Source organism: Halichoeres trimaculatus, unplaced genomic scaffold (genome assembly GCF_033239565.1).
Source record: "Halichoeres trimaculatus isolate MK-OKI-2021-1 unplaced genomic scaffold, fHalTri1.1 fHalTri1_scaffold_10, whole genome shotgun sequence".
In the NCBI taxonomy this organism is placed as follows: Eukaryota; Metazoa; Chordata; class Actinopteri; order Labriformes; family Labridae; genus Halichoeres; species Halichoeres trimaculatus.
In genome coordinates, this window is record NW_027437187.1 from 38303982 (window position 1) to 38375595 (window position 71614).

The following is a 71614-nucleotide window of genomic DNA, read 5'->3' on the forward strand; positions in this document are numbered from 1 at the left end:
GATCTGAAGTGTTAAAAACACCTGGCTGAAGAAGTCACAGGGAAGCTGAGCCTCCACTTCCCTCGACGCTGAAAGCTCCTCTGGGATGTCTGTGAAGACGTGATGGATACAGACCAAAGAATGTAAGAAACACATGTATGTAGCCTGTGTGTTCTGCATTAAAAACTATTTAACATTCATCACATGTTGTGTGTTTTTTCTCTGTGTGTATTTATCAGTATACACCCAGGTGAACTGTTGAAGCTCCAAGGTTTATACATAGTGTGAAGAGGGAAGGTGCTGCCATCTAGTGGCAGAAGATTGTTTTTATTTCCCTGTCTAGAATGATGATAATAAAAAATAACCATGATTAAACATCAACAATGTGGTTCAACCTTCATCAACATTCTGTAAATAGAGCTAACATTTCACTAAGAGCTGGTCTGAGACCTCCTTACTCCTTCTCCCCCTGAGCACAAAGAGGAGCAGGCTCAGATTAAGGTCTGAGTGTTCCCTGAACAGATGAGTCTTCAGACGTCTCTTAAAGTAGAAAGGGACTCTGTGGATCGTATAGAGTTTGGTAATTCATTCACCATTTGGGAACAACAGAGGAGAAGAGTCTGGCTAGAGATTTGGAGCCGTGCTGGGCTGGGAGCACCAGGCGTCTTTAACAAGCTAACTTTTTCAGTTTGTACCGTAGTTTAGTTCAATAATTCAAATTGACATTTTTACTCCCTATGGTTCATACTGGGAGGTGGTCACTTCCTGTTGTAGATTCTCCTTTGACACCCCGTTTACCTGGACACTGTTTTTTTTACATGGTTAAATTTACTGATGATGTCACTCAAATGGTCAGGAATCAAATTTATCCGCATGAAATAACAAAATGAGACCTGCTCTTAATTTAGTTAAAATGATGAGATATTCAGCACAAGTTTTGAGAATAAACAAACTTATGAGATGATAAGTCATAATTATGAGCTACTATGTCACGTATGAGTCAATATGGAAGCCTGTTTCTGCCAGGTAAAAAAAAAAAAAACAAGAAAAAAAAGGAGGAAACTTGCTCCAATTAATAACAACAAAAACAACTAATGATTAAGAAATAAATAAATAAATACTGAGATCTTCCTCTAACTGAAATAAAATGAAATGTTTGGGGAAGCCATGGTTTGCTTTTTAACCTGGCAGAGACAGGCATATCTATGTACTTCACAACGACAACAATATAGCAACATCTGTCCCTAAACTTTTTTTTTTTTAATTAAAGTTATTCCACTAAACACATGAATGTTTTTAAACTTTCAGATAATATTATGCAAAATGAGCAGGTCCACAAAAGTTTGAACATTTTATTTATTAGTCATTCTTAATCTTTATTTGCTGAAACTGTCATGCTGCTGATCGTTGAATAACTCTACTTGTGATAAATAGACCATAGTTTAGATTTCATGTGTGGTGGAAACTCAAAAACAGGCGGATTACACCTTTAATTGGACCTAACTTTAGCTGCTTTCTGCTTCATCATGAAGAGGACAGACCCTCTCCCGTCTCTGTTTCATTTTCTGACCTGAGCTCCTGGTGCATGTATAAAACACTGAAAACTTCGTCAAACTCCTGATTCAAGCTTTAAATGTCTGCACCGGAAACATGCTGCCTGAGCAAAGCCCGGTGCATTTTGGGAGTTGTATGTATTATTCAAAGATACAATTTTAAAGGTCTATCAGCCTTTTTCACAACCAGACCTTTTATTGACGGTCAAACACAAGTTATGTCTATTTTATTTTATTTATTTATTTATCTTTTAATGAGGGTAATTTTGGTTTAAGCGTAAAGTCGGGATAAAACTGTATCATCGCGGTGATTAAAGCCAGTGAAACCTGTGAAAACGGGTGACAAATAACAGCCGTTTCAGTAAAGAAACCGTCTGTATTTCACTGTCGCCATGTTTTTTAGATTCCCCCCGTTAAATAAAGCGCTAAACCTGTTTCCTCTGTAGTTTAAGAAAAGAAAACACTTAGCAGAGGATGGTTTCGATCCATCGACCTCTGGGTTATGGGCCCAGCACGCTTCCGCTGCGCCACTCTGCTATACGAGCAGTAACGGTCCTCGCGAGACTTAATAATATTGACACCGAAACTCACAGTCATTGAGTAACACTTAAATCTTTTAGCCCGCCCTGACCTGATAACGTTTCTACCTGTCTGTGTCCTCACTTTGTAGTTCTCCAGCGCGAAGCACGTTTTGGCTCTTCTTCTTCAAACAAAAGTAGACCCGGGGGTAGTTGTTGAAGGTCTTTTGGTTTAACTTGTAGTCCATCACAAAGTCCTCCGGTTTTTTCAAGGACTACAAACCTCGATTTGAGGACCTCGCCTTCGAGGTTCCGTCACCGTTTGGCGGAGTCTGAGCCTTCAGCTCCTGCTGTACTCCATCACAGGTCCACCTGAGCCCTTTCTGTTGTCCAGACAAACGGAAAACTGTCGAACCCTGAACCAGAGTTCTAAACGCGCCAACGAAGTGCATTCTGGGTGTTGGAGTTTTCTCTGACTAAATAATAAAAAGAACGTTACAGACCGTCTGTGGTTACAGATAGTGATGGGCAGGTGAAGCCTCATGTAGCTCTGAGCTTTAAGCTTCAGAGGCTTCAGTCTAACTAAGAACAGCGACATCTGGTGGTCACAGGCTCTGGAGCCATTTGGTACCATTTGTCCATCACTGGTTACAGACTTCTTCTTTTTTTTTTTTTTTTTTTTTTTTTACATACGTGCATTTTTTCTCATAAACAGACAGCCTTAGACACAATAAGACATTTTTGAGGGCCTGTCATGTTTATTTTAGTGTGAAAGCCTTCGTCCTGCGCTCTTTAATCTATTTTTTTCTTTAATTGATGAGAAGGTTTAGAAGTTTGTGTATCATAAATGAAGAGCCAAGACAAAAACAGCTTTCTTCTCAGTGAGAAATTTGAAATGACCTCCACAAGTAAAACCAGTCCTGTTTTGAGGATTTCTAATCATTGCCACAGTAGTGCACCTGTTGTTAATTCCATGAACACCAATACAGCTGAAAGTGATTAACGATGCCCTCAGCTGCTTAACCAAGCAGAAAATTATCAGACAGGTTTAAATGATTTCATGCCAGGCCCAATAAAAAAATTGTTCCTTTAATTTTTGTGAGCAGTGTATATATATATATATATATATATATATATATATATATATATATATATATATATATATATATATATATATATATATATATATTCTTCTCTTTTTTTTTTACTAATTATGCTCCAATTTTTCTATTTTTGTAATATTAAGTGTTTTTCTACAATAATTTTACAGAGAGATTGTGGTTAAATCAGAGTCAAATTTCTTGTTTTCTTGAGATTCTTGTCGAATGAAAGCTATTCTGATTCTAATAGCTTCCTTTTTAAAGCAAAATATTTTGTAAAATAAATGTAGTAAATGTTTTTAATTGGGCTTTTTATTCTGAAGGTTTCATGTTCAGAGCTCTTTGTGCAAACATCAACGTGTCTCTTCTCCAGCTGATGCAGAAACAAAGTACAAACACAGGAGCCATGCTGCTTTTCACAATTTATTAACAAAATGATAAAATAAATAAATACAAATTGATCAAATGCTCCTAATATCAACTCCTCCCCATGTTCCCTACAGTATTTCCTAAACACTGCATACAAAGAATTCATCACAGAAGAGGCTCAATACAGAGGTAAGAATCCCACCAGACCAGTCACAATGTCAGGCCAACAGAAGACACATCTGGAACAGAAGTCAAAAAAATAAACACATTCCTTTCCAAAATCATTATGAAAAAATACAAACAATTATACAAATATTCAGATTGTGTAATTACCAATTTACACATTATTCAGCACACCAGGTGAACTTTTTCTTTATTCATATCGCTACAATGCATCTCACCAAATGGAAGATAAAAAAAGACTTCTTTTAGTTTTTCTTTTCTTTTTTTTTTCTCTTTTTTTTGCACTCAACACACCCCAATGGAATCAGCTGTGGATGAGGTAAGAAGCTTCAGGTGTACAGTTGGGTCCGGACAGGATGGATGGTGAGCGGAAACCACGGGTTGATGTCATGTTTCGACAGAATACTAGAAGGCCACAATCATGACTTGATCGCTTTGAACGTAAAGAGTCGGAGGGAACTACTTTACCGGACGCCTCCCTCACCGCGCAGGGACCTGGAGATGAATGCATAAAGACGTCCTCCGACATGGTCCTCTTCCAGCTGAACGCACGCCACCACGACAGCGACGCCAACGACGCCGACGCAGACACTAACTCCCCGATGATGATGATGATGATATGCACCGACAACAGAAAGGCTTCCTAACAGAAACGCACATGTGCAGTGTTCTTTGGATAAATTCACCGTTAGAGCTCGATGAAACAGAAGCTGTGAACTTTTAGATAAAACAAAGACGTGAAGACTTGATTGATTGATTGAGAGCCCCCTGAACAAGCCCTGCTGGGATCCCGACATTCAGACCGGTGCTTGAGCCGAGACCCAAAGAAAAACCAGCGTCTGTAAAAAAACAACGTCAGGAAGAAAGGTGGCGAACGCGGAGGCTACCAGACTGATCCACACCGAGACTGCACACGTTCGGCATCGGGGCGCCAGCGGAGAAAGAAAAGGTGACTCGAGTTTCGCATAAAAAAACTGAAATAAAAAAACAACCAATGCATATTAAAAAGGTTTCACAAATCTCGTATAAAAATTTGCATAAGAAGGCATGCGCTCCACCAGACTGAGTGGACAGGTGTTGCTAATTGGGTCTAAGTCTGCCCATCAGGTGCGGTTAGTTTGTTCATTCCAATGCACACAGGCGTCGATCACATGACCTGATTTAGCAAACCCTCTAAAAACACAGAAGAAGAAGAAGAAGAAGAAGAAGAAGAAGAAGAAGAAGAAGAAGAACCACAGCACGGAGGGGACGATGAACGAAGAGGAACTAAAGAGAAGGATTCATGATTCCCCACTGATCCCGTTTCCTCTGATAAGGAGAATAATACTGGTCAAACCAAAAGTGCATCACTAAACCGGCTGTCACACGAAAACTGGCTCCAACGCCTCCAGCGACTCTTTCCCTCCCTCGTTTAAAAGTTTTTCACATAAAAAGGAAAAAAAAAACACATTTAAGGCAACTCCTATGACGACAAACACTATGTGGTCAATCTAAACGGCGTCGTATGAGATGTAGTTCCCACTTGCATTGACTACTGGCAGCCTGAGGTGAAGGGACCGACCGGGTTTGTGCTCCGGAGATTCAGGGAGCTCGTGGGATGGGGGGCGGGGGCAGACCGGGTTGGGGTTAGTAAGGTTCTACAAGTCACAGTGCAAGTCAAGAGACAAATATTATCTGCTGTTTGAAGAAAGGCACTCGAGGTACCTACTGTACAGAGGGAAAGGTCCAGTTAGTCTGAACACAAGTTCGGCTCGTTCAAAGAAAAACTGGATGACTGCTCTGCTCTCGCCACGAGTGGACACACGCCGACACAACGAGAAGGAGAAGATCCACCCCAGACCAGAATCGCTCCTCCCTCCCTTCCTTCCTCCGTGTTCAAACGGCTTTTTCTTTTTTTTTTTATTTTAACGAACATTTATCAGACGACACTGTGGCCACACGTGCTCAGGTCACACATTCCTCTCTTTGCTCTTCGGGGATCTTCTGAATGAAGGCAGTTTGTACAGCTGATGCTAAAGAAACAGGTGTTGTGTCAGATATGCTGATTCAGTCACCAGAGTCTGAATGATATGAAAGAAAGACACCTGGAAGAGCTCGCCGTGCAGCCGCACCCACACCTGCTCACCTCACCCACAGGTGCCCACACAGACTGCTCCTGAGCAGTGGAGCTACTCCACACCTTTCAGGAGGACGAGTCTGCAGCCATGCTAACGGTACTGCTAACAACAGCATGCTAACATGCTCCTAAAACTTAGCTTAGCGTGTTAGCACAATGTGCAACTTAAGGAATGTCATCATCTCTAGGATTTTGGTCTCAAAAGGATTAAATTGTAAAGTATTAGCTAACGTAAAAGTCGTAAAAGTCACGAGGGTTTATCCTCAGAGGAACAAGAGCAACTTGAGCTTTTCCAATGTGGTAAAGTTTAACCTAAGAGGATCATGACTTGTCTCCTCAGAGATTAGCGTTCATCCTCTGGGGATCAGGAATGACTAAAACAAAATTAGATGCTAATAATTCTGCTAGCATGGCTCATGAATCCTCATGAGTTGGGAATTTAAGAACAAGAAATAAAAGCTTTGAGGAGACTTGCGAGCTCGGCACCGTGGGCGGGTGAACACGTGTTTGGTCGACTGACTTTAAGCACAAAAACTCCAGAAATGAAGAAACAAAGGTAGAAAAAAAACAAAAACAAAGCATGAACAGAGGCACCGTTTATGAACAGACCAGAGTTTGTTAATGCCCCGTACCCAACGAGAAGCCAGAAGTCATGATCAGTTCACCAGACAAAGACAGACCCTAACTGACAGCCACCAAGCCGACGATTAACAGCATCACGTTTCAGCCCAGACATGCTCCAGAAAGAAAAGAGATGCACTATTCTACCTGTGAGGGGCGCTCTCAGACACAAGCCCCCAAAGTATGAACCAGACTCGAGCCTTAATGTCTGACAGAGGTTTGGATCTCCTCCAAGAAAAATATTGGCAATGTGGGGATAAGTCACATCACGACAAAGAGATGCATACTCTGTTTAATTCCATATTAACATACAAAAAGCTCTTCAGCACTTCTTTGTAATGCAGCAAGCTTGTGCTTTAATCTCAGGATTTGTGGTTTTGTCCTTTGAGATCCGTGTGAAGGAGAAGGTTCATACAACAAATCCCTCCATTTCACGGAAAAGAAAAGTCCCTTCAACGTTATTGTTTAGTGAGCTCTCCTGCCTCGACCTGGGAACTTCCTATCTCTGAAATGGTAGCTTCTATATCTTACAACGCCAATGATTTGATCGTTCAATACAGTAAGTGGACTTGTCCCTGCTGAATTTGGATACAACATCATTTTGGCAGTTCAGGATTCAACAGAAATGTACATAATGCAAAGATCACCACTTGAAAAAGAGGATTCCTTTTTGTGTTGATAATGCCAGTCCAGCAGGTTCAGGAACAGAAAGCACTTATTCTGAAGACTAGGAAGACCTGAATATCTTTTCCTATAAAAAGAAACACAGCCCAGATATAGTTTGTGTTTGTGTGTGTTGACATTGCAATATTGCAACTTCACATTTAGTGCTCACAGTTGACACACTTGACTCACGAATGGAAACTCAATCACTACACTTGACCAACACCACTGAAAACATCTGTTAGGCTACCGTGCCTGCTCGTCCTCGTCCTGCGTACCTGCTGAACGCTCAGAGTCCTTCTGCCTGAGCTCAGGGGGGAAGTAAGGGGAGGAGGTCTGGTTAATACGGGTACCAGAGGGCCAACTGGTAAAGGTACCTCTGGGAAAAGTCTTCAGAGGAAGGGTTTCTCCTCTTGCTCCAAAGAAGCGGGGAAGTAACAGATAGACGGGGCATTAGGGGAACTTATTTAAAGGTGTCAGAATAAGAGGCAAAGGTTGGATTTCTGTCATCAGACCTTAAAAAGTCCTCGTCAAGACTGGACCAGCAACAGGACCTTGGTCAGGAGAAGAGGGAGCGGCCCTCACAGGACTACATGATTGATCCAAAGGTGGATGGGATACTGGGGAGATTGTTTCAAAGGTGTCAGAATGCTTCAACCAAAGAGCTCGCCTGGAGTTAACTGGAACATTTGGTCATGGCGTGGTCAGGGATTTGGGATGGTCATTGGGTTCAGGGTTTTGGCACGAAAGTTACAACAAGGTCTTCTGTCCATACGATTGGTAAAAGGATTTCCAGGATCCACTTTGTTGGGTTGTTGAGGACAGCCTGAAACTTAACACCTTTTCAGACACCTAAAGTGGAGGAGGTCGTCCCTCAAGGTCTAGATTTATTCAAATAATACCTCTGACAAACTTGGTTGCCTGAGGCTCTCTGTATACTTTCTTGCTGTAGAGGGGAAAAAAAGTTGAAGGTCACAAAGGGATGGAGACAGATCTAGAAGAGGGTGGGTGTCTTTTTATAGGCTGGTGAAAAGACAGAGGCACCAGATTTCTTCAGATGAGGAGCATGTCACAGGGGACGTTTGGACTTTTGGTTGGGTCACTTGCAGGGGTTGTACCGCCTTGGTCCAGAAGACGGGGACTCAGTTGGTCATTGGTTAACTGGGGAAGGGTCAGCTCCTCAGTTTGACTGAGTCTCTCTGTTTGTGTTGAACTGGGAAAGGAATCAGAGGACTGGTTGGTCAGATCTGTTCGATCATTGGTCCGTTTGGAGTGGGTTAAGCTTTTCTGGATCCATCTGGATGTTCGTTTAGATTATTTATGGCCTAAAGAACATGTGTGTTGGTTAGAAGGAGTCATTAATTTCTTCTGTGAAGTCAGGGGCTGGATATGTGAGGGGTTGGTTTTGGTTTGAGTCTTTAAAGACGGGGTACTGTGCTATTTTTGAGTCTTTGTTGCTTCAGACTTTTTTTATAACTTAAGATGGTTACTGCTATCAAAAATACCAAGTTTTGTCTCCCAGCGGTTTAGAAATTGCTTCAGCTTCTGACTGAAACACTTTCTGGGCAGACCTTGAGGCCCCGTCCCTCCATGAGCCAATTAGTGGATTCCAGCATTTTTAGACCAGAGCGAGTTTTTAGCAGGCGTTTTGCATGATCATCCAGCATTGTTACTCTATACCATGATTAAATAAGGGGAAACAGAATAAACTCTTTAAAGGAAAGCTGAACGTCAAGAGGAATGGATGATATTCAGGGAGGAAGTCAGGGTGTTGGTTTGAAGGCATCTTCATGCCTTTGGTCGACAGGAGGGAATGTTTTTGGTTGAATGTTGACGATGATAGATGAGGAACGTTCCAGTTTTATCATCGAACAGTGACTGAAACCTGAGCGAATGAATAACCGAGTCCAACACCATGATTGTCCGTGAGACGAGGCCACCAAACATGTGCTCTGTTAAACTCATGACGAGTACTACGGGAGGCTTTCACTGAACACAAATGAAGGTGTTTTTCTGTTTTAGTGTTGATCAAGAAGGAGGAAACAGCCCCTGTGTTTCAGGAGAAGCTCTGAGAGTTTGTGCTACCATCCTCTGCTCTCTGTAACAGTCAGCTCTGAGGGAGGTTTGAAGCATCCTGAACCTTTGAGGGGCGACTTACTGGAGACAGCTAGGAATGATTGTAGGTCATTATAGGGGAGTTGTTTCAGAGATATGGGGGCGGCTGGGGGGTCAGGGGTTTTGGGGGTCTGGGGGTTTTGGGATCGCAGAAGCTGAAGGTTGTTCAGGTGAAGTTCATTTGGACGAGGGTGTGAACAGGCTCTCTTTTCAGTACGCATACTCTATCACAACACTGCTTCTTAGACGAGTAACCCCTGATGGATGTTTGGTTCCATGTTCTCGGTTTTCTCCGTACCCATGTGGACCCATGTGGACCCATGTGGACCCATGTGGACCAATGTGGACCCATGTGGACCCATGTGGACCCATGTGGACCCATGTGGACCCATGTGGACCCATGTGGACCCTTCCCTTCCTCCAGAGAACACAGGGGCCACTGTAACAGGCACACACTGGTGTGATGATGAATAAATCTCCCTTTGAGCATTCCCACCACTGACGTCTATCACTAATTGGCATGATGACACTGGTGTGTGGGCGGTCCTCCCCGCTCTGTGGGCGGAGCCGCCTCCCCAGAGTCATGTGACCTGGGCTGTATATCTACCATTGACACAGTCTGACAATACGATGCAAACAAACAACATTTATACAGATTGGCAACTTCAGGGCACCGTGCGGTGCAAGCAAAGTCTTTTTTTTTTTTTAATATATATGTTTGAATCCCCGCGGCGACCCCGGAGACGGAGCGTTACTTCTTATCGTCCAAACTGCTGACCAGAGCTGGCAAAGAATGCTGGGAGGGTTCTGAGGTTTTGCTGTTGTTGTTGTTGCTGCTGCCGTCACTGTCAATGATCTCCTCCTGTTTCTTCTCCACCGCTGTCTCTGCAGGGTTGACGGCAGCCATCTTGTTCTCAGAGTTGGTGGTGGCGTTGTTGGCGGTGCAGCCTCCTGCCGGGCTGTGGTCCGGGCAGGCGGGTTCGCTCGTACCGTTGGTCGTGGCAACAGTCGCAACCACTAACGGAGCGGGAATGTCAACCACTAGGGGAGCTGCCTCAGCGTCAGGCTTCGCCACGACCTCCGCCTGGCCGGTCCCTGCGTCGCCCCCTGACCTGACCACAGCCTCGACCACAGCCCTGACAACAGCCCCCGCGGTGACACCAGCGCCTGTAACTCCCGCCCCTGCAGCTGGACTGTTATCCGTTGCTGGGTCTGCGCCTCCTTCTAGCACAGCCGGGCTCTCCTCGCCGCCTCCCGTTGCTCCCGTCGTCTGGTTGTTCCCTCCGTGCTCATCCTGTTTGTCGTGGTCGGCCGAGGAGCTGCCGTCCGTTTCTTTGTCTGCAGAGCCGTCCTCTGTCCCGGCTTCAGAGCTGACCGCCACCTCGGCTCTGTCTGGGACTCTGGCGCTGACGTCCTTGGCGTCTGACTCGGCCAGAGCTTTGTTGAAGTTGAAGGCTTGGATGATGCGGATCAGGTGTTTGACCTTGTCCAGGGACGTCTGCATCTCTTTCTGACGGGCCAGGATGGTGTTTTTGGTCTCCATGCATTTCTGAGGATAGAAGCAGATAATTAAGACTTGACCCAAAGTAAAGTTTAACCTCCACAGAGGCGTCTCTGAAGTGTTTCGCGCTGTGCTGTTAGTCTGATGTTTGTTCTTACCGTGATGGAGTTGCTGAGCTGTTTGACTCTCTGCTCCAGCTGCTCTCGCTCCAGCTTCAGCTCTGAACTCCATTTCATCAGCTTCAGTTTCTCTTCTTCTTTAGCTGCACACAAACAACAAAACCAGACGTTACTCTCACGGCCGCAGCGCCAGCAGACGATGTCAGAGGACGGGGAACGATCGGCGTCACCTTCTTTGTAAGCGATGTAGGAATGAACGATAGCCAGCGTGCCGGGCCAGGGAATGGCTTCTTCTTTTTTCAGGATCTGAGGACACAAGCTCAGAGTTGTCAATGAGGCGGACACTCAGAGGAGATTTAAGGAAGAGTAAGATTAGCGCCACCTTGTGGTGAGGCTGCAAAAGGGACAGGCAATGGAGTGAATGGATGTGAGATGCAGATCTGTGCTGACACAATGAATGAGACAGAAGCACAAAAAAACAGTTCTGCATCGTGTTTATGCTTACAAAGGATTGAACAGTCTCAGACTCTACAGCCCCCTTAACGGACCCTCTCTGGACTGCGGTACCCCCTTCCCCCTGACTCAGGATCAGTCACGGCTGCTGCGGTTACCTGATCTTGGCATTTTGGACAGATCCACATGCCTTTAGGAATGGTTTTCAGGGGTGGATCCAGGCAGTCCAGGTGATAAACACGAGAACACGTGTCGCACATGAGCAACTGGCCACTGCGCCTGCACACAGTGCAGAAATCCTCATGGATGTCTCCCTGTGAGGAAGAATTGGACCAATCAGTTTCGCTGCCCAACCGAGCCCCACCGACCCTCAGCGGAGCGGCGGGGGGCGGGGCGGGGGAGGAGCCGTGATCTGTTTAGTTTCAGGTTGGCTTTGTTCTAGCGGCTAATGGACATGGTGTGTTAATCCACTGAGCCCACAGAGTTACTGGACGTCTGGAGTTAGGATGTGTTCAGAGGAGTGGTTACTACAGCAGCTGGCACGGGAAACCCGCTGCAACGGCCCTGAGACGTCTCCATCAGGAGAGGCGGGCTACGCAAAAAACAAAAAGTACGAAACATAAAAATAAACGTGCTGCAGAAAGCTGGAACAGCGCAAAAAGTCACCACCCAACGGCCCCGAGCACGAAACTCAACCATGGCTCACTAAATATAAAGTTTCACTTGGCGCCCCCTACAGGCCTGGAGCTTCTGTTACATTGATTTTTGCAGCCTTACGGCCATATTCCACCAGATCCACGTCTGGTTCGTCTCCATTTTGTCTCAGCACCGTAACTAAAAGGTTTTTATCTACATAGGAGAAGACGTCTTCAGGAGACCAAAGTTAGACATCCAAAATGATGCTGAAAGGACGTCTCTGAACGTCTCAGTGGGATGTGTCTAAACTTAAGGATGTATGGGGTCCATTAGAAGTTTAGTTTCCTTCTTTGTTCAGCAGTAGCTCTGTCCATAGAGACTTGGGCTTTGTGGAGGATGTGCCCTTGAGCAAGGCACCATTCCCTCCAACTGCTTCATGACAAGTCAAACTAGTAGTCACACTAGTAACTTGGCTGCTGAAGCTATGTGAGGCAGTTTTGTTTCAGAAAATAAGGTTTGTAGGACACTTTTAGAGCTTTGCCTAAAAATATAAATGGTCAGGGCCTCAGGTGGCCCAGTGGTCTCGGTGCCGCCCTCAAACAGGAGGCCCAGGATCAAATCCAGCCTATGACCTGTCTTCTGCTGTATCTACTGTCTTATCCTCGCAGACTGAAGGCAGGAAAAGCGCAAAAATAACTTAATGTTAGCTGGCCTCTACGCTGGATGTTGGAGCAGATCGAGTAGGACAGGAAGTCTAATGAACTGACGATCGACTTTCAAGCTGAAGTCAGATCATCTTTGACTAAATTACGACGCTCCTCTGTTTGTCTGGAGATCCTACATGTAACCATGGCTGCATTGTTTACACGTGAAATCAGCTCTTAGCAGCATGTAGCATGTCAATGCTAACTGGTGCTAGGCCTGATGTTTCCTACAAAGTGAGGAGAAGGAGGTGAGGACGACGTGCTGGTTCTCAGGTGTGAACCAAGAAGTAACGACATGGACCCGTCCTTCCATCCATCGTTATTGGGAACGTAAGATCTATCTCTAATAAGATGGACGAGCTAGCTGTGCTAACCCAGCAAAAGAGGGAATACCAGAGGGCAGAGTAGCATCATGCTATTCACAGACATGGCTAACAGAGCTAACAGCAGACACCAACGCCACATGTGAAGAGCTTCACCTGCTGTGAGCAGACAGGATCCAGGAGACAGAGACTGAACAGACTGCTGAAGAAGCTCAGTCCTGGACCCTGTGGAGGTGGAGGCTGGCTGACTGGACAATGATGGACAAGCTGTCAGCATCTATTTTCTTATGGAGCTTTTTACACTTTCTATACACTTTCTTACTTTGGTTTTCTTGATTGCTGCTGAGACTTCAATTTTGGTTGTACTTGTTACAATAACAATAAACTTCTATTCTATTCTATTCTATTCTATGACCCCAGCTGTCTGTGCAGCGTTGTGACAACAGTCGGTGGTTGCTAACATCGTCCTGCGTTGCTGGTTTGCACGTTGTCTTTCTGCAGCACGTTTTTCAAACCGATCTTTCTGTTTCTCCAAACGTGTTTTTCTGTCGGGCCGTTGCAGCGCGCTTCCTCTGGTGGGCCACTGGAGGCTCCTATCAATGGGTGCTGTTCACTTTGTAAGGCTGGATCAAAGTAAAAACCAAGTGATGACTGATGATTATCACATGGAGACGACAAACTAATGGACGTGTTTGTGGAGGTCTCAGGGTGTAATGACTGACAGAGCTACTGGGCCAATAGGAGTGTGTGTGACGGGGCTTCCAACCCCCTGAACTGTCACCGTCTCCCCCATCGTTACTTACATCCCCAGAGCTGGGGCTGGGCAGGGGGAGGGGATGGACGGGGCTGGAGGGGGAGGTCGGGGTGAGGCTGCCCAGCTCCGTGACGCTGCTGTATTTGGGTGGGCGACCTGGGTGAAATGAGACAGACGACAAAGACGGAAAACAAAGAAAAAAGAAAGATGGAGAGGGGGGAAGAAAGCAAAAACAAACAGTCTGTATGACATACCTTGGAAAGGGAGTCTTCGTTGGCTAGCATGAGACAGGGAGCGGTAAGGGAGGAAGAGGAGGAGTCAAAAGCACAGACAGCAGTGTTAGTGCAGGAGACTGGCTCCGTGCAAGCTGCAGCTGAGACCTACAACAACCTACACCTGCAGTCGCCACATGGACCAGTGTCAGACTCTAACACAGCTACGTCAGCCCGCCCAGCAGGTTTCCTCACAGCTCCAACACTGAGGTCAACACTGAGGTCAACACTGAGGTCATCACTGAGGTCAACACTGAGGTCAACGTCGGCTCCAACACTGAGGTCAACACTAAGGTCAACACTGAGGTCAACGTTGGCTCCAACACTGAGGTCATCATCCGCTCCATCACTGAAGTCAACACTGAGGTCAACGTCAGCTCCAACACTGAGGTCAACACTGAGGTCAACGTTGGCTCCAACACAGAGGTCAACGTTGGCTCCAGCACTGAGGTCAATGTTGGCTCCAACACTGAGGTCAACACTGAGGTCAACGTTGGCTCCAACACTGAGGTCAATGTTGGCTCCAACACTGAGGTCAACACTGAGGTCAACGTTGGCTCCAGCACTGAGGTCAATGTTGGCTCCAACACTGAGGTCAACAGTGAGGTCAACGTTGGCTCCAACACTGAGGTCAACGTTGGCTCCAACACTGAGGTCAACGTCAGCTCCAACACTGAAATCAACACTGAGGTCAACGTTGGCTCCAACACTGAGGTCAACACTGAGGTCAACGTTGGCTCCAACACTGAGGTCAACGTCAGCTCCAACACTGAAATCAACACTGAGGTCAACGTCAGCTCCAACACTGAGGTCAACACTGAGGTCAACGTTGGCTCCAACACTGAGGTCAATGTTGGCTCCAACACTGAGGTCAACACTGAGGTCAACGTTGGCTCCAACACTGAGGTCAATGTTGGCTCCAACACTGAGGTCAACACTGAGGTCAACGTTGGCTCCAACACTGAGGTCAACGTTGGCTCCAACACTGAGGTCAACGTCAGCTCCAACACTGAAATCAACACTGAGGTCAATGTTGGCTCCAACACTGAGGTCAACACTGAGGTCAACGTTGGCTCCAACACTGAGGTCAACACTGAGGTCAACGTTGGCTCCAACACTGAGGTCAACGTTGGCTCCAACACTGAGGTCAACACTGAGGTCAACGTTGGCTCCAGCACTGAGGTCAATGTTGGCTCCAACACTGAGGTCAACACTGAGGTCAACGTTGGCTCCAACACTGAGGTCAACGTTGGCTCCAACACTGAGGTCAACGTCAGCTCCAACACTGAAATCAACACTGAGGTCAATGTTGGCTCCAACACTGAGGTCAACACTGAGGTCAACGTTGGCTCCAACACTGAGGTCAACACTGAGGTCAAGGTTGGCTCCAACACTGAGGTCAATGTTGGCTCCAACACTGAGGTCAACACTGAGGTCAACGTTGGCTCCAGCACTGAGGTCAATGTTGACTCCAACACTGAGGTCAACACTGAGGTCAACGTTGGCTCCAACACTGAGGTCAACGTTGGCTCCAACACTGAGGTCAACGTCAGCTCCAACACTGAAATCAACACTGAGGTCAACACTATGGTCAATGCGGCTCCAACACTGAGGTCAACACTATGGTCAATGCGGCTCCAACACTGAGGTCAACACTGAGGTCAACACTATGGTCAATGCGGCTCCAACACTGAGGTCAACACTATGGTCAACGTTGGCTCCAACACAGAGGTCAACGTTGGCTCCAGCACTGAGGTCAATGTTGGCTCCAACACTGAGGTCAACACTGAGGTCAACGTTGGCTCCAACACTGAGGTCAATGTTGGCTCCAACACTGAGGTCAACACTGAGGTCAACGTTGGCTCCAGCACTGAGGTCAATGTTGGCTCCAACACTGAGGTCAACACTGAGGTCAACGTTGGCTCCAACACTGAGGTCAATGTTGGCTCCAACACTGAGGTCAACACTGAGGTCAACGTTGGCTCCAACACTGAGGTCAACGTTGGCTCCAACACTGAGGTCAACGTCAGCTCCAACACTGAAATCAACACTGAGGTCAATGTTGGCTCCAACACTGAGGTCAACACTGAGGTCAACGTTGGCTCCAACACTGAGGTCAACACTGAGGTCAACGTTGGCTCCAACACTGAGGTCAACGTTGGCTCCAACACTGAGGTCAACACTGAGGTCAACGTTGGCTCCAGCACTGAGGTCAATGTTGGCTCCAACACTGAGGTCAACACTGAGGTCAACGTTGGCTCCAACACTGAGGTCAACGTTGGCTCCAACACTGAGGTCAACGTCAGCTCCAACACTGAAATCAACACTTAGGTCAATGTTGGCTCCAACACTGAGGTCAACACTGAGGTCAACGTTGGCTCCAACACTGAGGTCAACACTGAGGTCAAGGTTGGCTCCAACACTGAGGTCAATGTTGGCTCCAACACTGAGGTCAACACTGAGGTCAACGTTGGCTCCAGCACTGAGGTCAATGTTGACTCCAACACTGAGGTCAACACTGAGGTCAACGTTGGCTCCAACACTGAGGTCAACGTTGGCTCCAACACTGAGGTCAACGTCAGCTCCAACACTGAAATCAACACTGAGGTCAACACTATGGTCAATGCGGCTCCAACACTGAGGTCAACACTATGGTCAATGCGGCTCCAACACTGAGGTCAACACTGAGGTCAACACTATGGTCAATGCGGCTCCAACACTGAGGTCAACACTATGGTCAACGTTGGCTCCAACACAGAGGTCAACGTTGGCTCCAGCACTGAGGTCAATGTTGGCTCCAACACTGAGGTCAACACTGAGGTCAACGTTGGCTCCAACACTGAGGTCAATGTTGGCTCCAACACTGAGGTCAACACTGAGGTCAACGTTGGCTCCAGCACTGAGGTCAATGTTGGCTCCAACACTGAGGTCAACAGTGAGGTCAACGTTGGCTCCAACACTGAGGTCAACGTTGGCTCCAACACTGAGGTCAACGTCAGCTCCAACACTGAAATCAACACTGAGGTCAATGTTGGCTCCAACACTGAGGTCAACACTGAGGTCAACGTTGGCTCCAACACTGAGGTCAACACTGAGGTCAACGTTGGCTCCAACACTGAGGTCAACGTCAGCTCCAACACTGAAATCAACACTGAGGTCAACGTCAGCTCCAACACTGAGGTCAACACTGAGGTCAACGTTGGCTCCAACACTGAGGTCAATGTTGGCTCCAACACTGAGGTCAACACTGAGGTCAACGTTGGCTCCAGCACTGAGGTCAATGTTGGCTCCAACACTGAGGTCAACACTGAGGTCAACGTTGGCTCCAACACTGAGGTCAACGTTGGCTCCAACACTGAGGTCAACGTCAGCTCCAACACTGAAATCAACACTGAGGTCAATGTTGGCTCCAACACTGAGGTCAACACTGAGGTCAACGTTGGCTCCAACACTGAGGTCAACACTGAGGTCAACGTTGGCTCCAACACTGAGGTCAACGTTGGCTCCAACACTGAGGTCAACACTGAGGTCAACGTTGGCTCCAGCACTGAGGTCAATGTTGGCTCCAACACTGAGGTCAACACTGAGGTCAACGTTGGCTCCAACACTGAGGTCAACGTTGGCTCCAACACTGAGGTCAACGTCAGCTCCAACACTGAAATCAACACTGAGGTCAATGTTGGCTCCAACACTGAGGTCAACACTGAGGTCAACGTTGGCTCCAACACTGAGGTCAACACTGAGGTCAACGTTGGCTCCAACACTGAGGTCAATGTTGGCTCCAACACTGAGGTCAACACTGAGGTCAACGTTGGCTCCAGCACTGAGGTCAATGTTGACTCCAACACTGAGGTCAACACTGAGGTCAACGTTGGCTCCAACACTGAGGTCAATGTTGGCTCCAACACTGAGGTCAATGCGGCTCCAACACTGAGGTCAACACTGAGGTCAACACTATGGTCAATGCGGCTCCAACACTGAGGTCAACACTATGGTCAATGCGGCTCCAACACTGAGGTCAACACTGAGGTCAACACTGAGGTCAACACTGAGGTCAACGTTTGCTCCAACACTGAGGTCAACACAGAGGTCAATGTGGCTCCACAAGAACTTACTCTTCCGATTGGGCCCTGTGTCCGGATCTCTCTGACTAAAAAAAGGTGCAGGATACATTTCAAAGAGGAGACTGTGCTGCAAAATCAAGAATCCTACATTTCCCATGATGCACCAGAGCTGCAGCTTAGCTACTTGAAGATAGCACACTGTGGGCTACATGAAGCAACAAGTGGCAACTTTCAATCCTCAGACCCATTACAAATTTAGAAGTGTTATAGAGTGCAGTTCCTGAAGTGTCCACTTGAGGCCGACTCCAGAAACACTAAAAACCACAGTGGTTTATCTACCTCTCATTTAACAGTTAACCTCAAAATGAATTAAAGCTCCATCACTCAGTCATCTTGGAGTAAGATCAGTTACCTAAAAACAAAGGTGATCTCTGAAACACTCCTCAGGTGTGTTCACCTGCCTTCAGGTGACCTCAGTGACCTCTTTACAAACAGGATTTCCTCTTGGTTCAGGCTCCTGATGTGATAAAGTCTGACACTTGTGAGTTTAAATATTAGTTTTTATGTCAAATGAAGATTTCATGGGGAGTATTAACAGTGTCCTCAGTTAGTCATTAAACAGGAAGTTGGTTAAACAGAAGCCGTGTCAGTGTCTACACAACAAAATCTGAAATCCAAGCAAGAATCAAGCCTCATTTCTGTCTTTAATATTAAAAATGAGACATTTTTCAGGAGCAGTCAGGTGAATGTGGCTCAGATTAAGTCTAAGAAGAAAACATTCACTAAAAATAAGACATGAAGACTTGTTTGGATTTCAGTTTTTGAATTGTTGAAGTCGTAAAAGTCGGTTAAAGTTTGTCAGGTCAGTCACAGTAGTTGTCTTGTTGTCGTCTGCTCTGGGTTTAAAAATATTTTCCTGTTCAAAATAAAAACAATGATATAAACAGCTCATCTAATCCTGTTGAAGGTGTTCTGCTTGGATGTTTAAATGCCTACATTTCCCATGATGCCTTTCAACAAGAACACTCTGGAGTCAAAGGAGTGAGAGGAGCAGCAGAGAAAAAAGCACTGGAAAGAAACATGTTTGTTACAGTTTAACATCTGGAAATAATATAAATAAATAAATAAATGAAAAGAAAACACATTTTATACATTTTTTTGTTTTTTTTTTCTGTATTTTTTCTGGCATAATTTTTAAATTAAAAAAAATAATTGTAGTAAATAATTTTTCCCGGTGAATAAATTCCCTTTGAGCTAACTTATTTAGCCTTCTTAAAAACTAAATTAACCTGTTGTTAAAAATAAATACATGGCAGAATATAAATAAAGATAACTTATTATTAACTTATTTCTTTACCTAAATAAGCAAAAACAAAACAAATGCTACAGTTTCAAGTATTACTTCACACACAGGGTCTCTGCCAGTTTCAACAAGTCAAATTTAAGACTTTTTAAAGACTTTCGAGACCATATCTAACACAATATGAGACCCATTTCACATCCATACTGGCAAAAAAAAAAGTACCAAAGACATAAAGGAAAGTCAGACAGGGGTTGACACTACGGTAGATCATGTCTTAAAACCTTGTAGCAGTGAAACAAATGAGTAAAATCCTTCATTGCAACCTGTGTTGAGTTGTTTAATCTGTTGTTTTGCAGAGGAGCTGCAGCTATTTTTAAGAGCTTCCAAAATTGTATTGTGGACATTTTTTTGAGATTTTAAGGAGATTTTGAAATGTCTAAAATCCAAACATTTGAGTGTAAGGCCTTAAATTGTTTGAGACTGTTTGAGACCCCAAAGATATCCTGTACACAAACCCTCTTCTTCATCTGTTTTCTTGTCTTTTGCAGATGTATTCCCTACAGTCACTCCTCTGACTCTCGTGTGAACAGGTGTGAAGATTTGACCTGATTACTGTTTCTTATCCAGGTGTGACAGAGTCAGAAACAACATGAAGTAAACTGATTAAACTGGATTTAACTGGATTAAAACAGTTTAATTACTCTGATGACGGTTTGATGTTTTCAATCTGCTGTGGTGTGTCTGAACCAGCAGCGTCTCTGACGGACAGGTGATCTGTCTAAAACAGGAGCGTCAGGATTTACTGAGCCACCTTCGCTCCTACACGCACGACCTAAACTCTGAGTAACGCTGAGCCTGACAGGAACAAGACCCTGCAGCTCAAACAGCTGACTGTAAACCTGAGCGCAGGATTTAAGGCTCTAAAGGTGAGCATGTAGAATCAGCTTAATGTGTTACACCTGAGAGGAGCGACAGGAAGCAGGAGCAGCAGGAGGAGGAGGAGGAGGGAGGGCGGAGTTACAGCGAGTCATTAGTACGAGTTAAACATCAGAGTCTGAAGAAGTGCTGAGCTGTCTTTACCTTCATTAACACCTGACTGTGACCTCAGGTAACCTCTGGTACCTGTCTACCTGTCTCTGCTCACACCTGTCTCTACCTGTCTCTGCTGTGACCTGTGGATCAGAGTTTCATACGGACCTCTCTTCCTGGTCCCCTGGTGCAGAGGGCTGTTCAGGTAACTGACCGCGCTCTTTTTCCTCTGAGGGAGAAACAGAAGGAGGAGAGGAGTCACGTCACAGAGACGTCCATGGAAATACATGTGAACAAACATCAAAGTCCTCCTTCAATCCAGCAGGATCCACATAAAAAAGTAACATGAAACAAAAAAACCTGACGTCCAAAACAGGCAAGACAAAAAACACAAAAAAGACTGAAACTTGAGAAAGAAACAGTTTGAAAAATGAACAAAAGACACCCATAAAAATAAAAAATAAATAAGTAAAAAATACTTGAGGAAAAAGAAATTAAATATAGCCAGATAGACAATTATAATTAAACAATAAAAAAGAAAACTTAAAAGAAAAAAACGGAAAAAAATAATTGAAAAAATAAAAATAGAATATAGTCATAAAAAGTTGAGTAAAAAAAGGTAATAAAAATCTTAAAAAACATAAAACTTTAGTTCAATTTTTTTTTTAAAAAAAAGGAAACTAATTTTAGTAATAAAATAAATGTTCAAAAATGAACAAAATAAAATCATAAAAAAATAATCAATCAACAATAAATAATAATTATAATAAATAAATAATTATAATAAATGTTACATTTTAAAATATAAATAAATATTGAAATTAATTTTTAACAGTTTATATTATAAATAAAACTAAACAAAAAGGGATTATTATGTTTAAATCTTAGAAGATGCAATAAAAAATCTGCACATAAATTAAGAATACATAGAACTACAACAACCAGAACAGAGAATTTAAAAATTAATGTAAAATCTTTGAAAATAAAAAAATAAAAATAAATACTTTCAACAACTGGGTAATCAAATGATAACTTTAAAGTAAATAAATACAATAATGAACAACTATAAAATAATTTACAAAAATAATAAATCAAGTAACAAAAATCTTTTCTTTCAACTTATAACGGATTTTTTTTCATAATCAGATGAGCTAAAATAAAGACAGAATATTTTTAGGAGAATCTTTGGACTTTTTAAGGAAGAAACTAAAACAAAAGTTAATAAAAATGATTCAAGGAACCAGGAAAGTGTAACTGAAGGCATGTGTTCATCTAATTAGCGTTAGCATCATTATCCTTCATCTTCCTCTGTAACAGAAAGCTCTGACCTCCGTCCCTCTGAACCCAAACCCAGTCAGGAGGAGAGCTCTGGACACGGTTAAACCAAGTGTTGGTACCTCTGGTTCAAACACAGCGCCGCTGTACACCGGGTTGGCCGTCGTTCTCCTCTTCCTCTCCTGTCGTTTGCTCTGGATTTCTACGATTAAACATAAACAGAGACGTTAAAGATGAGCTGCAGCAGAAACAGGAGGAGCAGGAGGAGCAGGAGGTGCAGGAGGTGCAGCAGGAGAACAACGTCTCACCCTCTAAGTGGTCGTGTGTGACGAGGCCCAGAGACACCATGAAGGCCAGTTTCTGCAGAGACAAAAACAGGTTATGATCAGGACCTCTCAGGGAACCCGTCTGAGTCTGAGTCTGGGTCTCTGTTACCTCAGGGTTCTCCTCTCTCTTGGGCCTGGGGGGAGGAGGTGGAGGAGGAGGAGGAGCAGGGGGAGACAGAGGGGGAGTGGAGGAAGAGGGGAGGCTGACGACGGCCTTCTGCTCCACTGCTCCGCCGGGTTTAACAGTCTGCTGAGAGGAGGAGAGGAAGATGGCGGTCAGTGAGGGTCAGAAACAAAGATGGAGGTCTCTGCTGGCCTTGGTTCAGAGACCGCCTCACCTTGGGCTCAGGGGTCAGGCTGCTGATCTGGATCGGCTGGACAGAAGTCGCAGTGAGGATGGGGGTGGGGTTGAGCGCCTGGGCGGGGCTTGCGAGGCGGGCGGGGCTGGCAGAGACCGGCGTGGTGATGACAATGCCGGTCAGCGGGGTGGTGCCGGTCTTACTGCACGGCTGCCCGTTCACGATGCGGACCTGATGGATCGGCGCCGCCGAGGACAGCGAGGACGACAGCTTGGTGGCCAACATGACCGGCCTCTGGAGCAGCTGGGGGGCAGCCATCATGGGAGGGGGAGGGGCCGGAGCGATGGGGACATTGGTGGGCGTGGCCGGTTTTGGCCTTACCTGGAAACAGTACACAGCCAATCAGGAAACAGCATCAAAGTGACCAAACAGTGCCAGGTAACACCACCGTGGAGCTCTGCTACAACTACTGTGATCCCTAGTGGACACCCAGGGAACTGCAGCTTAACATGGAGCCCTATAAAGACTAACTCACTGCTGGACAAAGACTCTAGTGGACACTTAGGGTACTACGGCTTGTTTTAACATGGGGATCTATAAAGACTGGCTCACCTCTGGACACAGCCTCTAGTGGACACTCAGGGAACTGCAGCTTATTTCAACATGAAGCTCTATGTGACTGACTCACTGCTGGACACAGACTCTAGTGGACACTCAGGGAACTGCAGCTTATTTTAACATGGAGCTTATGGGGACTGACTCACTGCTAGGCACAGCCTCTAGTGGACACTTAGGGTACTACTGCTTGTTTTAACATGGGGATCTATAAAGACTGACTCACTGCTGGACACAGACTCTAGTGGACACTTAGGGTACTACGGCTTGTTTTAACATGGGGATCCATGAAGACTGGCTCACTGCTGGACACAGCCTCTAGTGGACACCCAGGTAACTGCAGCTTATTTTTACATGGGGTTCTTTTTTTTTTTTTCTTGATTCACGGCCTGTCTTTTTTAAATACGGCCTAAAAAAGGAACAAAAATGGCGATTAAGCGTTGATGTGTTTCTGACCCTGAGGTTTCCTGGATGGAAGCTTCCAGAGCTCCCAGTGGCGTTACTCAGCACAGATCAACATCAGCAACATGTTTCCACTGAAAGGGTTAAAACACATCGACAGCCAGGAACACAAAATACCAAGAAGCTGCAGGAAAACAAGCCCTCAGCACAGAAGGTAACACACACACACTCTCACACACACTCACACACACACACACACACACACACACAGGCAGGAAACCTTAAAAACAACCCCATCACAGGTCAGTCGGAAAATCAAAACAACAACAACGAGAGGAGAAGAGATGAGTAGAGGCAGCACAGAGCAAACAATGTTTTAGTGCCACGGAGCAAGGCATGAGTGTTTGCTTTGGTGCACTCCTGCCCCCTGCTGGAGAGTGAGCGAGTCACCTCATGTGGGCCACACACACTGATCTGAGAGGGGTTAGGGTTTGGAGGCGGGTCTTACAGAGACGCACCTGTGGCTGAAAGGTGGGTCGAGGCGTCAGTCTAGGAGGAGGGACAAACTGAGGAACTTTGATTGGCTGGGCAGACGTGGTGGTGGCCTGCACCTGAGACAAGACCACAGCACATGGGGATCTGTGCTAAAGACACACCTGCAGCTCAGACACGGACACACCTGAAACACTGACACACCTGAAACACTGACACACCTGATTCACTGACACACCTGATACACTGACACACCTGTAGCTGAAACACTGACACACCTGATACACTGACACACCTGATTCACTGACACACCTGATACACTGACACACCTGTAGCTGAAACACTGACACACCTGAAACACTGACACACCTGATACACTGACACACCTGTAGCTGAAACACTGACACACCTGAAACACTGACACACCTGTAGCTGATAACTTCCTGCCAGACTGACGAGCTTTCTGTAGTTGCACCACCAGGTGATCCTGAATTCTGCCCTTTGGTACGCTGCTACTCACCTTACTCTAATTCTACTGAAACAGCGAGCTAACTGCTGCTAGCACGTTCGCTAACCTTAAAGTTACAGCACCCTTAAATCCCAGGCTGCCCTGAACGCATCTCTCCCAAAGCGGTGTGAGACTGAGAATGTAAACATTAGACCCTAACCCCTAATTACCGACCCGTACCGTCCCACTTTTTGGTTTCCCTCCGTTGGGGTGACAGACATAGCGATCCAACCTCAGAAGGTGTTATACGATATATATCAGGATTTTTTGTTTGACAATATCAAAATCGTGATTCTTTGTCAAAAATTGTTTTTTTTCCAAATTTGAATTCTTCATTTCAGTCTAAGTTTATAAACTAGATTGGAAAAAAGTTCCCACTTTTCTCCAGCAGAGGGCGAAATGTTTCTCTCTGACTCAGGTGATGAGCATTTTATGGGAAAAAATGGCTCCTGAAACAGCCTGTAGACTTTATCATCATCATTACTTAACTTTTTCACATGGTCTGGAGTTCAAAAAGCAAACTTAAAGCTATGGTCTACGATTTGGAAGCTTTGTACATCTTAATAACACCGTTTATAGCGCTGTAATGGTCCTATGGTGCAATCTACACAATATAAAGACCAAAAAGAACGAAAAAAATCCATTCGGTATATCCACTGCAAAGCTGGAGACTAGTTGACCAATCCGAACTGTGCATGGCATGCAGGGTTCAGATAGGTCAGAGAGTCCATCCAATCCCCTGTCTCCCTCGCTTCGCACTGTCATGCCCATGGTCCCACCCCGTCCTTCCCCACTACCCCTCTCACGTCAGCTAGCTGCTCAGCTACCAAAGCGTCATGGAGCCAGAGAAGACCCAAACCAGGAAGCTGTTACTGTGACCCTCCACAGGGAAGGGAAGAAAAGGAAAAAGTTTCAAGGAAAAAGCTGCAGAGGGATTTGGGACTGATGTCAATAGATGTTAGCATAAGTTAGCCACACATCTTTAGCATTGTAAACTGAGCTTGTGAGGACACGCAGAGAAAGGTAAAGCCCCGCCCACAGTCGGCTCTGCTCTGATCAGCTGGCAGTGGCAACGTCAGACCTGCTTCACCGCTAATTCATGGTTCTGATCGCGTCGGTCTGATTGAAAAAGCTCCCACTGTGTGTTACAAGGAGGATGACTGTCTGTTACATTTTCTGCTTCTTGCTCTGTCAGAGGGGGCGTGTTGTTAGGAGGCGAAGAGGGCGATACGTGCTGGGTGGCGGGATCCTGGAACATAGAGGGGAGGGGTGAGTGAGGCTGCGTTTTTCAAATGTGTCTCATCAGACAAACTGGGTTTCAGATCGTAGACCGTAGCTTTAACATCAGAAATATTGAAGAATGGCAGTTTCAATCGAAGCCCAAAAATCATAGAATAATCGAATCTGGAGAGAGCAAACCATCCCAGCCCTACTCTCCACCCTCCCACCCACAGGTGAGCTGCTGCAGGCTCTGTTTCTCCCTCAGGCAGTCAGCTGCTCCTACAGCGACACACTGAGACATCACCTCTGTAGCAGCAGCACCATCACACCTGACCCTGACACGCCCACAGGTGTCGTACCAACAGGTGAGCTGCTGCTCTGTCATACCTGTCCCTGTTACTCCCTCGACACGTCTGGCTCCTCGGGGACCTGAGGGTAAAGGTCAGCACCGTCAGCTGCTCTGCCTGAGGCCACCACTCACAGCCCAGCCTGGTTGAGACCATGTGACCAGAGAAACGTCTTCCCTCGAGCAGGGACACGTCAAAACCTGAGCCAACCCTGAACGCAGCTTTAAAGTCTCTCCTCAGCTTCACCACAACACAAACTCTTCATGGTTATGACACATGACTGACAGCAGGGGGAACCAGAGGGTCTTACCACCATGGCGTTCTTTGATACCAGTCGCACAGGCTCCGAGCTCTGATTGGTCAGCTTGCTGGCCACCTGCAGGTTGATGGGGGCGTTCTGTGAGTCGGGTTTGGTGATCGCTGCGGTGACCATTGCGACAGTGGGGGGGCGTTGTGGCAGGACAGAGCCGGGGAGCGTGGGCGTCGCGGCAGCTTTCAGCACCAGAGGTAGAGTCTTCGTGGTGAGGACCGGCGTGACCGTCAGGGTCTGTGGAGAGACAGACGACACATAGTTCCTGTTGTTTCTCCAAAGAGTGATTCATGAGCTGGAGCTCCAAAAAACAAACACTGAAAATAATTAACATCAGTCCTAATCTAAGCTCTCGTTACATCAACCTGTGTCAGGTAAATAAAGACACAAAGGGTGTGTGTTGGTGAGGGTTCCTACCTGCTGCAGTCCTCCAGGTATCTGCTGGCTCTGCAGCAGGTTGGCCGGCTTGATGTCGCCACCTGCTGGAGGAGTTTGGACGTGCAGCTGCAGCTTTGCCTCCGGCTCCTGCTTCACCAAGAGCTCCTTTCTCAGCTGCTCCACCACCTTTTTCTGCACGAGGAGAGGAGGCAAGAGGAGGAGAGAGGAAGAGAGAGGAGGAGACAGACAGACGGAGAGAGGAGGAGACAGACAGACGGAGGGAGGAGGAGGTTAGACACAGGAGAAGAGTTTTAAAGAACTCTTCTTCTTCTTCTTCCACTCTTTCCTGATTTGATCTTTTCTTTTTCCTCTCTGTTCTCTGCACATTAACCACTCTTTTTCTGACTAGTTTTTTTTAATTACTGTATTACATTCTTTAAATGTGTACGTAGGTGTTATTGTGGATTATTTTGAGATTTCAGTTTGATAAATTTTCAATACATTGAGGGGAAACAGTTGTTAGTTCATTTATTCAAAACTAGAAAACATTTTCTGACTCTACTCTGAAAAACAGAATTATAAGAATCTGAGTTTAGCTTTCTGCAAGCTCCAAATGTTTGTCCAGCAGTTTTCTTCACATAACAAGAAAATATCTGTGCTATCACTATTTTCTAATAATTTTCATTATTATAATTATTATTGTTATCATTTTTTTATTTTTTATATTATCTATTTTTATTTTATTTTATTTATTTTCTTTTTTATTATTATAATCATTGTTATTATTACAATCATTTTTTTATATTATCTTTTTTATTTTATTTTATTAATTTTATTATAATCATTATTATTGTTGTTATAATTATTATCATCATCATTATTTTTATTTTTGTTTTTATTTTTTACTTTATTAATTTTCATTATCATTATTATAATTATTATTATTTATTTAAATATTTTTTAATTTAATTTTTTTCATTATCATTGTTATTATCATTGTTATTATTACTATTATTATTATAATTTTTTTTTATTTTATGAATTTTCATTTCTATCATTGTATTTTCATTGTTATTATTACTATTATTATTATTATATTTTATTTTTTATATTTTATTAATTTTTATTATTATCATTGTTATTATTACTATTATTATTATTATTATTTTTATTTTTTTTTTATTTTATGTTGTAATTTTATTGTCATCTTAGCAGCTCTGTTTCTGTATTAAGTGGCTTTGCAGACCCCTAAAAGTGACCAGCGACAACTCCAGTAACTTTCCTGGTCTTTGGAGACTGAGTGAAAGCATGTACTGATCTGCAGCTCCCTCTACTCCTCAACAAGCTGCACTGAGCTCCTCCCCTGTCCGAAACAGACAGGCAGTTCCTCCTCACTAACGCAGCAGCTCCTCTCAGAGCGTGGTCACACCAGCCGTCTGTACCGTGCCCAGACGTTAGTGTGCCGTGCTCAGGAACAGTTCTCGTCCGTCAGTACTTTGGCTCCTGTTCGTTACAGAGCACCACGTGTGAGAGCTGGAGCTGTTTCTGCTCCTCTTTTGTCCTTGGTCTCAGAATAAACCCACGGCTGGCTGCGAGAACGCTGGACCAACCTTTCTCTGCTGCTGCTGCTCCTCTGAGCTCAAAGATCCAGGTTTCATTCAGGGAGAAATAATAAAAAATAGATATGAGGCAGAGCACAGGCTGCGTAGCTGCAGAAAGTCCAGGCTGTGATGTTACTGCATGAACACACACACACATGATGCAGCAGGTGTGTGTGTGAGTGTGTGAGTGTGTGTGTGTGTGTGAACAGGAAAGCTGAAGAGTCTCCTCTGCTCTCTGTAGGAACCACAGATTACCATGAAACACACTGTAGAGCAGAGAGCAGCGTCTCTCAGCCTCTGACGTGTGATCCACAGCCTCAGATAAAGCCCATCTGTTGCCTAGCAACGCCTGACTCCGAAGCAGGAAGTTAATGCAGCGGCGCGGCATCGTAAAGCGCGGCGAGGAGAGCAGTTTGACCTGCAGTTAATAATGTGCGCCTCTATCTGCTGCAGGGGGACACTTTATCACGTCGCACACTCCCCCTCCGCTCTTATCAAGCTCTGTTTTTAAAGGATCAGTCCGCACACTTCACAAAAACACACACTGCACACTGAACCACTCTAATCTGGACACGCAGACGCTTTATGTGCTGAGGCTGGCAGACAGAGTCCCTGCTGAAGTTCATGAGCAGTCTAGACCCAGAGCGCGGGAATGAAACAGGAACACAGACCAGGAGACACCTCAGGGGTCAGGAACAGGAAACACCAACAGCAGCTGCTCAGAGACGCTCTGAGTGACAGAAAACTGCTCCAACAACAACAGCGTCAGTCTGAGGCTGCAGCAGGAGCAGAGTCTGACTGACTGATGTTACTCAGGAAGAACGGACCAGGATCAGATCTATGTTTCTAACTCTATGTAGCCCCAGCTGAGGGACGGACAGACTCCAGACGTGGCTCCACTCTGTCACAGCACCAGATCCCCCTGGACTCAACACATCAGATACACAAACCTCCTTCATGTCTGAGCAGTGTCAGTTACAGAAGACTGATCCAACAGGACAGGAAGTAGTGAACAGAACTGTGGTGGGGGTCCAGGAGCCCCTGGGTCTGTGACTCCAGTCCTGATACAGGCCAGCGTAAGGTTTTTAAACCTAATGCACCATTAAAGAATTTAAACTGTGACATAAACATTAGGGTTGGGAGATATAAAGATACTTTAATTATATCCATATATTATATGAAAAAACAGGGGACAGTACGGTTTGTGTCCAGCTCATTCTGTGAACCAGTCAACCACCGTAGGGTTGGTTGGTAAAATGTAAATGACGTGTTAATGATGTGGAGAAGGTTTGGGTGCAAAGTGGGAGGCAGCAGTAGATGGGTCCACAGAGATTTGGGTTTGTACCTGGAGGGTTGCTGGTTCAAGTCCCAGCATGGACCAGGATTGGGAATTGGGTTGTTAGCTGGAGGTGTTAGCATAACTTCCTGAGCCCCTTGATCAAGGTACAATACCACCCAACTGCTCAATGTTGTATGTTGCTTTGGACTAAAGCATCTGCTTAGTGAGAGTGTAAAATGTAAATGTAAACTGTAAAGCACAAAGTGTAAATTGTAAAGTGTAAAATGTGAAGCATTAAGTGTAAACTGTAAAGCATAGAGTTTAAAATGTAAATTGTAAAGCGTAAAGTGTAAAATTTAAAGCATGGAGTGTAAAATGTTTGGTGTTAAATGTAAAGCATAAAGATGGGATTATTTGGAGAGTGCTAGCGAGCCAAAGATGCTGTCAAGAAAAAACCTGACCCTACTTCCTGACTGATGGAGAGAGCCAATCACAAAACGTTTGGTCGCTAGGAGAAAGGGGAATTTTGGGAGTTATGGAGGTTGGACAAAAACATGTGCAAAGTGAGTTTTGATTGATTTGTGGCGGTTAGCGTGTTTGGATTACATCACTGGTGTGCAGTGCAGTTATTCTGTCACATGTTACTGACACTTGATGGGTCACACCTGAGAATTCACTGTTTTAATGCAGATAGCTGGATTGAACTGTTGTTTGCTCATTTTGTCTACTGTTATTTGAAATTTGCACTTTTATAGTTGTATTCTTGGTTTTAAATGGATTATTGCTCGCATAAACTCGTGGTTTCCACAGAACAAAAACATCAAAGGTTTTCCTACTCTGATTATTTATGTTTTTGCAATTTTAGGTCCAGTGTTCATTCATCAAAATGAATAAATATTAATATCAATACCAATAGTAATAGATATCAATATATATGAAGTGTAGCCACTCTGGTTTGAATGTATGCATCAAAGCTTCATCTCCAGACCAAGACAGTATATAAATATATAGATATATAGATAATGTTTAAGATGATATGGCCTCAAAATATTGAGATACTGGCAAAGTACCACTTTATCCAGCCCTAATAGATGTTAAAAAAGTGACTTCTTGTTGTGTTTATATTCATTTATCCAAAGAGCTGAGTGAATCGTAACCGCTCTGAACAGTGAGATGAGGAAACATTCGTCTCCAGTCGTGTTTAAAGCCTGGACGTGTTTTTCAGAGCAGAGACCAAAGCTGTTTGTTTGATCTGTTACACTTCAGCAGATTACCATGTTCAGTCTCACAGCCTTTAAAAAGCATCATGTCAGGTTGTCAGGTCGTGTTTTTCCCTGATTTCTTCTCAGAAACGGCGCTGACGGTGGAAACGGCAGCTGAACGCCTGAAGTGGACCTCCTGCCTGGACCGGTCTGACCCCGTCCCTCTTCCCTGACTCTGAGACCCTCCACAGGCTGATCTCTGAGTAATCCAGCCCTGCACCACTCCACATTTAAATTAGCAGACATTAATTCCTGTTTAACTCTGCAGAGGTGGAGTTTAGGGCTCAGACGACGCAGAGAGCTCCTCAAAGCGCAGCCTCACAGCAGCTCTGAGGACAAATCCCTCTGCGACGACCGGCGGCAGGTATTTGGCCGGTTGGAGCTTGTCCTCAGAGCAGCTCCTCCATTCACACCTCAAAACATCATGTTAGAGCCAGTCCTGCTTCACCTGCTTCACCTGCTTCACCTGCTTCACCTGCTTCACCTGTCAGAGTCTGAGGAGATACACCACGCTTCACTCCAGAGGAAGAAACGTGAGTGGAGGACGTTTTCCTGACAGGACGGCCTTGAAATGATCAGCTGACTCTGACAATAAAAGCTGAAGTGAACCTCAGATGAACACCGACACATCGTTCGTCAGGCTGTCGCTCAGAGAGGCGTACAGGTGTGAGACACCTTCACCTGCATCTGTTCTCCATGAAGCTCATTTCTTCTGTTTAAAGACGACACGGCTTCTTATTCTCCCGCTAGTTCCCAGCAGCCGCGCTCTTATCTCTCAGGAGGACGTTCAAAGCCTTTCACAGGACGACATTAAAGCCAACTCAGCAGATAAAAATAGGAGGCACGCTCAAAGCGGTTAAAAATAAAGACAGAAAAACAGGCTGAGGTTTGGAGGGACTGAAAACTGAATCAGAGGAGGCTTTAAACAAACTGAGCACAGACATGAAGCTTTAACAGGTTTGATGATGATAGCGTGGTCACGTCCGCAGGTTTTCTCCTCCTTTCTCCTCCTTTCTCCTCCTTTCTCCTCCTTTCTCCTCCTTTCTCCTCAGCAGCAAAGGCTGACAGCTAATGCTGCGTTCAGAGAACTCAGGAGTCGGGATTTTCTGAGTTACAAACTGTGACCTCTGACCTCAGAGCGTCCGGGACGTTTGTTGTCAGACGTAAGAAAGAAGAAGTCTGTAAATGATGAGGTGACGCTGCCGTGGAAAGATGTGAGGAGGTGAAAACTTCAGGCAGAGCTAAAGGAAGCAGATCATGATCTCTGACAGAGTTAACTTCAGACAGCGTTCATTGACTTACTTAGATATAAGCTGATCAGATCAGCTACATTAATGAGCTCTACCTACAAACAGAGACACTCTTTCTGTTTAACTGACAGGGAAACTTGAAAACGTGAATAAAAACTAGTTATTAACTTTTTGCCGACACTTGTGGCTGGGCGTTTCAGTTCGCTTTCTCAATCTGAAAATCCTGAGTTTTCTGGAAGCAGCTTCAGTGTTGTTCTCTGACAGGATGTGACATGTTTTCATGTTATCAGTAATCAGCTTTTTCTACTGTTTGAACCACAATGCATGAAAGTGAAATAAGAATTACCAAAGGAGGTCGATATAGAGATCCTTCAAACTCCTTATTCCACAAACAGCAGTTATTAAAATTCACTGACGATAGAGATATCAATATTTTACAAGTCATGTACGAAGCTCATCAGAAACTGCCTCCAAGCAACACCCAGAGGTGTTTTGTAAAAAGTAAAAGCTGTTATAAATTAAAAGGATATGAAATGTTTAAAAATAAAAATAGGGAAGTCTAAACAGAGACCTGTGATTGATCCTTGCTTTGTTTCTTAATTGTTTTCTGGAGGTTTGTCAGTAATATTTTTTTTGAGGGAAGGAGGAGACAAAACAAGTATTTTCTTCTTTATGCTCCCTGATCATTCATTCGTGTAAGGTCTATATTTTTTTACTAAGTGTTTTATTTTTTGTCTGAGTGAAATAAATTAAGTCAAATCAAAATCAAAACCAAACATATTGATCCTCTCCTTCATCTCTTTGACCACAGATCCTCTGAGCGGTGACGCGTTTGAGGCCGGCGTGGAAAAACCAAACCCACCAACATGAAAACAAACCTGTAAGCTGTCAAACTGTGACCCTGACACCTGCTCCCCTCCCTGCAGACACGTGTGTGTGTGTGTGTGTGTGTGTGTGTGTGTGTGTGTGTGTGTGTGTGTGTGTGTGTGTGTGTGTGTGTGTGTGTGTGTGTGTGTGTGTGTGTGTGTGTGTGTGTTCTGTACCTGCTTCTCACTGAGCGCTGTGATCTTGGCTTGTAGTTCATGGAGCTGCTTCTTCAGATCTGCGTTCTGCAAAAATAAAAGAAGAAAAAACTGAAACATTGTACAAGACAATTTGCTAAAAACTTCTTTTAATCATTAAATGTAAAAAAAAAGACAAGATGAGATAAATCCAAACCTCGCAGAAACAATAAACGGCTAATTAAAACGAAAGACGTTAAAGCATGTTTTTGGATCTAAATGGAAATAAAACTGAGTAATGACTGTAAATTAAAAACTGTTTATGTCCTGATGTAAACTGTGTTTGTGTCCTGATGTAAACTGTGTTTGTGTCCTGATGTAAACTGTTTGTGTCCTGATGTAAACTGTTTGTGTCCTGATGTAAACTGTTTGTGTCCTGATGTAAACTGTGTTTATGTCCTGATGTAAACTGTGTTTGTGTCCTGATGTAAACTGTGTTTATGTCCTGATGTAAACTGTTTGTGTCCTGATGTAAACTGTGTTTGTGTCCTGATGTAAACTGTTTGTGTCCTGATGTAAACTGTTTATGTCCTGATGTAAACTGTTTGTGTCCTGATGTAAACTGTGTTTGTGTCCTGATGTAAACTGTGTTTGTGTCCTGATGTAAACTGTTTGTGTCCTGATGTAAACTGTGTTTGTGTCCTGATGTAAACTGTTTGTGTCCTGATGTAAACTGTGTTTGTGTCCTGATGTAAACTGTTTGTGTCCTGATGTAAACTGTTTGTGTCCTGATGTAAACTGTGTTTGTGTCCTGATGTAAACTGTTTGTGTCCTGATGTAAACTGTTTGTGTCCTGATGTAAACTGTTTGTGTCCTGATGTAAACTGTTTGTGTCCTGATGTAAACTGTGTTTATGTCCTGATGTAAACTGTGTTTGTGTCCTGATGTAAACTGTTTGTGTCCTGATGTAAACTGTTTGTGTCCTGATGTAAACTGTGTTTGTGTCCTGATGTAAACTGTGTTTGTGTCCTGATGTAAACTGTGTTTGTGTCCTGATGTAAACTGTGTTTGTGTCCTGATGTAAACTGTTTGTGTCCTGATGTAAACTGTGTTTGTGCCCTGATGTAAACTGTGTTTGTGTCCTGATGTAAACTGTGTTTGTGTCCTGATGTAAACTGTGTTTGTGTTCTGATGTAAACTGTGTTTGTGTCCTGATGTAAACTGTTTGTGTCCTGATGTAAACTGTGTTTGTGTCCTGATGTAAACTGTTTGTGTCCTGATGTAAACTGTGTTTGTGTCCTGATGTAAACTGTTTGTGTCCTGATGTAAACTGTGTTTATGTCCTGATGTAAACTGTTTGTGTCCTGATGTAAACTGTGTTTGTGTCCTGATGTAAACTGTTTGTGTCCTGATGTAAACTGTTTGTGTCCTGATGTAAACTGTTTGTGTCCTGATGTAAACTGTGTTTGTGTCCTGATGTAAACTGTGTTTGTGTCCTGATGTAAACTGTTTGTGTCCTGATGTAAACTGTGTTTATGTCCTGATGTAAACTGTGTTTGTGTCCTGATGTAAACTGTGTTTGTGTCCTGATGTAAACTGTGTTTGTGTCCTGATGTTAACTGTTTGTGTCCTGATGTAAACTGTGTTTATGTCCTGATGTAAACTGTTTGTGTCCTGATGTAAACTTTTTGTGTCCTGATGTAAACTGTGTTTATGTCCTGATGTAAACTGTTTGTGTCCTGATGTAAACTTTTTGTGTCCTGATGTAAACTGTGTTTGTGTCCTGATGTAAACTGTTTGTGTCCTGATGTAAACTGTTTGTGTCCTGATGTAAACTGTGTTTGTGTCCTGATGTAAACTGTGTTTGTGTCCTGATGTAAACTGTGTTTGTGTCCTGATGTAAACTGTTTGTGTCCTGATGTAAACTGTTTGTGTCCTGATGTAAACTGTGTTTGTGTCCTGATGTAAACTGTTTGTGTCCTGATGTAAACTGTTTGTGTCCTGATGTAAACTGTGTTTGTGTCCTGATGTAAACTGTTTGTGTCCTGATGTAAACTGTGTTTGTGTCCTGATGTAAACTGTTTGTGTCCTGATGTAAACTGTGTTTGTGTCCTGATGTAAACTGTTTGTGTCCTGATGTAAACTGTTTGTGTCCTGATGTAAACTGTGTTTGTGTCCTGATGTAAACTGTGTTTGTGTCCTGATGTAAACTGTTTGTGTCCTGATGTAAACTGTGTTTGTGTCCTGATGTAAACTGTTTGTGTCCTGATGTAAACTGTTTGTGTCCTGATGTAAACTGTTTGTGTCCTGATGTAAACTGTGTTTGTGTCCTGATGTAAACTGTTTGTGTCCTGATGTAAACTGTTTGTGTCCTGATGTAAACTGTGTTTGTGTCCTGATGTAAACTGTTTGTGTCCTGATGTAAACTGTTTGTGTCCTGATGTAAACTGTTTGTGTCCTGATGTAAACTGTGTTTGTGTCCTGATGTAAACTGTGTTTGTGTCCTGATGTAAACTGTGTTTATGTCCTGATGTAAACTGTTTGTGGCCTGATGTAAACTGTGTTTGTGTCCTGATGTAAACTGTGTTTGTGTCCTGATGTAAACTGTTTGTGTCCTGATGTAAACTGTTTGTGTCCTGATGTAAACTGTTTGTGTCCTGATGTAAACTGTTTGTGTCCTGATGTAAACTGTGTTTGTGTCCTGATGTAAACTGTTTGTGTCCTGATGTAAACTGTGTTTGTGTCCTGATGTAAACTGTTTGTGTCCTGATGTAAACTGTGTTTGTGTCCTGATGTAAACTGTGTTTGTGTCCTGATGTAAACTGTGTTGTGTCCTGATGTAAACTGTTTGTGTCCTGATGTAAACTGTGTTTGTGTCCTGATGAACCGAGGAGTATTTACCTGAGGGTCCTGCTTCATTTGGGCAACCAGTTTCTGTAGATACAAAGAGTCAAAAGTCAGAATAGTAACAGTGGCCTCTGGTGGTCAGACAGCAGTACTACAGTATTCAGGTTTCAAACTGAACACAATTCATAATGATACAAGATGATATTTGTTATTTTCTCCTGGAACCCTTCACAAAGCTTTCTTTTTTGTTCCTGCTTTAATAACATTTTTTCAAGGTTTTTGCCACATTTTTATAAATTACTGATATATTTATGATTCATATCCAATAGGTTCCTTTTGTTTTTAGTTCAGCTTTTGAACACATGCATGTGCACTGAGAGATTAAACTCCTGTTTGTATCAGTGGACTCTGAGGGCTGTGGACAGGAGCTATCTGTAGTAGAGAGCCCTCCTCCTCCTCTTCCTCCTTTTCCTCCGTTAGGGTTATGATCATTTCTGTCACTGTGTCAGACTCTCAGAGAAACAAACTGAGCCTGAAGTTTATCCATAACTCTCTCAGAGTCCGGCTCACCTGATGGATCTGGATCTCCACCTTCAGGGCCTCCTGTAACGTCTGTAATTCCATCATGGATCCAGTCAGTCTGCCAGCCGATTGATCAGCCTGCACACACACACACACACACATACACACACACACACACACACACACACACACACACACACACACACACACACACACACACACACACACACACACACACACACACACACAGGTCTCAAACAGCTGGTTCAACAGAAATCAGCACCATGAGGTGCAGCCTTATAAGGACTTCCTGTGTGATGCTGCTGGTTCATGTGAAGGTCAAACAAGGTCACAGAGAGTCTGTGGCTCTGTTTGCTCAGAGCATCAGTCAGAAACACGTCAGTCTGTTTCCTCTGGTTAAAATGAACAGATCACACTTTAAATCATTCTTTTAGTGGATATTAATTTACCTTAACACCGTCTCCAGTAGGAAAACCATCCACCTGAAGCATTAAAGTGCCGCTGAAACAAAGCAGAGCACACGTCACTCACAGTAACTGTGATTAAAAAACTGATCATTCATTTTCTCACTTATAATCAGAGCTATGAAACCCAACGGTCTCTGTATGAATACATGACGTCAGTGTGTTTTTAATGTCAACGACTGGAGCTGAACGCTGTTTGACACTAATCAAATTGTGATTTTTTTTCGTCATTATTGTGATTTAATAAGTGATTATTTTTTTCAAGGTCCTCTTCTCATGTATTTTTCTACAAATACAATTAACAAATTAATCTGTGTAATAATAAAATCAAATTTATCATTCTGTCCTGTAGGCTGGGCTCATGTTGAGAAAAAGGAAAATGTAGCATGAGTTCATATTTTTATTTGGAGTTTTCAGTGTTGTTTACAGAGAGTAAAGTTATATAAACGTATGCTAATTGCTAGCATATCAATGCAATTTCCCCTATATGTTAGCATCAAGCTAGCACTGTGTTTTCTCTATGATTCTTGGTCCATTAGAGGATGGCTGTGTCCGAAATGTCATACTAACGTACTACTCATACTAAGTGTGACGTCAAAAATAGTATGTAGTGCGTTCACATTAAATAGTATGAAAAGATTGTGTGCGCGAGAAATACCCCGATGTATACTATATCAGTAAAAATTTTAAGTATGGGAGGTGGGCATACTAGTCGTACTGACACGCCCCATAATGCATTGCGAGCCCCGTATTTATAAACGTATTCATGAGATGACAAGATGAGAAGCAACTAAAATGGACTTAGCTCTACAGGGAAACCTAAACGTAAGTACAAAGAAATAAAGTGCCTGAGGCGACGGACGGATCGTCTTCGGTGTCTGTGAGCAGTAAACATTTTTTATTTTTTTGAAGAGCAATGAATTCATCTTGAGACCAGTGTTAGCTAAAAAACATCCACTAGCGAACTTCCCGTTTTCAAAATAAAAGCACCCGTTTATCTCCTTTAAGTTCTTTAACGCTTTTGTAAATTGAGCTCTTGTTTTGGAGCGGACCGGAAGTTTCTTCGATAGCATATTGGCGCTCTTAACAGAATGTCCGAAATGTCGAAATTAAATTTGTATCCGTGCGTTTTGTGGCCCAAATGACCACATTTTGGTTTTCTACGTGAGGACTTTCTCGCCTAAAATGTTCTTAAAACTTTCAAATGTGGCGAATCAACAGAGATTTTTGATAGCCTGGTGTGCTCCCATAGACCTATGTGTGCTTCCAATTTTTGTCATCGGAGGTTTTGAAATGCATCATGGGAAACCGAGTAGTATACTACAGTGTAAACGGTTGGCACTCTAATCATACTTATAGTATGTAGTATACAGTATATACACAACGACCATGTAGTATGTAGTATGTTAGTATGCCATTTCGGACACAGCCGATGTTTAACATGCTGAATGTGTTGATCAGGAATCTGCAGTCAGAGAGTAATGTTCATTTCTATGTGTGTTTACTTTTTCAGAAAAGCTTCAAGCAGAAAATGCTGCTAAAGCTAAGCTAGCTGGGGCATGTGACCAGTCAAACTGCAGCCTCTGCAGCTAGAAAATCTTGTTTTAGAGAAATAAATTCTGTTGACAGATTATGACAGATTTATGCTCGTTAGGGCAGTGTTTCTCAACCCTGGTCCTGGGGCCCCCCTGCCCTGCATGTTTTAGATGTTACCCCACTCCAGCACACCTGATTCAAATGAATGGCTCATTATCAGGCTCCAGCAGAGCTTGATGACGAGCTGATCATTTCAATCAGGTGTGTTGGATTCGGGTAACATCTAAAACATGCAGGGCAGGGGGGGCCCCAGGACCGGAATTGAGAAACACTGCATTAGAGAAAAGACAAACTTTACAAAATAACTCAACAGCTCAGTAAAAATATCAAAACAGACAGTTATTTTTAACTTTCAGGCTAAATCTTGGATAAAAATATTTTTGTAATAAAAGATTTTAATCATTTCAGACACCCTGATTTTAAAACACTTCTTCAGACAGTTTCACATCAGCTCGACTTTCACAAAGCTTAAAATCACTGTAACTCCTGATGATCAGTCATTAAAAACAGTCTGATTACCAACGCCACTCATCTGCTCTGGTTAAAGTTTGCTGTTGATCTCAGACTCTGTGGGTTTTGGTGTCAGAGGATCATGTGACAGGACTCACCACCTGGCTGTGGGACTGGACTCCACCCCTCTGTGCTGCCCTGGAACACAAACAAACACACAGACTGTTACTAAACCGCACAGTGAGGAGGACTCAGAGAGAAACTGACAGAAACACTTTAATACAGCGTTTAAAAACTCTGTTTATCACTAATCCAGAGTTACCTCCAGCTCTGAACATTCGTTTATCTATTACATGAGAAAAATAGTTCTTATTTACTTAAGCATGATTGTTAACAGAAGTCATTTTCAGTGTGGTTTTAACCTCTGTGTGATTGCTTTGCTTGTTTCTGTGATCACTGTTTGATGATGAAGATGTAAGCGCTCTTATTTCCATGATTTTAAGATGAATCCTGAATGCACCTCTTTCTGGGGCGTCCTCAGACTTCCTGGTTTGATAATTTGGTAAATACTTAAAACTTTTTTTAAACTAAAGTGTTAATTAAGACGCAATGAACCAAAAATATCTGTACAGGTAAAGGTTATTTATCAACTTTTCCTGATTTCTGACAAAGAATCTGAACAAGGTGGGTGAAATAAAAAAACAGTCAACACAGAGACAATCACTGCCGGCCTTTTTCAAAATGTAAACTCTTTTTGTTGTTTATCTGTAAAAACTAAATGAAACAACTATCAGCAGTGAGCTGGATTTGACCGACTCTGTTTCCATCACATTTCTCTGTGGATCTGAAACGTGTTTGAATTCAAAGTGTTTTCTTGGACCACTTTAAAAAGGGTCAGGGTTAAACACCAGTTTCCTTTCTGAACTCATCAAACTGCTTCTCTTTAGCAGAAATCTTTTCCCATGTTTTAACTTTTGTCTCTGTGCGTTCGATGAATAATCTTTGAGACTGAGCTCAAACAAAGAGGACGTGGCTCAGAGACCAACTCCAGGCTAAGATTATGTCCCATCTTATGATAACACAGACGCAGGACGAACTGATGATTCCTGTAGTTTAAATCTGAGGTTCAAAGGGTCAAATTTTAACCTTTAAGTCTAAAACACACTTATCTTACAATTCAGATCAAAAGACATCAAATTAAACTTAAACCTGTTGCACAATGTGTCTGTAGACAGAGAAAATTGACTCAATCCTTAAATCCTTGCGTTAAAAAGCAGAGTTAGCTTAGTTGGCTTACTTTTTTATACAAGTTCAAACCTTTATTTATAGTTTCACTTAATTTTATTTTTGTTTGAGTGTGAACCAAACTGATATTAAAAGTGATCTAACATGGTTAAATCTCTCCTCTCTGCGTGAAAAGGTTTCACTCTTTTTAAACCTTAAAACCTCTTTTAACCCCGACTGTGTACTTTTAATACAAACATGTTTTTCTTCTGTTGTGGTTAATCCGAGGTCAAAGGTCACACAAACAGGTGACAAGGATGAGCTCAGGTTATCGAGAGGTCATCGATTTTATCTTAAAGCTCCTGTGAGGAAGAGTTTTAAATCGCACCAGGGACAAGAGTATGAAACAATAGCTTTAGAATTAGCATCAACAGCTGTTGGTGAAGGCCACAGAGCTAACGCTGAAGGCCACAGAGCTAACGGTGAAGGCCACAGAGCTAACAGTGAAGGCCACAGAGCTAACTGTGAAGGCCATAGAGCTAACGGTAAAGGCCACAGAGCTAACAGTGAAGGCCACAGAGCTAACCGTAAAGGCCACAGAGCTAACAGTGAAGGCCACAGAGCTAACTGTGAAGGCCATAGAGCTAACGGTAAAGGCCACAGAGCTAACTGTGAAGGCCATAGAGCTAACGGTAAAGGCCACAGAGCTAACGCTGAAGGCCACAGAGCTAACGCTGAAGGCCACAGAGCTAACAGTGAAGGCCACAGAGCTAATGGTGAAAGCCACAGAGCTAACGCTGAAGGCCACAGAGCTAATGGTGAAAGCCACAGAGCTAACGCTGAAGGCCACAGAGCTAACGCTGAAGGCCACAGAGCTAACAGTGAAGGCCACAGAGCTAACGGTGAAGTCCAGAGAGCTAACGCTGAAGGCCACAGAGCTAACGGTGAAGGCCACAGAGCTAACGGTGAAGGCCATAGAGCTAACGCTGAAGGCCACAGAGCTAACGGTGAAGGCCACAGAGCTAACGGTGAAGGCCATAGAGCTAACGCTGAAGGCCACAGAGCTAACGCTGAAGGCCACAGAGCTAACGCTGAAGGCCATAGAGCTAACGCTGAAGGCCACAGAGCTAACGCTGAAGGCCACAGAGCTAACGCTGAAGGCCACAGAGCTAACAGTGAAGTCCAGAGAGCTAACAGTGAAGGCCACAGAGCTAACGCTGAAGGCCACAGAGCTAACAGTGAAGTCCAGAGAGCTAACAGTGAAGGCCACAGAGCTAACGCTGAAGTCCACAGAGCTAACGCTGAAGGCCACAGAGCTAACGGTGAAAGCCACAGAGCTAACGGTGAAGGCTACAGAGCTAACGCTGAAGGCCACAGAGTTAACGCTGAAGGCCACAGAGCTAACGCTGAAGGCCACAGAGCTAACAGTGAAGTCCAGAGAGCTAACAGTGAAGGCCACAGAGCTAATGGTGAAAGCCACAGAGCTAACGCTGAAGGCCACAGAGCTAACGCTGAAGGCCACAGAGCTAACAGTGAAGGCCACAGAGCTAACGCTGAAGGCCACAGAGCTAACGGTGAAGTCCAGAGAGCTAACGCTGAAGGCCACAGAGCTAACGGTGAAGTCCAGAGAGCTAACGCTGAAGGCCACAGAGCTAACGGTGAAGGCCACAGAGCTAACGGTGAAGGCCATAGAGCTAACGCTGAAGGCCACAGAGCTAACGCTGAAGGCCACAGAGCTTACGCTGAAGGCCATAGAGCTAACGCTGAAGGCCACAGAGCTAACGCTGAAGGCCACAGAGCTAACGCTGAAGGCCACAGAGCTAACAGTGAAGTCCAGAGAGCTAACAGTGAAGGCCACAGAGCTAACGCTGAAGTCCACAGAGCTAACGCTGAAGGCCACAGAGCTAACGGTGAAAGCCACAGAGCTAACGGTGAAGGCTACAGAGCTAACGCTGAAGGCCACAGAGTTAACGCTGAAGGCCACAGAGCTAACGCTGAAGGCCACAGAGCTAACAGTGAAGTCCAGAGAGCTAACAGTGAAGGCCACAGAGCTAACGCTGAAGTCCACAGAGCTAACGCTGAAGGCCACAGAGCTAACGGTGAAAGCCACAGAGCTAACGGTGAAGGCGACAGCGCTAACTTTAGCTCTGGTTACATAAAGTCACACGTGTTGGATTGTGTTAGGATCCAAATCTAGCTCAGTTTAGGCCCCAGTGAACCGTACCAACATCATCACAGCCTGATCACCTTTACAGAACAACTCCACATCCCTCCCCTGTGTTAACGTGAAAAAATATATTCATGAAAAGTAAATTCAGCAATATTCAGACTCAGTTTATCCCCTCCTCATGCAGACAGCTTCTCAGCCAATGAGCATCATTTCCCACACAGGAAGTCTGAGACAGAAGTGCCACGTCTTACTTAGTTAGCAAAGAGTGAAAATAAAAACTGACCACAAACGTCTGCTTCAGAGTTTCTGTTTTTGTGTTTTTTTGTTGTTTCAAATTTGAATCTTTCATTTTAGTTAGGCCTGTCACGATAACAAATTTTGCTAGATGATAATTTTCCAAAATATTATTGCCGATTAACGATATTGTTGTCAATATTATTTTGATTTTTTTTTCCATTTTTTCATTGATGTAATTATGATAAATGGGATAAAGTGAGTACATCATATCAAAAGCAAGAAACTTTAATTTCTTAAGAGTATTTAACTGTAATTAAAAGGTCAGGATCTTTTACATAAAATAAATTAAACAAAAAAATAATAATACATTTAACAAACAAAAAAGAGAAAAAAAATACAATGAAAATGAAATGGACTCTTTTAGAAAAAAATACATGTCAATGAAAATAATTAATACTAATCAAAAACAATAAAACATAGACCCTGTCTTCTAAAGAAAAAACAAAACTCCAAAAAACAACAATAAAAGCTATAGCCTAAATCAAAGGGAGTTTATACAGTTCCTGAATTGTTTGTAACATGTCCTTTTTCCCAGTCAGTCCGTACTGTCTGTCAAACATTTTGAACATTTCTGGCTGTAACCGTATTGAAGGGCTGCATTTCTCTGGTAATGTATCTGTCTTTGAGCGCCACCATTTGGTGCTTTTATTTCTATTTACTTTGCAGACCAAAAGCCTCAGTTAGAGCGGATTGTCAAAGAACAAGGCTCCGCTGCACCTCCCCTTCTTCTTCTTCGTCGCCACTATTTTCAAACAAATGCCACATATCAGCTGGTTGGTGTTCATGAGCTCACACTTTGTTCATTCTGATAAAAAACTAAATATTCCCACACTGGGACTGTGGCAGGCGGCTTAAGAACCGTATCTTTGGTGCCATCACTCATATTAGCGTGTTTCCTCCTTACCCCTCAGGACGCTGCTTCAGCTCTCTCCGTGTGGAGGCGCGAGCAGCCCCGTCTTCACCCCAAAGATCGTATTTTTGACAGATGCTCACTCCGCTATAAATCCGCTAACTCCGCTATAGAACCTATGCACCCCGATGTTAGGAAAGATAGACGTAGTGAGCCATCTTCTCATTCAGCCTCTTTGGTCCAAAGAGAGGAGGAAAACAAACATGCACGTCAGTTTATCGAGGCTGGAAAACTTACCCAGGACGTTTTTATTTATCGTTCGGTTAATCGATTTATTGATTATCGTGACAGGCCTAATTTTAGTCTTTGTTCATCAGGGGTTGTAAGAGTCACCTCTTTTCTCCAGCAGAGGGCGAAACGTTTTTCTCTGACTCATGTGATAAGCATTTTTGGGAAAATGTGGCTCCTTATATCATCCGTAGACGCCATCATTCAACTTTTTCCCCATGGTCTGGTTTTACATAATGGGGACCAAAAATCGCAAAAATCTGAAATATCAAAGAATCGTAAGAGAATCAAATCGTGAGAAACGCCTTTGGTCCCAGCCCTAGCTTTAACTTTTCCTTTCTCCTCCTCGCCCATGTTCAAACCTGCATGTCTGTTTCTGTCTGATTTTTATTATTCATGCATACAGACAAGCTAAAACTAAAAGTCCACTCCAGAGTGAGGAAGCATGTTCAGGTGAAGTATCAGTGAAAACACTAAATACAGAAGTATGAGTGAGTTAGCTTCATGTAGTTAGAGTTATTTCACTTCAGTAGTTTGAATAATAACTGGAAGCAGACGAGCAGAATTACATGTTAGTGATCAGAACATCTGAAGTGAAACTACTCGACTCTAAACAAATAAGCTTAAATAAAATAAAGAGCTGTGTATCTGCTCTGAGTGCAGGAGTGTGAGCAGCTTTAAGTAGGTTTAAACTCAGCAGTGAGTGAAAGTGAAAGTAACTTTGAACAGTGTCTCAGCAGCTTTTGTTTACCTTCGTTTTCTTTCAGTGAAGAGTTTTTAAAAACTTTCCTACATCTGAGACAGCGTCTCCTACAGAGCCGTAAACACGCTAAAAACATGCACTGTGAGTCACCGCTCTAACAGCCAGCTGATTGGACCATGTCTGCACTGAAAACTCAAACCTAACAGTCTCATTTAAAGTCAAAGTTACACTTTATCTAACCTGAACACAACAAACAGGCCCCAATACAAATCTTTTTTTTTCCAGATATTTCACACCATATTTTTCTTGATTTTTCTTGATCTCATTTTAAGAAACTTTGCTTTTGAGCTCATTACAATCAACACAGTCTTTATTTTAGGCTCATGGTAACAACCCTCTCTGCACAACGAGACCTGGTTCAAGCACGCAGAGCCAGTTTATGAGATGATTACTATCACAAGATGCTTCAAAATAACTCCATAACTCCATCATCCTGGGTCAGTGCAGACTCAAAACCACTTCACTCATCGATTCTGACATTAAAAACTAAAATATAACCAAGTGTTTGTCTCATTTTATTACTAATTATTGTCTTTTAGACTTAACTTGAGCTGCAATCACCTGACAACTCCAGTAAAGTGTCTTATTTCAAGGTATTCAAGAAAAAAACACCTGAATTGGTTGGAAAGAGTAGATGATTTGCATATGGAGTAAAAATATATATATTTATAAAGTATATAATTATTTCAAGAAACTTTACTTTTACTTTTCATACCCCACAGAAAGATACTTTGACTCTTTACAATCTAATTTAGTCTTTTAATATCTTGTAACAAGGCATTTTTCTGGACTTGTCAGGTTAATGTGGCTTAAATTAGGTTTAATAACAGAGTTATTAATAAAAATAAGACAAAAACACTTGTTAGATTCCAGTTTTGCAGGGTATTTTGACACTTTTGCAAAATTTGTGCGCATATCTCACTCCAACAACATCACCGCCATGTGATTTAGGTTAATACTCAGTACTTCAAGTATAGTACATTAACTTCTTTGACTTCATCGAAGCAACTGAACTGGTAGTCAATCCACTCTGCATAAACATGTTGTAAACCAGTCCAACTCTTTGTTATTAATATAAAATATTTCTTATAATTAAATATTTGCAGTAAGAAAGTTGAGTTAATGCATGTTGGTGAAAAATGACATGTTAATACCAGAGGAGGCAGAGATTTACAAAGCAGAGCTAACAGTCTGGAGACTATATGGAGTTATGACGTTTCATTAATGTGTTTTTTTAATGTAAATATTGTCCAGAATTAAACATGGGGCAGATATCAGAGCGTTATTTTCCTCTGGGATGGGGTGGGGTGAAAGAGAAAAGCACTCAGAGTGAACACTTCCAGCTTCAGCGCATGCATCTCATTATAGCAGTTGTGTAAAAGTATTTCCCAGAGTAAAAAAATCAGAGAATCTACGTATAGCTGCGGCGCTGTAAACAGGTTATCTGCTGCCTGACCTCTGTGACTAACTCCATGTGTCCCTGCTGATGAAGAGGAGGCGGATGGGGGTGAAGATGGAGTTCACTGAAGAGTGTTAAATACATGTAGTGTGGCGGAGCAGCCCGGAGCCCCTCGCCGCCCCGCTCTGTACCCCCGCGGCCCGGCTTGGAGCACACGCTGCCGGTTAATTGGAGTAATTGCTCCCTGGGTGGGACATGAAGTTGTCTGGATAAACTTCCATCAGCATCACATGCCGTCGCAGAGGCCCCGAAACAGGGAGAAACTGAGCTAAAATGGAGGTTTTCAGAGAGGAGAGCCGTTCAGAGCTCCAGCACAAACACTGAAAAGTGTTTTTTTGTTTCGGCCGTGAAATAAATGTTTTATAACCGTCTTATTAAACCACCATGGCGCTGTGGATGTGAAAGCTCTTCGTTAAATTCATCGCAGCTGCCTCGGTGGGAGCTCCTCACACAGCGGCGGCGAAAATAACGTTTCGCGGGCTTCGGAGTGTTTCTCACTGTTGCTAAAATCATCAAAGCAGAGCCTCAGTCAGCCGACATTACTCCGTGATACGGTGAGAAATGTTACCACGGAACAAGTGGATCACTGTGTTAGCTGTAGCGGCTAATGCTAACCATCCTGTTAGCTCGCTCCGGCTAACGCTCCCAGCCACGCTGATAACTTACATCAAAGATCAATAATCAGGTCTTTGGCGGCGATGTGACAGGAAAACAGAGTGAAAATCAAAAACATCGCTCAGGAAGAGTCCCGAAAGACGCCATCTTTCTAATTTGTGACACCGAGCAGGCGTTGGTGGGTCTAAGTTATATCGGCCCCTTGTCCTCCAGAATATCAACTCCTAGAATAAGAAACACACAGAGCAGCTAAACACACAGAAACACAGAGAGCAGAGCTGAACACAACACCGGCTGCCAGCTCACACACCTGCCCGCAAACACACACAGACACACGGATACAGCCCGCCGGCCGCTCACAGGTGAAGTTTGACAACAGAGAAAATTAAAGTTATGAAATTAAAAAGCCCAATGTGCACTTACTCAGCAGCAGTCCTCCTCTAGATTAATTAAATATATATCTATAAGAAGCCGATCCACGATGGAATAACAGCAGATAAACAGTCCGGCCCACTGCTGCCCGCGGAGCACTCTTTTGTTGCTGTATTTTATCTTTAGTTTTAGTAAATTTGTGTAAAAACAGAGAAACTGAAGCTACAAAACAAGAAGAACTCTTCTTCAATCTCATTCAGCTCAGCCTCAGCACAGCACAGATCCCTGCGCCTCGGAGCTGGAGGAAGGGGGACGAAAACTACTTACCAGGCCCACTAATGCGCGTTTATCCGCGACAAAGCGTTTGATATTTGTGCGTGTTGCTCCTAAAGTTCGTTAAATCGAGGCGATCAGCGGCGGCAGCTGCGGGGAAAATGTGTTCGAAAAGCGGACTAGTTTTTGTGTCGGTGCGGCGAATTTATTTCACTTTGCCTAAGGAACGGTGGTGCTGCGACTCCCATTGCCTAGGGAAAAAACCCGGATGTAAACTCAGTGAAACTCTATGGAGAGAAAGTCGGCACACACACACTCACACTCACACACACACAAACACACACAGCAGGGGGACGGAACAGTTTGTTGTGTTACTCTTTCTTCTCCGGTTCTACTCGTGGATCCAGAGCCGGGCCGTCCGCCCTCTGCCTGCCGCTGAGCAGGCTTCATGCTCGGCTACGAGCTGCTGGAGCTCCCGCACTGTTGCTCTCCATGCAGAGGAGGAGGAGGAGGAGGACAGGTGGCACGGCCTTTTGTCGCTGCTGCACATGCTTCAGAGGGCTTTACTGACAAAATGACACACCAGTTGGAAAATTCAGCTCACAAGTGTCCTTCAATTCAAATTTTACACACACATCAAATAAAAATAATCAACAGAGAAAATTTCAGTGTAGTGTAGCTCTTAGTGACAATTCTGAGGTCTTTTGAGGTCACACTTTGCTTTGATATTTCTTTGTTTTGCCTTTTTAAAATTGTGCTTCACTGCATTTTAGTGGAAAATAATGCTGCTTTTACTACGTTGTGGATTTTTACTAGAATGAAATAATATTTTTTACTATTTTTAATCATATATTGATATTTTTACTGGTGAAAACTACTACCAAATTTTCTAAATTTGTTTGTTTTCTGCTAAAGAAACAGAAAGTTCAGTAAAACATTAGTGAAGTAATACTCCCTAGAATAAAATTAAATAATTAATACAGTAAATATTACAAGACTACATCAGAATATTTTTTCCCTTTGATATTTTGAATTATTGAATTAGACTTTTTTATTGTTTTTTTTAACCTACAGTTTGTATTTTTCACCTTTACTAATTTTGCATTTTTCTTAACTGATCTTAAATTTGTAGAATTTGACCAGCTCAACCTTCAATACATACGTCAAAATTATGGAGGGAAAAAAAATAAGATTAAATAGGTGAGTTGTATTTTACAGACAATCAAACACACAGCTGACATTAAAGGAGATACAAAGCGGGTACCTCAAATATGAAGTCAAATTTTAATTACCTAAAGGTGCAGTTCCTTAAATGTCCACCAGAGGCTGCCTCCAAAAGTGAGTGACCCCTGTAACCTTTGAGGTAATTTTCAGGCTATAACATGTGAAACTTAAATGTGACCAAAACATTAGAGAGTGAGTTTATATAAAGAGACGTAGAGACAATGGGAGAAAAAAAAAGATGTTCTGCACAGAGACCAGCAGCATGTCTCTGTAGTAGAATAGTCCAGGTGATAAACTGACCTTCCTGCAGTCCTGATTTGTCCCCTGTTGAAAACATTTGGAGCATTATGAAGTAAAAGTCAGGAAAATCAGCCTCTGACCCTGTGGAGCAGCTGAAATCCTCTCTCAGGACAGAATGGGACTGCATATCCTTAAATTTCCTGCTGTTTGAAAACCAATAGCGTCAAGGAGCCACTAGAGGGAGTCAGAGTACAGATGAACAGGTGAATTATTTCTGTCCTGATGTTCGTCTCTGTTCACACTGGACCAAACAGACTCTGAAATTTTTACTGATTCCTGCAGGAGGGACATAAATAACCGTGGAGAAATAAAAAGGTAAGATTATGGGTCTGTTTAAACTCACAGATATATATATATATATATATATATATATATATATATATATATATATATATATATATATATATATATATATATATATATATATATATATATATATATATATATATATATATATAATATCACACCACCCCCCTGTCAGGATGAGATGAACCAGATAAAGCACAGAGCCTGTCTCTGGTCATGGTAACAGATTTATCACAGTCCTCTATTTGACACTGTTTGTAAGTTTCAGCCTTTTTTAATCTTAGTCTGTTTATTGGATTTTAAGTACTGAAATGTATCAACAGCTTTTATTCTGATGTTTCTGTTTGATTCTTTTTGTTATATGAAAAATAAAAAGGCAGTAAAATTAGCACAAAATCCTGTCAGAGGGTGTGTGGGTTTATGATTGTACTGCAGGTCTGAAACTTTGACCACATTAACCATATGTTGTGTTTGAGCTGCAGTTCAGCCTCCTTCCACTAGCTGGAGCTGGAGCTGTCAGACTGCTCTAAAGTTCCACTACCTGGATCTAAACAGTCACAGACATCATGAAGATAAAGTAGTTTGTGTCTGGTTCAACTGACACACAGCCAATCAGAGGAGAGGGGGTCTGAGACAGGGGCCTTAAAGAGACAGCAGCTAACATTAACGGTTTCAGACAGAATAAAGACTGAAAACAGTGAATTAACCCTTTTTAAGCTTACTTACAGTGAGTGTGTGATGTGGATTCATGATGTGACCAACATTAATTTATCTGCTGCATTTTATTCAGTGTTTAAATTCAGGTTCAGAGGAAAATAAAGCACAAGATAAAAATGATTTTGCAGAACAGAAACTCAGATCATCAAAAATATCTGAGGTTTCCTGTGACCGACTGTCACATCTGCCTCAGAGCTGCTGAGCAACACGGCAGAGAAATCTGTTTAATATCTGATTCAACCGAGCTTCACACCTTAATAAACACGTCTCATAGAGGAGCTAAAGTTACCTGTTACACACCTGTTACAGGTACATTAAGTCATCCGTCCAGTGCTTCAGGTTTGATACATGTTGTTATAATTTTTGTAGATCTACAATTTCATTAAAAAAATAAATATTCTGTATATTTGAAGTATGTATAGATTTGTAAACACTGTGTTGTCTGTGTTGTGAAGGTAAAGCAGGTTTCATGGCTCCAGAATGACTTTAATCCAGGTGAGTTTATGACAGTTTTGACCTCACAGGGCGCTGCAGATAGGTACGTCAATGATTAATGTTCGTATGACTCAACATGATCCAGGCCGAACTCTCTCCCTCAGTTCTTCTTTAAAGAACACCTCCCGACCAATCAGCTGGCAGCGCCATGCGTCTGACAGCTGTTTGATCCGTGGTCTGTGAGATAATCAGCGAGTAACCTCATTAACATCCTCAGATCTGATCAGGTCGGTGTCTGCTCCTCTCTGATGTCACTTCACATCTGAAGCCATAAACCAATCAGAGAGGCTCTTTCATGCTGCTCTGGCTGTCAGCTGACTGTCAGCTGACTGACAGGCAGCTCCACCTGCTGCAGGTACAAACAAAGAGGAGGATGGTCTGCTCGGACAGACCCCACACTGACTCACCACTGAGGCTCTAACCTGTTTAACCTTTGATCAGCAGATCTGTGGGTGGGAGGGTCTGGACCTGCTCCTCTGATCCAGACCGAGACAGACCCCCAGACCCCGAGGAAGATACGCTGAGGCTTGTTTAGACACATCAAAATGTAGAAAGAGGCGTCAGGTTTCAGTTTGTAGTCACTGTGGTATCGACCAATCAGGTGCGTGCATTGCAAACAGTCAGGAGTTTTAAATATGTGATAAATCAACAAAGATCTTAAAGTTTTTAAAACTCCTGAGGTCAGGAGCAGAAGTCTCAAAGTGACCTAAGGCTAAGTCCCGCCCTAAAACACAATGAGCCAATCAGAGTGAGTATATCTACTCCCATACGCTGGGACAGTCTTTTCCTGGACGTCCATCAAAACACAGAAAGTCAGTTTTTGTTCAGTTTCCTGAAGTTTTTCTGAAGTTTTCAGTTTAAAATGTTTTAGATTTAGACAGAATCAATCAACATCTCTTGCTTTAATTGATTTAATTGAAGAAATTTCAAACTGTATCGAAAATAAGAAATTTGTGGTAGGTATTTTCATTGACTTACAAAAAGCTTTTGACCCAATTGATCACAATATCTTACTTGATAAGTTGGAAATCTATGGCATTAGAGGAATAACTAAACAGTGGTTACGGAGCTACTTAACTGGGAGAATGCAGTGTGTACAAACTGGAAAAAGCAGATCAGAATTTAGCCCTATAACATGTGGAGTTCCTCAAGGATCAATACGAGGACCTACTTTGTTCATTATGTATGTTAATGATATTGTGAAGTCATCCAAAATTATGAAGTTTGTCCTTTTTGCAGACGACACAAACATAATTATCCCGGGAGCAACTTTTGAAACAAATAACTAATGAAATAAATAAACTGAAACGTTGGTTCAATGTCAATAAATTATCATTAAATTTAGATAAGAATAAATTGATGCTGTTTGGTGAAAGGAAAACTGATGTTGCAGTGCAAATCAGGGTTGATGATATAACAATTGAGAGAGTTCAACAAAATGTATTTCGAGGTGTTGTAATTGATAAGTTACCATGGAAACCTCACGTTAATTATTTAAGAAAGAAAGTTGCAAAATGTGTTGGTGTTACGCAAAGAGCAAGTCATGCTCTAAACCAGAATGCACGACTTATATTATATCATTCATTTGTATTGTCATATTTTATTTATTGTATTGAAATGTGGGGAAACTCCTGTAAATCAAATTTATTACCACTTGTGACACTTCAAAAAAGGCCACAAGGATTGTTCATAGAGTAACATTTAGGGAGCAAACTAACCCACTTTTCTTAAGATCATCACATTTAAGGTCAGGTACAAAACGGCTCAAATAATGTTCAAGGCATCAAAAAAAAAACACTACCTACAAATATTCAGAATATGTTTCATGACAGAAATGTGCATCACTCATACAGTTTAAGAGGGAGTAACAGACTCTACCAGCCAAAAACAAGAACAGCTCTAAAATCAACGTGCATCTCCATACAGGAAGTCATCTTATGGACCAGTTTAGCAGAAGAGTTAAAAACAAGTACAAATATTGTTCAGTTTAAACGATTGTTTGTTAAAAACGTGATGTCCAAACATATGGAGGAGACAGACTGAAGCCTTCTGTTGAGGGTGTAAACCAGGGGGAGATGGGTGTGGGGTCAGAGAGAGCTGGGGCTTTGCTTCGTCTGGATGAGTGTTGTTGGGAGTGAGGGATCGGAAATGTAAAAGTGTTGTCTTCATCTGTTCCCTTTTCAAACCAGTGTTGTGTTGTATTGAGCAGGTTTGAAATAGAAACGTTACTGACTGACTAAAATGTTCCAACTGTGTTCATGGGGAACATGTAGCTCTGTCACAAACTGCACAGAGGCTGGGCCACGTATGTTTCTACATGAGGACTCCAGGGTCAGGATAAAAACATGTAAACACCTGTGTCAGGTAAACCCTCACCTTGGTCTTTTTACTGTTTCTGGTGTTTTTAGTAGTTTTGTTGTTATTGATGTTTTTGAGTTGTTTTCTTGTGTGAGGTTTGTGTTGTTTGTGTTGTTTGTGTTGTTTGTGTTGTCTTTGCGTGCTGTGTGTGTGTTGTTTTGCTGTGTGTGTGTGTGTGTGTTGTGTTGCTGTGTGTGTGTTGTTTTGCTGTGTGTGTGTGTGTGTTGTGTTGCTGTGTGTGTGTGTGTGTGTGTGTGTTGTTTTGCTGTGTGTGTGTGTGTTGTGTTGCTGTGTGTGTGTGTTGTTTTGCTGTGTGTGTGTGTGTGTGTTGTTTTGCTGTGTGTGTGTGTGTGTGTTGTTTTGCTGTGTGTGTGTGTGTGTGTGTTGTTTTGCTGTGTGTGTGTGTTGTGTTGCTGTGTGTGTGTGTTGTGTTGCTGTGTGTGTGTGTGTTGTTTTGCTGTGTGTGTGTGTTGTTTTGCTGTGTGTGTGTGTTGTGTTGCTGTGTGTGTGTTGTGTTGCTGTGTTTGTGTGTTGTGTTGCTGTGTGTGTGTGTGTGTGTGTGTGTGTGTTGTGTTGCTGTGTGTGTGTGTGTGTTGTGTTGCTGTGTGTGTGTTGTGTTGCTGTGTTTGTGTGTTGTGTTGCTGTGTGTGTGTGTGTGTGTGTGTGTGTGTGTTGTGTTGCTGTGTGTGTGTGTGTTGTTTTGCTGTGTGTGTGTGTGTGTGTGTTGCTGTGTGTGTGTGTGTGTGTGTGTTGTGTTGCTGTGTGTGTGTGTGTGTGTTGTGTTGCTGTGTGTGTGTGTTGTGTTGCTGTGTGTGTGTGTGTGTTGTGTTGCTGTGTGTGTTGTGTTGCTGTGTGTGTGTGTTGTTTTTGCTGTGTGTGTGTGTGTTGTTTTTGCTGTGTGTGTGTGTGTGTGTGTGTGTTGTGTGTGTTGTGTGTGTGTGTGTGTGTTGTGTGTGTGTGTGTGTGTTGCTGTGTGTGTGTGTGTGTGTGTGTGTGTGTGTTGTGTTGCTGTGTGTGTGTGTGTGTGTGTGTGTGTGTGTGTGTGTTGTGTTGCTGTGTGTGTGTGTGTGTGTGTTGCTGTGTGTGTGTGTGTGTGTGTGTGTGTGTGTTGTGTTGCTGTGTGTGTGTGTGTGTGTGTTGCTGTGTGTGTGTGTTGTGTTGCTGTGTGTGCTGGCTCAGCGTGTGCTCCTGGCGCTGACTCAGCAGCTAAATGTAAAGCTGAGTGTATTTTAATCAGTATAAACGTTCGTGTGAAGCGATGGCGCTCTGACTCTGCGGCGTACTCAGCGCGGCCCACGGCCCTCTGCGGCTCTCCTGCAGCGTGAGGTTCGGTCAGACCTCGGCCTCTGATGACATAATCCAGCTCCACGGCTCCTTTTTCAGGCTGTGGAGGTGACTCACGGCGGCTCGTATGAATCAAAGCAGATTGTTGACTGTGTTTCGTAACGCTCTTTATGTAAGGGGGGGGGCAGTGTTTGAGGGAGGAAGAGGAGCCTGTGTACCTGCCCACTCCCACGCCAGCTCCACCCCACGGCCGCTGCAGGAGGCCCAGCACCTGACTCACCTCTGCAGCAGCAGGCAGCACGCAGCACGCAGCACGAGCTCCAGGTCCAGCTTCACCTGAGCTAGCTTTAATGCTAACACTTCCTCAGGGTGAGGGCTCAGACAGAGGCCAAAGGTTACACACCTGAGCTCTGAGATCACCTGAGAGCGGGAAAAGTTTCTGAGCCGTAAGGATTTGTTCATAAAACCAGCTGTTTTCACTCAGAATGGCACATGCAAACTGAAAATGAAATCCCCCAGAGGAGACAGGTGAAGAAGACATGGGTCAGCCTCAATGAGTCAGACCTGGAGGGAAAGACAAAGGTAAGCTGTGCTGGCACAGGGGGTCAGTCGCCCCCTCATGGTCCAATTTTTAAAAACGTGTGCTGGAGTGCGCCCTCTAGAGCCAAAACACACACTAAAAGTTCACTCTTGGAGCCTGAACAAGGGCAAAAAAGGCTCTTTAGGGCCTAAAGTGTTGTCTCTGGAGTCGAAACACGCGCTAAAGTGGCCTCCTGGTTGGAAAAGATGCTTCACTGCCTTGTTGGGTGGTAACAACACGCTGTACTGGAGGTCAAAAGGTCAAACTGATGGGTCAGCTCATCTCCAGTCTCATTACTAACAGCCTGCTTTCACTTTAGCAGATACTCTCAGTCTGAGCACTCCTGAATTTTTCCAGAAACTTCCTGGAGCCCTGTCCCTGAAACTTTCCCCCCTCGCTCCCTGATGGCGGCAGTTTTCCTGGAGGAGTCTCAGAGTAATGTCATGATGACAGTGCAGGCGTCTGCTCTCATCTGGACAAGGAGCCATCTTTAACCTGTTAGACGCAGCGCGCAGATTTCAGGATCATGTGACATCACCGTCCTGTCCACGCTCAGCCGTTCAGGGTCGGGGATGTTGGTATTTAACAGAGAAAGTCTCGGCTGTTTGCAGAGTGTGTGTGAACCTCCTCCTGCTCCTCGCCGTATCAATCAGCTGACGTCCTGATGGCGTGCACGTTTCCTGAGGTCAGAGCGTGTGAGGCGCTCACTGAAGATCTGACGGCGGTGCATTATGTTTCTGTTTCGCTGAGAGAAATGAGATTACTCTAACCTCCAGGCCCATTATTAGACACTAACCAGCAGCAGAGAGGCCATCAGCTGGAAACAGGCCGGATGATCTGATTACGGAGCACGGGGCGCGGCGTGTTCTGGACCACATGTCTGATGGTCTACACATGACTGATACATGTAAACTCTGTGTTCCTATCAAACACAGGAAACTAAACACTGACGGTTTGTTTGGTAACTTCATAAACAGCTACGGACTCTTCCCCATCTGTTTATTAATGTAGTGATCTCCACTACAGAGTCATGTCTGTTTATTAATGCAGTGATCTCCACTACAGAGTCATGTCTGTTTATTAATGCAGTGATCTCCACTACAGAGTCACGCTGTCACTGAGCTGATTCCTGCTGAATGTTTGAGCTTTTATTGTGAAAGTCTGATGAAGCCGTTAACCGAAGGAAAGAGGAGACACAGACTTTAATTCTCTGTCCTCAGCAGAAAGTTTGAGGATTTGCTGTTTGAGTCGTAACGGCTGCTGTTCCCGGTGTAGTTAGTGTGTTTGGAGAGTGTGTGTGTGTGTGTGTGTGTGTCTGTCTGTTTGGAGTACGTGTGTGTGTGTAGTTATAAAACAAAGACTTCAGAGGGATCTGCTGGTTGTGAAGAGCCTATAAGTGCTGCGTCGAGCGGCTGTTGGGCTGGAGAGGAGCCGAGCGCTCGACGCGTTTTCTCTGGAGACAGAAAAGGTGAAAGCGTTTCAGGCTGAGCCGACGCATCAGAAACATTCACTCCAGCCCCGAGCCCAGCGTTTGGCCTCCGCAGTGTTAGATAACAGCTGCTCCACGACCACAAGGACTGCTGCACACTGCTGCAGGTGAGGACCAGGACAGGCCCAGAGGATCCAGAGGATCCAGAGGATCTCTGAAGGTACGGGAACCTGAGGAGGAGGAGGAGGAGGAGGAGGAGGAGGAGGAGGCTGGAAACTAAACAACAAACATCTTTCTGTTTGAGCTCGTAAACATCAAAACCTGATTCCAGAGACTGGAACAGACCCTATCCTAAACCAGAGGAGCTGCCCTCAGAAAGACAGGAAGTAAGACAGGAAGTTAGACAGGAAGTTAGACAGGAAGTTAGACAGGAAGTTAGACTACAGATGAGATCAAAGGAACTGAACGAGATGAAAAACAGAAAGAGATCAAAACAAAAAAATCAGATTAAAACAATAAAATAGGATCAAAACTATAAAATGAGATTTAAAAAAAAAGTAAAAGATTAATTTGATCTGTTCCTATTTTTTCCTACCAGATGAGTCGCCCCCTACAGGACACTGGACTAAAATGAGTTCACAAGAGAAGAACAAAATTAAACAGTCATGAGCGTGAGATCAAAACTATCAAATAAGATTTGAAAAAATAGAGTGAAATCAAAAAACAATAGAATGACAGAAATAATTGAGAGACTCTAGAGAGGAAGAAGCCGCTTGAAGGTCATTTAAGGTCAACAATCTGACTGACAGGAAGCTTCACTGTCACTTTAATGGCTCTGACAACATCCTCATCATCATCATCATCATCATCCTCATCATCATCATCCTTATCATCATCATTATCATCATTATCCTCATCATCATTTCTATCATAATCCTCATCATCCTCATTATCATCATCATCACCATCATCCTTATAATTACCATCATCCTCATCATCATCGTCATCATCGTCATCCTAATCCTCATCATCATCATCATCGTTATCATCATTATCATCATCATCATTTCTATCATAATCACCATCATCCTCATCATCATTTCTATCATAATCACCATCATCCTCATCATCATCATTATTATCATCATGATCATCATCATCCTAATCCTCATCCTCATCATTATCCTCATTCTGATCCTCGTCATCATCATCATCATCATCATCATCACCATCATCAACATCATCATCATCATCACATCATCATCACCATCATCCTCATTATTATAATTATCATCACCATCACCATCATCATCATTGTTATCCTTATCGTTATTACCATCCTTATTCTAATCCCCATCATCATTATCATCATCACCATCATCTTCATCATCATTATCATCATCACCATCATCTTCATCATCATTATCATCATCATCCCTATCATCATCGTCCTCATCCAATTTCTCATCATCATCATTGTTATCCTTAACATCATCCTCATCCTTGTCCTTACCATCATCATCACTTCTATAATCATCATCATCATCATTATTCTCATCATCATGGGTTTCGTTCGTGTCCTGGCTGGTGAGCGTGGTGTGGTGGTGTTCTCTGACGCGTCCTGTGAGTTTGACCACGGTCAGAGTTTTGACCCTTTGGTTCAGATCAGTGTTTTTAGTCTGAATTAATTAACGAAGAGAATGAGCAGCAGCTAATTTCAGTCTGAGCCTCTGTTAATAGGCTCTAATTACCCAGGATGACCCACTTCAGGTGACGCTGTACCACAAACACACACACACACACACACACACACACACACACACACACACACACACACACACACACACAAACACACCTCCTCAGCTGAATGAGTGAGTCCTGAGGAGGTTTACCTCAGGAGGAGATGCTGGTTTACTTCAGCCTCAGATATTTGGTGGGACTGTGTCACAGAAAAATGTAGAGCTCCCCCTACTGACTGTCTAATGTATTGCTCTTAAGCTCCGCCCACCCCATGTCAGCCGGTGGGGGAGCGTAAAACCAGGTCAGGTAAACGTTTAACATGGTTTCTGAGGGTGTAGTACGTAGACGAACGTCTCAGAGTAACTGTGGTTATTTAAACAGAAGTCACATGATCAGTACAGCCTACTCTTCTGCTGTGTCCTTCAGTGGCGCCCCCCGGTGGTGGATCCTTGACACCTGTAAAAACACTGAGAAAGAAATGAGCAGCAGGAAACAGTTTGTACACGTTTCATCAGGCACACATGAGCCCCTGGGTTTAGGACTGGGAGACCCCAGTTTCTGTAGGCACACATGAGCCCCTGGGTTTAGGACTGGGAGACCCCAGTTTCTGCAGACACACATGAGCCCCTGGGTTTGGGACTGGGAGACCCCAGTTTCTGCAGGCGTTCACTCAGCACAGGAGAGGTGAGCTCAGCAGGAGGAGACGAGGAGCGCAGCCTCACAGGTGAGTGATCTTCATCAGTCTGAACAATAAACAGAAGCAGTCTCTTTTTTGGAAAACCAATCCGGTTTGGGCACGCTTTGTTTGATTTGAAAGTCTCTAAGTGTTTTTAGTGGTTTCTGTCCACAACTTCCTGTCCTGATCTTCGCTACAGTGAATCGATGGGTCACAGCTCAGGAATCCAGCAAAAACAGGACCGCTGCATATCTGCTGCAACCTGCCGGAGCAGGGAAGCAGCCAGACCACAACAGGCTGGATCCAGTCTGAGTTGACCTGTTAACTTGAATGGAAACCTTTCTGATCCGGCGCCATGACCGAGTGTGTTTAAAGAGAGCGTACACACAGAAACGTGGCGTACGCTCTTTTCCACGGCACAGTTCAGACGTATCGAGAGTGAGACGACCGTGGAAATGTGCAGAGCCCCACGCCAACTTCATCTCTGGCGTACGCACGTTTCTACAGCTGCTGGTCCTTTGGCGACAGTCAGAGGGGATGCTGGGATGAAGTTGGCATGAGTCACGTTAGCGGATGTCAAAGCGTGAGCACGGCGGTGAAAAAGTAGCGCCCTCTCTCTCCGACTGAGAGGACGCTGTAAATGGAGGAAGAAGAAGAGAGACGCGTTCAGGGACAGAGAGGATTTCCTGGACCATGATGACACCTGGATCATCAGACCCTCCAGGTTCCTGAGGGTGATCCAGACCACCAGCTGGCTCTGAGGGCGATGGCGTCTTCTTGGTGAGTCCGTTTGTTCCTGTGACCGTCTCCATGTTAATCCCTGTGATGGGCACTGAGCGTGTGCGCCCCCAAACTCTGTCCCCTCTTCACAGCTTCATCAGGCAGACGTTAAAGTTCCTCACTTCATCATTTTTTCTGGTGAAGCTAAAGCTCATGATGTTTCTTTTTTTAAGTTATTTTATTATTTTTTTATGCCTTAAAGGCCCGTTTACGCTCTGTGATACGTACGGAAACAGACGGCGCCTTCTGTCCGTGCTCTGCGTTCATTTCGTCCGTATTTCTGCGTGTTTCCATGAAGCGTACGGATATGGACCAAACAAAGCAGTACCACTGGAAACCTGTGGGGGCAGAGTTGCTGTTACTACCCATAGCCTGTATATAGAGAGGACAGCGTGGCTCCGCGGGAGAATCTGAGTGGAGCTGGGGACAAAAACAATCATTTTTTTTTTCTTTGAAGTCTAATCTCTTCTTGACTCTACCTCCCGACATATTTTACAATCCTCGAAAAAAATACACAAAAACGTCAGCTGTCAATCATCGTTAAACGTGACGTAAAATCTCGTTTTTAACCTGGTATAACTAATTAAAACTCTTCAGAAAAAAGAGGACTTGGATACAAGACAGCCAAATGATATCTTCAAATCACCACAACAATCAGACGTGAGAAACATTTCTACCAGGTGGATTCATTTTTTAAACTTTGACCACAGCCCATCTGGAATGACTGGGGAGATGGATTTTTAAACAAATACTGCAGCCAGCCACCAGGGGGAGCAGTTTTTGTGGAGACCTCACTTCGAGCCGAGCAAGATGACGTCCATTTTTTAACAGTAAGTTACTACCTGATACAAAGCTTCAGTATTATTAACATGAACGGGTCTAGACCTGTTGATGTTTTTGTAAAGTGTCTTGAGATAACGTTTGTGATTTGGCGCGATATGAATAAAGACTGATTGATTCATTGATTGATTCAGTGAGACATGAAGAAGAAATAACAATGGAGGAATTTTTGCGATGTATTTAGCAGCCTCACCAACCACCACCTCCTTCAACGCTGCCTCTGTTTTTGTCTTTTTAAGCACGCGGTACATCATCCTTTTTTCCTCGTTGCTAGGCGCTACCCAAGTAGCTGCCTGTTGCAGCAGCTCTCTCTTCTTTGTCCGTTTCTTGTCATTTTTTCGTCTCTTTTTTCGTCATCTTTGTATTTGGAGTGGATCATTATTTTGTATGGTTCATTGTTGGTCATGGACACCAAACTTTTTGTGTCTTCAGTGATATTTTTACTACTTTTCTCCTGTGTTTGTCTGGAGATCCTACATGTAACCATGGCTGCATTGTTTACATGTGAAATCAGCTGTTAGCAGCCTGTAGCGTGTCAATGCTAACTAGTGTAAGGCCAGATGTTTTCCACAAGGTGAGGAGAAGGAGGTGAGGATGACGTGCTGGTTCTCAGGTGTGAGCTAAGAAGTGACGACATGGACCTGTCCTTCCATCCATCGTTGTTGGGAACGTAAGATCTATCTCCAATAAGATGGACGAGCTAGCCGTGCTAACCCAGCAACAGAGGGAATACCAGAGGGCAGAGTAGCATCATGTTATTCACAGACATGGCTAACAGAGCTAACAGCAGACACCAAGGCCACATGTGAAGAGCTTCACCTGCTGTGAGCAGACAGGATCCAGGAGACAGAGACTGAACAGACTGCTGAAGAAGCTCAGTCCTGGACCCTGTGGAGGTGGAGGCTGGCTGACTGGACAATGATGGACAAGCTGTCAGCATCGATTTTCTTATGGAGCTTTTTACACTTTCTATACACTTTCTTACTTTGGTTTCCTTGATTTCTGCTGTGACTCCTGAATTTCTCCTCAGGGATAAATAAAGTGTTTTCTATCTTCTATCAACACCTCCTCCACAGGCGCCATGCTTGTTTTTGAGTTTTGTTGTCATGAACTTTTGACTCTGGGCTGCTCCCCCTGGTGGATGTGTTGGTTAACTGCAATGCCAACGTGAAGGACGTACAGAAGTATGTGGGCAGTGACGATAACATGGTTTGAAATGGACGGAGACGTTTTCATACGTAGAGGGAGGAGAAATGGGCCTTTAAGAGGACAGAGCAGAAACAGGAAGTGACATGTGGAAAAGACGCCAAAGGCTGGATTTGGACCCAGGCTGTCTGCCTCAGGGTGAACCTGAAAGAGGGTGACGTAGACCACTAGACCACTTGTGCTCCTGCTTCAGATCCTCCTCTGGGAGTGAAGAGTTAAATGTTTTTATCAGCCTCGTCTTTTCCCACTCACTCTCTGGTTGTAAACCTCAGCTGCTGGGCTCGTTTACATTTGATTTGATTATTTAAATCGAGGTGTGGTCAGGGAGGGGACGGGGGCTCCAACACGTGCTCTGAACTCCACGCTGGTTGGATTCAGGCTCCTGCACAGATTCATACACCTGGATGTTTCTGGGTTTGAGCGTTCGCCAAGTTTCAGCAGGAAATCCATGAAAGTCTTTGAACATGAGGACTCAGGTGTTTTCAGCTGTAATGACCAAAATCCACCAGGTGTGTCTACGGTCCAGCTCCAGAGCAGGGGTTACTGGTTAGAGGATGAGAGGCTGATAAACTCCTGTTTATCCCGCTGCTTCAGCTAAGCTAAGCTAGGCTAACGTTAACTCTGCGATGTGAAATGTAATTTAACTAAAGCATCTTTGATATGTTGAGATAACAAACATTGATTTGTTGTGATGAGAAAACAGTCTGTTTCATGAGATCATGAGTCGTTATCATGAGACGTCAGCGGATTAACAAAGAAAATGTTCTGATCCATAGAGTCTAGATGAAGACCTGAGACCACCTCAGCCTGACCCTCTGAGGAGTCCAGCGTGAGCGGCTCAGTTTGGTGTTAGCTCTCGTTGATCAGCCCAACATACGACGGTTTGGAGCGTCTGACTTTTGGGGAGTCAGACGGAGGAGGTGTCATTCAAACATCTCTCTGAGGAGGCGTGTTTGTGTGGGGGAGCAGAGCAGGAGCTAACTTTAGCTGTGATCAGAGCGCTCCTCCTGACGAGTCCTGCTGCAGGTTTTTAGGAGGAAGGAGTCAATCTGCGCTCGTCCTCTTGGCCGCTGCACCTCTCCTTTAATTGGCTGTCAAAAATAACCCGGGCTCGTCCTCGGAGCGGGAACCCAGGGGATGGAGCCGCCACGTGCACGTGGTGAAGGGCTCTGCGTGGGCCTCACCGCGGCCGCGCGACCTCTGCTTCACCGCTTCACTGCAGCGAGAACTCTGTCTCTGTGGGTGTGGGCTGCTCCTCCATCTTTATGTAAACCTCTGTGGGAGGGAGCACATTGCAGAGCGCCGCTTCAGAAATGTGATCCAAGTGAGAGGAGGCTGCAGATCCCACAGAGAGACAGGCACACAGCAGTTTGCTCCCTTCTCCTTCCTCCTGAAGCTGCTTCTGTGAGGAAACAAGAAAAAGACCAGGAGGAGGAGGAGGAGGAGGAGGAGGAGGAGGAGAGGAGGAGGCCGCTCCGTGCTCGTCTGCTCCGTCCTGACTCTCAGCTCTGGAGAGGAGAAAATTAGTTCATTTCCTCCTCTTTTTTTAGCAGCTGCACAGCCCCAGAAGCTCCAGCAGGTGGCAAAGCACTCACCTCTCACTCTCAGCCAATCAGAGCGCAGGCAGCCCGGGGTGGGCGGGACTTAGGAAAAAGAGAGGGAGAGCCACAGAGCTGAGATAAAAGTAAAGAGGACAGAGAAGCAGGAGCAGAGAGCACGACTCCAACACAGGGAGGAAAGAAGGAGAAGAAGGAGAAGAAGGAGACGAGGAAGGAGAAGCAGTGCAGGAGCAACAGGTCAGCAGAGAGCAGGAGGAGGAGAAGGAGAGAGGAGGAAACACTCCTTCTTTGTGTTTGGGTTCAAACTTCCTGGATTGTGTGAGCGTGTGCTGAGAGGAGGAAGCATGAGGAGGAGAGAGGCTTCCTCCGGCTGGGAGGGTTAGGGAGCAGGAAGGAGTCAGGAAGTCAGAGCCCAGAGCCCCCTCTGCTCCTCCTCTCCTCCTCCTCCTCTCCTCCTCTTCCTCCACTTTGTTTTGAATGCTGCTTCCTGGAGTGAGCTGAAGCTGAAGCCGAGCGGAGCCCGTGTCAGTGTCAGCATGTCCCCGCCTGTCAGAGCCCCACGCTGACCCCGGGAGCAGCACGCCGCACGCCACACGCCGCCCAGGAGGGAGGGAGGGAGGCCATGGAGCAGCAGCCTGAGGAGGAGCAGCAGGATGGAGGAGAGGGGCCCTTCACCTCCACCTCTGCAGCCTCCTCTTCCTCCTCCACCTCCACCTCGTCCCCCCCGGCCTCCAACGCCGAGCTGCCCTCCGCCGCCCCGGCTGCACGCTGCCACCACAGCCGGACCTTCACGGGGCTGAGGATCTTCTGCAGGAGGTGAGTGCTCCTCCTCCTCCTCCTCCTCCTCCTAACACAGCCCTCTCTGTTTCAGCTCCTCTCTGAGCTGCACAGGAAGTGATGCGTTGTGTGGGGCGCTGAGAGTAAAGATGTGTGATGTGGTGTTTTCTGTGTGTGTGGAAACAGGATACACACACACACACACACACACACACACACACACACACACACACACACACACACACACACACACACACACACACACGCTCTGTTTTTCACAGGAAACACTCAAATCATAGCGCCTGAATTTCTAACTTTTACCTTGAGGTGTGAAAAACTTCAGACATGTTTGTCCTGCAGCTCTGAGCCTGAGGTGTGTGTGTGTGTGTGTGTGTGTGTGTGTGTGTGTGTGTGTGTGTGTGTGTGTGTGTGTGTGTGTGTGTGTGTGTGTGTCAGACAGAAAGCAGAATTTAAAAACACTAAAGACTTACAGGAACACCCTGAACGTGTTGTAAAGTGTTTGTGGTGTTTTCTGTGACGGCTGAGGACAGACAGGAAGCTCATGAAGGGCCCAGAGACCTCAGCCCGGTACATGGGGCCCAGAGACCTCAGCCCGGTACATGGGGCCCAGAGACCTCAGCCCGGTACATGGGGCCCAGAGACCTCAGCCCGGTACATGGGGCCCAGAGACCAAAGCCCGGTACATGGGGCCCAGAGACCAAAGCCCGGTACATGGGGCCCAGAGACCGCAGCCCGGTACATGGGGCCCAGAGACCAAAGCCCGGTACATGGGGCCCAGAGACCGCAGCCCGGTACATGGGGCCCAGAGACCGCAGCCCGGTACATGGGGCCCAGAGACCTCAGCCCGGTACATGGGGCCCAGAGACCTCAGCCCGGTACATGGGGCCCAGAGACCTCAGCCCGGTACATGGGGCCCAGAGACCCGTCTTAAAGCTGCTCTGTGTGACGCTGAGCTGTCTCAGAGACAAACAGACCACGGGGATGAAAGTGGAGAGTAAAGTTTTGTTAAATGTAGAAATATCAGCTGGAGAAAGGAAAGTGGTGGTTAAAGTCAGGAGTTGAACCAGCGATGCTTTAAACTCTGAGCTCAGTCCAAACTGTTTAAACTCACTCAGACTTTGTGACAATTAAAAATCAAACTTCTTCATTTCTGCATTTTTTTCTTTTTACACTCCTTTAATTTTTCTCAACCAGTGAGGGGGGGAAGTTAACTGGTGTTAAAAACTGAGATGAGGGATTTTAAAAGATCATTAGCAGCAAAAGTCTGGAATTTATAACATTTTTTTTCTTTTTTTAAATTTTAGTTTTATTTTTTTAATTGTTTTCTTTTTCTAAATGATTATTCATAAACATTTTTTTTATTTTAATTTTTTTGCATTTTTTGGTCATAATTAATTATTTTTATTTCTATTTTTGTATCTTTGAAATCCTTTTATTTTTGTTTTGTTTTTCAAATATTGTTGTAACTTTTTGTATTTAAATTTATCTATAAATCTAAATATTTTAAAAATATTTTTCTAATTAATTCATACTTTTTATTTTATTTCTCTCTTGTCCCTTTATTTTTGTTGTAAATATTTGTATCTTTTATAACATTAGATTTATTGTTATTTACTATTTCATTTTTGTTCTTTATTTTTGATTTTTTGATCTTGATATTTATTATGTATTATCTTTGTCCTGATTTAATTTTTATCATTTTTCATTAATTATTGTTATCTTACAGTTTTCTTGATTTTTTTTTTTTTTTTTCCCAATGTGAATTTAACTTTTTGGAAGTTTTTCATATTTATTCTGTTATTTTAATTAATTTGTGAAATCTATTGTGGTTTTATAGCTTTGTTTTTTTACTTATAAGTTTAACTCTTTTCTTTAAATATTTAGCCATTTTTATTTTACATTTTGTTCTCTTTATATTTAATTTTTGACCAATAATTGGTTTATTTCATCTGAGTTTTTTATTTTGTTATAGTACATCTTAAGTGTGTTTGAGCTGTCAGTAAAAGTCTGTCAGATCTTCAGGGAGGAAAACGTTAATGAAATGAAGCTGTCTAATCTTTCCCTGGTTGGTGATGAAGATGTTTGATGGTCACTTTGTTTTTTCCTGTGTCTCCTCCTCAAACAGGGTCAGGTCTGATCTGGTTTTCAGTCACAGACTGATGAAAGCTGGACTCAGTGTGTCACAGAGAAACTAAGCGGCAGTAAAGTCTCAGACTCAGACTCAGATCAGTTAAACCAGCTTCATTTCTCTGTCCGTATTCAGAGAAACTACAGAGAGGAGAGCCGGGACCGCTTGGAGCAAAGGGGGACAGCCTTTAAACCCTGAACCCTTTAGACCCTGAACCCTTTAAACCTTTAACCCTTTAAACTCTGAACCCTTCTCCCGTAAATCAGTCTCAGTCTGAAACAGCGTCCTGTGTTTCTCTCCTGAACAGTCTTGTATAACTCTGTCACAGTCAGCTATACTCTGTCCTGAAGGGGGCGCTCATGTGTTCAGTCAGAGCGCTCTGCAGCAGATTGAAGGGTCTGCAGAGACAGTTTGACGGTCGACGGCTTCGGAGTAGAAACTGAGTTAGAGCAGGCGTTAGAGGGGTTTTAATCCTGCCGCTGAGTTTAAAGCGCTCAGTCTGTCTCATACCGTCTTTATTTCCTGCAGCGTAATGACTCTGTTTGCGTGGTTCAGTGTGTGTGTGGGCTCACTTTGTCTCTGGGCCGTGGTTCCCACAGTTAAACTCAAGTTATTACTAAAAAACTGAGCCTTCTGTTTTCTTTAAAGAGGGGGTACTGTGCTTTTTTTAGTCTTTATTTTGTCCCTGTGGGCCCCCGTAGTCTCCCTCCATGATTCCCAGCTCAGTGGTGTTTGGTTAAAGTCTCCTCTCCTCCTCCAGTCTCTGCTCTGGCTCCTGTCTCTTTAAGAGCTGATGTTAAAGTCCTGGTTCTGGTTCTTAAAGCTCTACACGGCCTTTATGCTGCAGCTCCATCAGTGAGGTTCTAGAATGTTCCTCATCAAGCACAGAGAGCTTTCTGTCTTTGTGATGTCACAGCGTTCTAGAACTCTCTGAGCTCTCTGAGTGATTTTAAAGCAAATTCATTTAACCTATTTGTATTTATATTTAGACTGAGAATGATTGTTCTAGCTTTTATTCTGTCCCTCTGGTGCACCCGTAGTCTCCATAAACCTTTATCCCAGCCTCTGTCTGAAAGACTTTGTTTTGGCTACTGTCTCTTTAAGACTCCATGCTCCTCTAACCCCCTTCACTCTGATTGGACGAAGACAATGGCTCTATTTTACAATTTATATCAGGCTTCCCGAAATCTGATAGGCCTGCCCTATGGAGGCCTGTCAGGGGGCGGAGTTATGGGCAGACCTTGGTGTTTGAGGCCCGCCCCTCCAACCTGTATTTGAACCAGTTTGGAGATCTTTGATGACCTCATCAGATGTGGTGAAGAAGGTGTTTTGATCAGTTCACAGACAGATTCAGGGATTTCTCCAACTTATGAATATGTAGAGGTTTGAAACTCTGCACATGCTCAGTCTGAACATCCAGCTTTGGTGCTTTAACTTCATGTTTAACACACGGTAAACAGAGCACACACTCATTAGACTCATCAACCAGCCACAGTCTGATCCTCAGAGCGCTGAAACAGCTCCATGGTGTGTCTGTAAACTGTAAAATCCACTCTGACTGTTTGATGATATAAACACGGTGACGTCCTGCTGTCTCAGATTAAACAGAGACCTTAAAGAGACAGGCTCACTCAGGAAGTCTGTGAGACCAACAGATCACTGAAGCGAGAACTAACCAAGCTTTTTTTATCCTCCTGTCAACCACTAAGTTTCACTTTCGTTAAGTGTTGGCTCTGTTTTCAGGGTTCCTCTGACACATACTTATCTCCACAGCTGTCCCTGTGTCCCTGTGTCTCCATGTCATGGGTATATCCTGTATGTTTGATTTAAAAAATGGGCGAGGAAAATTTTTTTATTTCTATTTAAAGTTTTTCTCTGATTCTCTGATTCATGGAGATTCTTAAAAACGGTGTACCTGCCCTTTAAAAGTGGACCTGATGAGAGTCATGGAGCGCCATGTTTGTTCACATACATGTTCTGTGTTTCTGTGTTTCTGTACTCTGAGAGTGTGTTTCCAGCTGGATGTCACTCTGTGTGTGTGTGTGTGTGTGTGTGTGTGTGTGTGTGTGTGTGTGTGTGTGTGTGTGTGTGTGTGTGTGTGTGTGTGTGTGTGTGTGTGTGTGTGTGTGTGTGAGACCAGTGAGTAACATCAGTGTGTGTGTTAGTCAGCAGGCTCAGTGTCTGATAACGAGCTGAGCATCAGGACCTCATGGAAACTGAACACACTCCGTCCAAAGATACACACCACTCCAGTTTACATAATCCAGATCTCTCTTCACATCTCCAGCTTCTATTTTCTGCAGCTCTATGATCCCACTTCACTGCACCAACCAGAGACGGAGCTCAGTGCTCTCACATCTCTCCTCCAACAGTTAGTGTTCATCTCTGACCAAAACCAGGTCTGTTTGAAACTTCAAACCAGTCCAGTATCAGTCCAGTCTGATCCAGTCTGATCCAGTATGATCCAGTATGACACCAGTAGTAAATATTGTATATTAGATTATAGATTACAGATTATATGTTGATAACGAGCCCTAACAGCTGAGGTGATGCTCGGCTCCTTTAATGACTAAATATTCAGACGTTAATTCCAGTTTCAGATCAAACTTTTTAGATTCAGTAATAATTCACTTCCTCGGGCAGTAACGTCAGCCTGTCAGGATTTAATCCACTTTCACAGACGTTCAGGTAAATTTAACGTCATTGCTGCTGGGCTGACTTGATTGACAGGTGTGCACCTGTAGCTGTTAGCGAGGAGGCTTAAGTCCCGCCTTTGAACGTCCCAGCAGACTGAGGCAGCATTTCCAACATGGCGACCCCGAGGATTGGCTTCAAAACTAACAGATGATGTCATAGAGACTGTTTGAATCCAGACTACGGCTCGCCAGACCATCAGGCTCTGCAGAAGTGGTGTGATGTCACAGATCTAAACCATGAAAGAGGAGGAACATGATGTGTGTTTTTTGTTTTAGCCTTTCACTCATTATTTTAGCCTTTAGCTTGTTTTTAAGGCTTTAGCTCATGTTTTAGTCCTTAGCCTGTGTTTTAGCCTTTAGCCAATGTTTTACCCTTTAGCTTGTGTTTTAGCCTTTAGCTTGTTTTTAAGGCTTTAGCTCATGTTTTATCCTTTTGCTTGCGTTCTAGCCTTTAGCCTGTGTTTCAGCCTTTAGTTTGTGTTTTAGCCTTTAGCTCCTGATGAGCCTTTAGCTCCTGTTTAGCCTTTAGCTCCTGGTAAGCCTTTAGCTCCTGTTTAGCCTTTAGCTCCTGGTTAGCCTTTAGCTCCTGTTTAGCCTTTAGCTCCAGATTAGCCTTTAGCTCCTGTTTAGCCTTTAGCTCATGTTTAGCCTTTAGCTTGTGCTCTATCTCTCTCCTGTTTCTCTTTCTTCTGCTCTTCTGTCCTTTTTCTGTCTGACAGTTAGGCTCCAGTGTCCACCATCACTACAAAATTAATCACAGAAATCATTTTCAGCAGAGAAAAACACAGATCTCTCTTCTCTCTGATAAACTTCATCAGCTGGCGTGGTGTCGTCATGGAGACTGAGACGTGCTGTAAATCAATCCGGTCCTGCTCGACCTGATCAGGAAGCTGAGAAAGAATAATTATTGAGCAAATCTCATTTCAAAGTGTGGATCAGGATCAGGCAGATATCTGGATGGGTGTTTTTTTTCTAGATCACTGATAAAGTCCTCAGAAGGAATTTAAAATTTATCAGGAAAAAGTGAATCTTTTAAGTTATGGTCCTGTTTGCTTCTCTGGTCATAGAGAGCATCTTTAAAGGTTTCAGTCTCTTTACTCACCATTAAAGGAGGATCTGAACATTGTGTCAATACTTGTCCTCGTACCTCAGTCCAGTGTCAGTCCAGTTTCGGTCCAGGTTTAGTCCGATTTTGTTCCAGTGTCAATCCAGTATCAGTCCAGTATCAGTTCAGTGTCAGTTCAGTGTCAGTTCAGTGTCAGTCCAGTTTCAGTCCAGTATCAGTCCAGTATCAGTCCAGTGTCAGTCCATTATCAGTCTAGTATAAGTCCTGTTTTAGTCCAGTATTAGTCCAGTTTCAGTCCAGTATCAGTCCAGTTTTAGTCCACTATCAGTCCAGTATCATAGTCCTGCAGTGAGCCCTCAGGCTGCTCTGTCAGACTCCGTGCTCCCCTGTGAATCAGAGGTAAGAGAACAGTTTCAGTTCAGTCAGCTGGTTTAATCTGTGGGAGCTCAGGGGTCTCTAATTATAGCTGCTATTAACGGATTGGACAGCAATTAATTAAAGCCGCTCCTTTTAGAGTCTGATGGGAGCCCGTCACTCCAGAGGAGAGGATTCAATCTGCACACATCCCAGGACAGAGGAGGAGAGGAGAGGAGAGGAGAGGAGAGGAGAGGAGAGGAGAGGAGAGGAGAGAGAGAGGAGAGGAGAGGAGAGATGAGGAGAGGAGAGGAGAGGAGAGGAGAGGAGAGGAGAGGAGAGGAGAGGAGAGGAGAGGAGAGGAGAGGAGAGGAGAGGAGAGGAGAGGAGAAAAGTAAAAACTAAGGTCTCAAAGGAGAAATGATGTTTTTTCTAAAACCACTGAATAAATATTTGGGTGGAGAGTTTGTGATTGTGGTTTTGTTGTGTTTCTTTAAACCAGGAGGTGGTGGTTTCAGGGGATTTCTGGGTCCATCAGGTCTAAAATAATCCAGAGATTAAAATGTGACAGTTCCATGTAGTTACTGTTTTACTTTTTATATCTACCACTTTCCTTTATGAAGAAAAAAAGTACCGCATTTCATAATAAACTGTAGAATCTCTCATTGTGTGCAGATTTGGCGCCCCCTGTGGACACAGTGTGTAGTTACACTTAGAGCTCTGTGGTTTGTTGTGATGAAGGAAACTCGTTAGCCTGTGACGTCACTGACACCGAGCAGTCGTTCAGGAGCTCTTTTCAGAAATGACGTGTTTTTCCTTTCCTCCAATCAGGGAGCAGCTTCCATAAACGCTTCAGAGTGCCAGCTAACAGGCTAAGTGCTAATATAGCAACTTTCTCCCCGTGATGTTGTCAGACCCTCAGAGGACCAGAGTCTCTCAGAGTCCAGTCTTTGGTGAAGTGTTTGGACCCAGCGTGTGTGGAGAGCGGTCCAGGGTCAGAAACATGGCTGTGGGACACTTCACTTTCTAAAACTGCTGCACTCCACCCAGGAAGTCCAGGGTCTTTACCAGAGGATCTCTGTGTTTGTCAAGCTGAGCTCAGACCCTGTGGGGTGTACGGTGCCCCTGCAGGGACAAAGCTCTGCTCTGACATGCAGTGACTGATGGGAAGGGGACTAATTATTGCTCTGTCACAGTCAGGATGAAGGTGGACCAAGCTCTGCTGCTCTAACCTGATCAGAGACCAAGTTCTGCTGCTGCTCCTCTGCTGCTCCTCTGCTGCTCCTCTGCTCCTCCTCTGCAGCTCCTCTGCTGGTGGGAGTCCCCCTCTGCTGAGACTTTACTCTGTGCTCTGTCCCTCTGATGCTCCTGTGTGGTTATTTTTTTATTTACAGGATTTACTGATCAAACAAATCTCTTTCTCTCAGCTGTTTCATAAACTTAGATTTTAGGCCTCTGTCTCAAACAGCTACCATCTCTTTAAGGCTCCACAATGAACAAACCCCCTTCACTCTGATTGGCCAGCACTCTGGGGGCCTATCATATCCTGTTTTCTTCTCACAACAATAACTTTTATAAAAAGTGAATTAAGACAAATACTTACAGAAAAACAGAACTTCAGGAGGAAGTGTAAAACAAAAAACAGAATGTCACTAAAAACAAGTTAATGAAGAAAAAACAAATATTATGAACCTGTTTGAATTTATACCCTTGCCAATGAAACCTGCCGATGAAAAGTTTTGCAACTGCAGTTCCTGTAACTTCCACTAGGGGCTGTGTGCAGAAACAGCAGAAACCCACATCCACAGACATTCAAAGAGCTGATTTTAACAACTAAAACCAACATGTTTACAGCAGAAACTAACAAGTCTACAGCAGAAACTGACCAGTTTACAGCAGAAACCAACAAGTTTACAGCAGAAACCA

The 71614-nt window shown here is 44.0% G+C and overlaps 3 protein-coding genes across 9 annotated transcripts in view; 2 read left to right on the top strand and 1 right to left on the bottom strand.

The window, feature by feature from the left end:
- The window catches only part of LOC141796719 (NLR family CARD domain-containing protein 3-like), a 6878-nt gene extending 6740 nt beyond the window's left edge, over positions 1-138 (top strand). Inside the window, exon 7 of the mRNA XM_074677971.1 lies at positions 1-138. This exon is cut by the window's left edge and continues 1008 nt beyond it. The gene's annotated coding sequence lies outside the window, so the exon portion shown is untranslated.
- An 8532-nt stretch (positions 139-8670) lies between these two features.
- Positions 8671-47142, bottom strand: phf21ab (PHD finger protein 21Ab). Of its 7 annotated transcripts, none has more exons than XM_074677391.1 (19): positions 46931-47142; positions 39000-39039; positions 36781-36832; positions 36359-36448; positions 35843-35875; positions 32984-33049; positions 26588-26740; positions 26171-26407; positions 23811-23903; positions 22315-22656; positions 22086-22223; positions 21959-22010; positions 21773-21852; positions 20544-20604; positions 13757-13863; positions 11449-11604; positions 11068-11143; positions 10877-10980; positions 8671-10766 (listed from the first exon to the last, which is right to left on the bottom strand). In XM_074677391.1, the coding sequence occupies exons 3-19, from the start codon at positions 36820-36822 to the stop codon at positions 9969-9971; spliced, it is 2628 nt and encodes an 875-aa protein (XP_074533492.1). In that variant the 5' UTR covers positions 36823-36832; positions 39000-39039; positions 46931-47142; the 3' UTR covers positions 8671-9968. The 7 variants fall into 7 exon arrangements, with proteins under 7 accessions (XP_074533492.1, XP_074533494.1, XP_074533493.1 ...); XM_074677393.1 differs by lacking the exon at positions 13757-13863 and adding an exon at positions 13962-13984 and having other exon boundaries at positions 22086-22226; XM_074677392.1 differs by having other exon boundaries at positions 22086-22226; positions 22315-22578; positions 46931-47141.
- Positions 47143-62456: 15314 nt separating this feature from the next.
- LOC141796341 (diacylglycerol kinase zeta-like) overlaps positions 62457-71614 on the top strand; it is a 42782-nt gene continuing 33624 nt past the window's right edge. The window contains exon 1 of the mRNA XM_074677389.1: positions 62457-63462. Coding sequence (XP_074533490.1) covers positions 63269-63462 — 194 coding nt within the window. The 5' untranslated portion in view covers positions 62457-63268. The remainder of the gene's footprint in view (positions 63463-71614) is intronic.

Coding starts and splice junctions, on each gene's coding strand:
- phf21ab (XM_074677390.1), bottom strand. CDS start 36,822: ATGCTTCAGGTGGATGGTTTTCCTACTGGAGACGGTGTTAAG. Junction 35,876..36,358: donor TGGAGATCCAGATCCATCAG/GTGAGCCGGACT, acceptor TTGTATCTACAG/AAACTGGTTGCCCAAATGAA. Junction 33,050..35,842: donor AAATGAAGCAGGACCCTCAG/GTAAATACTCCT, acceptor TTATTTTTGCAG/AACGCAGATCTGAAGAAGCA.